Raw genomic sequence first — 72089 nt, forward strand, 5'->3', positions numbered from 1 at the left:
AATAATGTGCATGAAGAAAAATAGATCTATTTTCCTGTAAAATGTAAAGAGGTTCTAAAATGTTTGTGCATATGAAATTGATTTTCAAAGCTGCACTAAAAAAATCCACAGAAAATAAAGCTAGACAATATCCCAATTATTTGTGGAATTGATAATGTGATGAAGCAGTCATTTGTTGTTGGTTGTTGTGAACTGGTATGCATTCACAATTTAGCATGACAACTAAGACGAGCAGCTGCCAGGCATCTGGGTTCTAGTTCTGACTTGTCAAATGCTCTCACATGTACATGTCACAGCTCCTTTGAGATTTAGTTTTAATAATGGCGCCAGGCAAAGGACAGGCTGGTGTAGAGTCAGGTGAGGAAAGATTTCAGTTACAGTATTCTATGACGTGGTAGCATCAATTGTAATGACAGAACAGGAAAACAGTAAAAAGAATAGCATAAGGGCATTATGTACAGTCCGCAAAACAGGACAGCAGAGAAAAATTTATTATGATACTTCATGCAGGAAGCAAAATTTAAACCAGTGTTGTAACAGAACTTTTAACAGTTTGGGGAAAATGCAAAGGGAAAGGCATGAGGAGAGACAAAGTGAGAAAATATGTGCTTAGGAGGTGGCAGTGCTCCAGTTTGGCTTAAGAAGAGAAAAATTACAGGGACGTGGGAGAGAAAAAGCTAGTCAAGATTCAAAGAGTGGGCCTGAAGTGAATCTTGTAGTTTAGGACTATATAAGTTTTCTTTTTAACATCATTATATCTGTGTTTAGGGTAAAATCTCATTTACATGACCCCAGCATCAACTCTTCTTTCCTGTGGCCGCCTAGCCAACCAACCATTCAAGGCTTTTCCCACCAGCCTCTCTAAATCCATGTCAACATAGGCAGCTTTAACCAATCCAAAAATAGGAACAGAAAATTTAAACTCTATTTTCTAGTCTTACTTTTGAGATATTAAACTAGTAACTGAGGTAAAATGGAGCCAGAGGTATATCACTGGGCTGGGGACCTGGGAAGTAGAAGGAAGTGAAAGATGAGACTCACTAGAGAGGCTTTGTCTCCTGCAATATGAGAGAGGTAAGGGCATGGGAGGCCACTGCAGGACACTGAGGTGTCTGCCAGCAACCTTGCAAGAGTGATAGTGCTCATTAGCAAAAGGAGAAAGACTACAGAAGGATATGAGGGGCAATCTGATTAGGGCTCATTGGAGATAGGTGTGGGCAGCGCATATTTAACAGGAATGGGCCTTATAGCACGAGAAAGAGTCAAATAGACTGGATAAAGAGCAGCAATGTTTCATATAAATATAAAAATATGATCAAAGATGGAAATTAGCTACTGTTTGTAGAGAAGTGAAGCCAGTAAACTCTGAGAACACCCTTCCTAATGGGAAAGAGGCGATGTGGGATTGCCTAGCAGGGTGGAACTGATTATGAGATGCCCCACAGTATCTTCCTGTCCTTCTAGGGCTTGACTGCCTTCCCTTTTTATCATTATATTCAGTGTGGCCAGGGCAGCAGGATCCCTATTCACAATCCACATTTTGAAAAATTATGGAAACACAAAAAAGCCAGCATAAATGTGAAAGACAAGAATGCACATATAGAAAAGGTCATAAATAATTTCATAGCCCTTATCAAAGGATTTGTTTTTGTCATTTGTGTTTGATGTGTATAATATCTGCTCAGTTATGCTCAGTTAGTGTAAAATGTTCCACACTACAACAGGCATTATGCAGGATACAAGGACATTTTTCTGAATACTGTGGTCTGTCTGGTTTTGTATTTAATCCTCACACATGTAACAAACCTATGGCCTTCTCCAACACTCTGCAATCAGCATCTGCTATCACTGTTATTAAAGACAAAGTCATTATGTTCAGTGACTCAGAATTTTTCAATCTGAATTCGCAGGAAGGGAAAGAGGGCTTCACCATATCTATGAGAGGGTTCGCTATCCAAAAGCATTCATACACTGAAGGTGCAGAAGTTACCTCTACTCTCACCTAAATTGAACCCTCGGGTCTCACTGAGGTCATCTCTGGGCAATGGTGCTATATTAAAGCTCAGAAAAGGTACAGCTGGTGCTAGAGTTTCTAATTTATTTTAATCTCCATATTTGAGTTTGTTTAACAGGTGATGGAATAGGAGTAAAGAAACTAATAGCAACTATAATTCATGTACATTCACCAGGTAAGATGGGTATTTAGCAATGCTCAAATGCCAGTGCACTAAACTTATTTTTATCACCTGCCTTTTTGAGGGGGAAATACAGGGAAGAAATAAAACACCATTGCCATACACCTCCATGGTTGTACCTAATATTTCAAATACGGGTGATCTGGGTCAAAAGGTTTCATATGTCAGACATGAAGCAAGCTGCCCTGACTCTGATCCTCCCTGTGGGAGATGAACAATGACTGGCCTCCTCAGGCTGGAAAATGGATAAATGGGTTTGGATGCTATTTGCTAAAGCAAGGTCACCACAGCTGAAGAGCAATTTAAGGTACATAACAGTCAGAGACATTTGATGCTTGGTTGTCTGTAATTTGAGTTATTACATTTGTAAGATACTGTTTTTAATTCACAGTTTCGATATAATTGTGTTTATTCAATTGAAGTTGTTGGACATTGTAATTTCTGAGTTCTAATGTTTTTTAAAAGGCAGGACAAGCATTGATTGTCCTCATTAAAGTTTGAACAGCAGCTATAAAGCAGCATGATGGAGCTGAATATCAGCTTAAAAGAAAAGAGTAGAGAAATGATGGAAACAGGCCTTGGAACAATAGAAAAAACTCAAGTTTTCACACCTGTTCTACATGCCATCTTTCATTATTTGCTATGGGGAGAAAGGCTCTGAAAAATGAACATATGAGAAGATGAGGCATGAAAAGTTGTTGATAGCTAGGAGGATTTATTCCAAATAGTCCAAAGGCAGCATTGGAGAGACCTAGGGGTCTGTAAGCAGGAGCATGATTAAGATAAATATGTTGAAGAAGTGTCACAAAAGTTTAGAAACCTAGGGAAAAGATAAGAAAGGAAAACAAGTGTTGGCATCTGGAGAGAACTTGAAGGCTGAAGCAAATTTTCATTTGCATGCTTTTCTTCATCTTTCTTTTAAAACATTCTTTTTCAAAATTGTATTTCATTATGGCCTGGTAATTTAACGTTCTTCACCTTAAAAAAACATCTCCGAGTTAGCAAATGAAATAACTGTTGCAATCTATTGTGTTACAATGCAATTAGACTTATGATTAGTCAATAGCCTAGGATGAATGGTATATTACAGCTCTTGATAACTTTGGGATCTCTTGGACAGTTAATCGCCTTTGGAAAGAAATACTACTCACACTTCAAGTTCCAGCTGAACTCTGCATGCTACAAGGGCAGGGGAACTTAGACCAGATGAGTCCCTTTCACGAGCACATGCCATGCTGTGTGGATCCGGCTGTGGAAGCAGTTTGCCAATCTTATCTTCAGAAACACATAGTCGGTGTTCAGCCAATAATGAATGTCAAAATAATACTTAGCTTCCCTTTGGGTGATTCAAAAAGCTCTGGCCAGAAAATAGGCATAATAACCTTTCTGCTATGTTTCTCATTAACTGTCCTTCATACTGAGATTTTCAGAAGATTGTTTGCTTGTGCTGAAAGATCAGGGAGCAGTGAACAGTGTGAAAAGTACTGAAGTGGATAAAATCATTGTGAATGATATACTGCATGAATAGAAATGGAAGTCCAATCTTGGCACTGGGATCTGCATAGGAATCTGTGAAAACCTTCTGCAGATCTAATGCTATGTTAGAATAGATAACTGCTCTGTGATGTCTGCAAAATGAAGATTTACATATAATGAGTTGTGTGTGTTTCCCCTTTTACCCTCTATCCAATCAAACTTCCGGTCCTAATTTGAGAGCAATAAGAAAAAAGCCCAAAAATCTGAGATCAGAGAAGAGGGTACAGGAAATACACAAACCTTGTAGGGACATATGGAATCAGCACTAAAAGAAGGGCCACATCCCAAAAGGGAGCAGTTGGTAAACATAGGTCCTGTCTGGGTTTTACATGCACAGCCTACTTCCCTTCTAGACAAGAGAAAAATGATGGTAGAGAGTAGAGAGACTGTTGTAACAAAAATAGCTCACCAAGGTAAGTAGATGCTAGCACTAGACATGAAACACCAGTTTGGATCCAGAGAAACAAGAGGAATGAATGATAGGCCAATGTCTCATAAAATAAGCATGGTTGAGGTCCCTTACAGGAGAAATGAAATTGGGGCCAGTGGGAGAAAACAAGGACTGGCCTCTGAGAGTTGGTAGGGCCAGAAACTGAAGCAATGAGGTAATGACTCAGTGAAATATTCAAAACGTGTTTTTCCCAAGATTCTTGTGTGAGAGTAATTTCATACAAGCTGTTAGTGATGATAACAGAGGGGTTTCCAGAGAACACATTTCATTGAACCCTCTAGATTCTTTGTTCCCTGAAAATGTTTACTGGGTGTTTTCTTACAGATCCCAATATTCCCCTTTCACCTTTATTACTCGGTTCTTGTTGGTTTACACTGATTTTTATTGGTTTTGGTTGCATTGTAACTATGTGGGGTTTTTTTATTGTAAATGACTTCTTGAAATCCTTTTTTTTGGAAACAGTAAGGTATGAATTGATATTAAATTTTTAAAATACTGTCCAATCTTGGTCCTTTCTAGGTTTTTCAAACCAAAGAAAATAAAGATTAAAAGAAATATATATACATAACATAATAAATATATTTTACATTAGTATAAATATACACATGTACGTGTATATGTATTCTATAAAAGGAAGAGGGTAGATGTATAACTCATTTTTAAAAAACAAATTAGTTTCATGAGTCTTTTGTTTAAAGTTAGCAACTGCTTTCACATGAAACTTACTTTCAGGAATATTTACAATGCACTTAGTTGAAGTAAAAATTGGAAAAATGTTTGTAACAATTCAGATTCTCAAAATTGGAATTAAGAACAATAATGTAAAAATTTCAGAATCAGAGAAAGTAATAGAGATGTTAAGACAAAAGCTATTTTCATATCAGTGAAATAAAGCCCAAGTATGCTAAAAAATGTCACCAGTTATATACATTTTTCAGAAGCTTGTAGGATAAAACAGTTTCTTTGCTATTGTCATTATATAGAGGAGACTGCACTTTGCCAAAACAAATGCATCTATGAGAAAAAGAAAAATAAGCCAAAAAAAAGCTACAAAAAAACCCCAGAATAACCATGCTAAGTACCAACTCTGGAGGCTCACTATAAGCCCAGTCTGGTTACATACATCAGTGCACATTCACTCATTAAATCCCCAACTGCCTTATAAGGATGCCCTGAGAGGTTTTGTTGTTTGTCTCAGGCTGTACATACACCTTATCAGTGGCAGAGGCAGGATTGAAACTCCTGATTCTAGAGTTTACTTGACAAAGTGAGGAAACATAACAGTTTTCCATTTCTAACAAAGTTTATGAATGAAAAGGTTTATGAAGAAATCCATGTTGAGAAGATTGAATGAAATATGCAGTTATATTTCTCAGAGTAACCAACTTATTAATCAATATCAATCTATACAATACCTAATATTTTCAAAGCACAATGCCAGTTGTTTGGGAAGATACAAGAAATCTCTTTGACTTCATCTCTCTCCTGGGATTCTCAGTGGTTCCCTGATACCTCAGTGGGGGGCGGGGAGGGGGGGAGAAAAACAAACAAAAAAGAAATCAAAACATGAATCCTTAATTTGACATGAGGCCCTTGGTGATCTAGCCTTACTATCAACATTGCCTTGATAGCTTACTCTTAAGCTATTCTAAAAGCCAAAGTCATCTCTCATATCTCAGTAAATTTCCATAGCCTATTCCCTCTGCCAGAAACTGTCCCTTACATGCTGCTCCTGCCTGGGCATCCCTCCTTCTTCTTCTCACAGCCTGTCCCATTACCATTTTCAGTTTATATTTCTCTAGTACTAAAATCGAAAATTTTTTTCAAGCACGAATTTGCTACCTGCACTAAGATTGGCCATAGAAGCCATATAAAAATAGTTGAATTAATTAATAGAACAATTACAATGTTTAAATAGTGAATATATGAAACACATGTAATAGATAATTATCAAATTTTAAAAATAAATAGAAAATTAAGAGAAGTAAAAATAAAACAGTATTTGAGTTGTTCTTAAAGTCCCCTTTCTCACTTCACAAAGGGTTTGAAGCATCTTAGAAAAAATGTTTCAATACAAGAGATAGACTATATAGTTAAGGGAATCGCTACAGAGGGCAAATCACATCTTGGGTCAGATAAGCACACTAAGAAAGCATTCTATATTGTATCATAGAAGAGCGGGGCACTAGAGTCCACAAATAGAGCTCCTAGTGACCAAAGCATCATGTGTTACCAGATTCACAGGGGTTATAATATGAAATCATATCAGTTTTTCAGTAGAAGCACAGTTGTTCTTGATTGGTAAACCTGAGGGAAATTTCTTCCTTGTTTTCTCATAAAGAGGACTCTGTGTGATAAAGAGCTTGATGTTTCCTGTGCTTCTTTACACTTCCTATAATAATACATTTCACACAGCTGCTTCAAATAACGTCTTTCAATGTAGGTCAATGACCTAGCACTAAAGCATAATTCACTAAGAGTAAACCTAAGAGGGGTCAAAATAATACTGTCCTACACAGTATAACATAACTATTATGATTGGACTTCATCCAAAAATAACATTCAGTGCAGCCAGAAGAGCATATGTTGCATCGCCTTTTGGGAAATTTTCCATAAATGTTATATCTCACAATGGGAATTTAATAACATTCTGACAGCAAGAATTTTAAGATTATATTATTTGGCAAGAATCTAGAGAAGAGAAATTTTCTTCTTCTAATCAAAGAACATCCATATGCACTGCCAAACAATTGAGACAAATAAATATTAAATAAAGAGCCCAAAAAAGATTTATGCCTGAGTGGATGGCCAACCACCATTTTAGATATTTATACCAGGTGAAGTTTGAACTTAGAAATTAGTCCTGGGTCTACACCAAAAAATAAATAATTAGATAAACGATGGCAAAAATTCTAGGACTCAGCATCATCAATGTTACTTCACTCTAAAAGTTTCCTAAAGTTAGTATTATCAACATACAAGCACGATCTCAAATTTTAAAAAGAATGTGTCTGTGTGTCTGTGTTTCAATGGAATTTTCTAACAAAACAATCTATCTTCCTGGTATATCCTCCAATATGAGTACATTACAAATTAAAATTCTGCCTATTTGGGAATTATGTTTGAGAAGAATGAATGAAGTTATTTTCTTTTTAAGCACCCAAAATTATGTCCATTATCAGTAAGGATATGAAAGTGATGAAAGATTCTCTTTTAACACTAAGAATATTGGGGATATGCAGCTCTCTGTCCTCTGAAATGCAGTAGTCCAAGTTCAGTGTAGATTGATCATGAAAGTAATAGATAACAGCTTTTAGAAGCAAAGGACATATAACCTGGGAACATCCATACAAATATGGTAAATGAAATGTGTTGGGAGTTTATCAAAGCATCAACAATATCTGCAACATTTAGATTATCAATACTATTTCACAGATGTGAAAACAATCAGAGAATTCTGCCAAAACTTATATGGTTGATAGTGGCAATACTATGACTCAGAATTCAAGTGCAATAAACATTTATTGGTTGCCTTCCCAGTGTCTATTCCCTCCTTACCTGACTTAAAAGGATTCTCACTTTCCCAATTATACAGATGAAGATGGGCTATAACTGGTTAGAGCCAATCAGTATATCCCAGTTCTGTGGCAACAGTATTGAACACAATGGGCTACAAGAGAAGTAAACTCTTTGTACTAGGCAGAATTACAAAGTAGCCCATGATCCCCATCCTCTTCATACCGTCATGACATTGTTACATTACACAGCAGTACACAGCAATGTGATGACAGTTACTAATCACATAAACTCTAAGGTAGGGACATTATCTAGGCGGACGTAACTTAATTACATATGTCCTTTAAAAGAAAAGTTGCCTGAGAATGAGAGCAGAAGACAAAATCAGAGAATCGTGGGAAAGATTTGGCATATGATTTCTGTCCTAAAGTTGGAGGACTGATGTGATAAAGAATGTGGGTGGACTCCAATAATACGGGTCCAGCTGACATCCAGCAAGGAAATGGCAACCTCAAGGTCCTAAACCACATGGAACTGAATTCTTCCAACAGAAGGCCTGAAGACTGTTTTTCCCTAGAGTTGTGTTTGTTTATTTATTTAATCCTCACCTGAGGGTATGCTTATTTTTTATTTTTTAATTTTATTGTTTATGCTATTGCAGTTGTCTCAATTTTCCCCCTTTTGCCCCTCTCCACCCAGCCCCCCACACACACTCCCTCAGACAATCCCCACACTGTTGTCCATGTCCATGTGTCACGCATATATGTTCTTTGACTCATCCCTTCATTTTCTTTCAAGCAGACCCAACCTCCCCCTTTCTGTCTGACAGCTGTGAGTCTCTTCCATGTTTATATGTCTCTGATTCTATTTTGCTCATTAGTTTATTTTATTCATTAGATTCCATATATTAGTGAAATCATATGGTATCCGTCTTTCACTGGCAGGCTTATTTCATGTAGCAAAATAGTATCTAGGTCTATCCATGCTGTCATGTCACAAAATGTAATAAATCCCTTTTTACTGCTACATAGTATTCTGTGGTGTAAATGTACTACAGCATTTTTACCTACTCATCTACCGATGGGCACTTAGGCTATTTCTAGATCTTGGCTATTGTAAATAACACTGCTATGAACATAGGTGTATATATGCATATATTCTTTTCAATTGGTGTTTCAGGATTCTTAGGATATATTCCCAGAAGTGGAATTACTGTGTCAAAAGGTAGTTTCATTTTTAATTTTTTGAGGAAATTCCATACTGTTTTCTACACTGGCTGTACTAGTCTGCATTCTCACATACAGGTGTGGCAAGTGTGAAGTGGTATCTCATTGTGGTTTTAATTTGCATCTTTCTGAAGGCCAGTGATGTTAGGCATTTATTTCATATGCCTGTGGGCCATTTGTATGTTCTCCTTGGTGAAGTATCTATTCAGGTCTTATGCCCATTTTTAAATTGGGTTGTCTTCCTGCTATATAAAAGAATTTTATGTTTTGGAAATTAAACCCTTATCTAATGTATCATTAGCAAATATGTTGTCCCATACAGTGTGTTCCCTTTTCATTTTGATGATTATTTCTTCAGCTTAATTTGATGTAGACACGTAGATCAATGAAACAGAACAGAGAGCCCAGAAATAAACCCACGCCTTTATGGTCAATTCATATTTGACAAATGAGGCAAGAGCATACACAGTGCAGAGACAGTCTCCAATAAATTGTGTTGGGGAAACCGGACTGGTACATGGAAAAAAAAATGAAATTAGACCACTAATTTACACCATACACCAAAGTAAACTCAAAATGGATAAAAGACTTAAAGTCATGATACCATAAAAATCCTAAAAGAAAACATAGGCAGGAAAATTTCAGCTATCTCACTTAGCGATACTTTTGCCAATATATTTCCTACGGCAAGGAAACAAAGGAAAAGTTAAACAAATGGGACTATATCAAATTTCCCCTAGAGCTTACAGGTGAGAACTCAGTCCAGCTAATGTCCAAGTTCAGTCTTTGTGAAGCCCTAAGAAAACATCTGACCTACAGAAACTGAGATAATAATTTTGTGTTATTTAATCCATTAAGTCTGTGGCTATATTAATCAGAACAAATAACTATCCAAAGAAGTCTGACACACACCTACCTAATACCCACTCCTAGGAATATTTATTCAATAGAAATAAATATGCATGTACACAGTCTTTTATCATTGTATTCATGATATTGAAAAATTATAAATAATTCAAATATCCATCAATAATGATCTATTAAGTTAACTTGTAAAACTCATTACTCATAAGTAAAAAGAAACAAGCTATAGATAGTACAAAAATGTGAATAAATTTCCAAAGGAAATGTTGAACAAAAGAAGCCAAACACAAAATAATACATACTGTTCTGTTTACATGAAGTTCAAGAATATGTATAATTAAAATTATTGTGATAGCTACCCAAATAATGGTCACCTCTAAGAGAAGATATTGAAAAGATAAGGAGATATGGGAGTTTTGATACAGGTATAAACATATGTCAAAATCCATCTTGTTTTACATTTAAGATTTATATGTTATAAATTACAAATTAATTATATCTTACTAAAGTACATTCAATATGAAAAAAGTAGTTTATAGGTCCAATTGTTTGTTTAAAACAAATCAATAAACAATTTTTACCAATGAGGAAAGGATTACTTGCCTTAATTTAAAAAAAAATTAAGATGGTGGTAAAACCCAAGAGATTAAAATATAATTTTAAAAGAAATAATGGTTAAAATGTGTCCCTTTGTTATCAGACAGCTATCCTGAAGTTCATAACCCTTAAGTTTCTACCAGATTCAATTTTACATAAGCCTTAGTATTAACAAATCAATAATGACTTCTTACAGAGTGGCACATAACTAGCTCTTTTTCACTGTGTCAAAGTCTAAAAACAAAATAGGGAAACAAACAAAACAAAACAAAACAAACATAAATACAGAGAACAAATTGGTGGCCACCATGGGCTAAAAATATGAAAGAGATTAAGGAGTACAAATTTGAGTTATTGAAATAGTCATGGGGAAGTAAAATACCGTATAGGGGTTATAACCATTAACATTATACTATTATGGTGTCAGATGGGTAATAGACTCACTAGGGTGGTCACTTTGTAAGTTATATAAATGTCTAATCACTATGCTGTATACCTGAAACTAATATAATATTTTATGTCAACTGTAACTGAAAGATAAATCTTTAAAAATCTAACCAACTATAGATAAAAATTAGAAATTAAGTTATATTAAAAATACAGAAAAAAATTAGTCATAAATGCCAGTATTTAAAATAATAAACTGTAAAATGTATTGCCAAAAAAGTATAAGAGAGAGAAGTAATCATCTACATATTTCTGATTTAAAAATTACAACAATTGAAATGACAAGAAGAAGCAAAGTTCATTTCAGCAACTGACTTAACAGGAAATTCCTCAGGTGAAATTTTATATCAGATTGCTGTGTGATATCAAAATGTAAATGATGGCCTCAGTGATATTTGTGCAGCATGTACACTATGAACATATTTTCTGTAGTGTTCCTTGATGGAAGCTGAAAATATGACATTATCAAACACACTCTCAGTAGCAATTGTGCAGGACTCAAAATAAATGTCATCTAAGAATATGGACATTCAATCTCTATCCTTATTACTACTATAAGAGTAGTAGAGACTAGCATAATAATTTTACTTGCATATAGAAATATCAAAATAGAAAGGAATGATAATATATTTTTGGAATGTCACTTTAAAATAACAGAATGAATTATATGAAAGTTATTTATACATGGAGTGCTTTCATGTGCAAATAATCCAGTTTTGCGACTGAAAAAAAGGATTTCAATATAGCTACTAAAATAAATAGAATATATACTATTTTTCATATGGTCTGTTTCTGGATTCCTGAAGCTCCTGAACTATCTTCAAACCAGCAAGTAGTTGTCATCATTTAGAAAATATAACAACTGCAAATTTCTAAGCCTTTTAAAGTACAGAGTGAACTCTAGTGACAGTCTTTTGATCAGAGATTTTGCCTTAACTGTATCAACCACATTAACAGTTTCAGGAATAAGTCAATGCTCTCTCAAAAAGATTTGAGAGAATAAGACAAGGACAGATGTCTCCCTCTATCGTGCCTTATTTATATTATAGTACAATGTCTAAAAATAGTGCTTATGAAATGGAATCTGTGCTGTCTAGATATACAGGTTATATGCTATCTGTCTAACAGATTGCCTATAAATTCAGAGGCATTATCTTATGTTTCTTTTCATAATAGGGAAGCAAAAGCCACTATACATACTGGCTGAAAATCTTGAAAATCTAGTTTGTTATTAACACACAGGTGAGTATGAAACTTGCGGGTTCTGTGGCTTTCACTATCCATGGGCATCTGTGCATTTGTGTGAAAAAGTATGTACATGTGATTTCTTGCTCTGGTAGCTGTAATTACAAACCCATTACAGAATATTAGCTGGTATATATACTCAGAAACACCTTAACTATTCAATAATGTATTTTTGTGGAAAAAAAAGGTTTTATTCTGTGTATGATCCATAATTTTTGTCTCTGAGTATTTTTGTACTATAAGTGTTCTCTAGTCTATTTAGTTTTACTCAGATGATAAATATGATTTTGACAATTACTGTTCTCTCTCAAGAAAGATCAAAAGGAATACAGAATACTCCATAAAAATATAGCAGCATTATTTTCTAACTAATATAAAGTATGTCTAACTTTATATTTGTTCCTTTTTGAGAGAAGACTCTACATCTCACACACACAGAGAAATAAAATAAAATACCACTGAATTTTCTTGCAATATTAGTCAAATAATAAAAGATAATTTTATTCTCTCCTCACCTCCAAAGTGTGAATAGCAGTTCAGCTATTTGGGCTTTCTTATAGACACTCCATGCAGTGGGATGCATAAATACGAATATTGGTATCATGGCAGTCATCATTCCAGAGTTTTAATCTATTTTAAGAATCAGCACCAAGAAGTGTAGAATGCCAACTAGAAAACTCTCTGGAAATAAGGTAATGTCACTGTACTTTCCTTTGCTCTAAAGTGAATGTTAAAGTCATGTTAGGCATATAGAGAAAAAATTGAAATTAGTTATTTTTATGAATCTATGGCTATTATGAAAAGATAAAACACACATAATCATATATTGCAGATAAAATCATAAAAAACAATGAAAACTTATCATAAAAAGTTTATCAAAGTTTAATAATAAAAAACTAAAAATGCAATGTATACAAACTATTAGACCATGATTTGTTGCCGAGATGAGTTTAAACATTCATAAAAATACACCAACAATAAACAGACCACACAAATTTTTAAGTATATTTTATTAATTATGCTATTACAGTTGTCCCATTTTTTTCTCCCCTTTATTCCCCTCTGTTCTGCACCACCCCTCCCACAGCATTCCCCCACCTTAGTTCATGTCCATGAGTTGTACATGTAAGTTCTTTAGCTTCTCCATTTCCTATATAATTCTTAACCTCCCCCTGTCTATTTTTGTACCTGTCAATTATGCTTCTTATTCTTTATACCTTTTTCCCAATTCTTCCCCTTTCTCTCCACACTGATAATCCTCCCTGTGGTCTCCATTTCTGTGATTCTTCTGTTCCTGTTCTAGTTGTTTGTTTAGTTTGTGCTTTTTTTGTTTGTTTTAGGTTCAGTTGTTGATAGTTGTAAGTTTGTTGTCATTTTACTGTTCATAGTTTTGATCATCTTCTTTTTCTTAGATAAGACCCTTTAACATTTCATATAAGGAGTTCATCACCTCTGTATGTTTTTCTTTATTTCATTTTGCATAGTCTTCACTTCTTCCTCTATTTTGTGACCATGCTCAACCATTTCTGAGCATCTTGATTACCAGTATTTTGAACTGTGCATCTGATAGGTTTACCAACTCTTCATCACTTAGTTCTTTTTCTGGAGTTTTGATCTGTTCTTTCATTTGGGCCATAATTCTTTGTCTCGATGCACCTGTTATGTTATAAGGGGCAGAGCCTTAGGTATTTGCTAGGGTGGGGCAACCCAAGTAGCTGCATTGTGGTGCTGTGTGTGTGGGAGAGAGATTTAAGACAGAACAATGACACTTGCTCAGCTCTCGTCTGGCTTTCAGTTACTTCTCCCACTACCCACAGGCAAATTGGGCCTTTCTGGTGCTGATTCCTGGGTGGGTGGGCTGGTGTACATTCTAGGACCCTGTGGATCGATACAATGAACTCTCTTGTAAGGCTTGGAGTTTTTCCCACTGCCAAACACCTACAGGTTTTAATAACCAGAGGTTTTGAAGCTTTCTTTTCTTGAGCTGAAATCTTGGGTTGCATAGTCTGTTTCACTCCCCAGTTGTTCCTCCAGGTTTATCTGCATGCAAATATAGGACTTCCCAGTCCTCCAGCTACCACCTTGCCACATGTTCTCTCCACCCCAGCTTCCCATCTCTGCCCCTGCTACCATCTGAATGAATTTTTTTACTAACTCCTTGATTGTCAGACTTCCATACAGTTTGATTTTCTGGCAATTCTGGTATTTTTTGTTTTTAAATTTGTTGTACTTCTTTTAGTTGTTCAAGGAGGCAAAGTGTATCTATGTATGCCTCCATCTTGGCCACTAGTTAACAAAGCACACAAATTAGTTGGATACATATAAGTATAGTTCCAGAAAACATCCAGCCATGTAATATGAAAAATAGAGACCTTTATTGAAGAAGCTAAAAGATATAAAAAACAATGCACATAGAACAATGACACCTCAGTCCCTTTCAAAGTAGGTGCATTGGGATGTCACACAGTTCTTCCAGTCACCATCAGTTGCCCTGTCCTCTTTTCCTGAGTCTCATCAACAGTCTGAAATCTCTTCCCTTTCAAAGGTGATTTTGGGAATCAGTTTTGGGAAAAGCCAGAAAACACAGGGTACCAAATCTGGGCTCAAGGGGGTTTGTGTCACCTGGGTGATTTGATGTTTTGCTAAAAAACTCTGCAGGAGATGTGATGCATGAGTGGGCACATTGTTGTGATGAAGCTGCCAATCACCAGTTGTCCATGGCTGAGGCCTTCTGAATCATCCAAATACTTTCTGTGGAGGAATGTCTAGGCTTAATGCAAAATTTAAAGCAGGTTCATTGCTCTACTCACTGAGTCATTTTGAATGTGACAGCCATGCAATACACATGCTCACTTATTGGCATCTACCACCCTCACTGAGTAGTACAGTGAAGTCATCATTGTTCACACATGCGCATTCCAGTCCACTCTCCTTGGCTGCCAGTTTATAACGTCACACAAACTGTTCTCATTATAGTAACAATAGCTGGACTTCTTCCAGACAGACTTCATACATAATATCCCAAAGTGCTTTATGAAGCATCTAATTAAAATACTGTAGTAATAAAATATTTTTATGCATGCAAACTGCTACCCACAGTCATAAATTAGTTGCAAGTATGTCAATTAACTGGTCATAATGGAGAAGAAATAAGATTTAACAGGAGCTATTTAAGAACCACCACAAGAAAAAGATTGAAATCAACATGTAAAATACAGTATTTTATTAACAAATTAAATTATTCACTGTTAAAAAACATAATTAAGCCCTGGCTGGTGTAGCTCTGTGGATTGAGCCCAGGCTGCGAACCAAAGCATCGCAGGTTTGATTCCCAGTCAGGGCACATGCCTGGGTTGCAGGCCATGGCCCCCAGCAACCACACATTGATGTTTCTCTCTCTCTCTGTTTCTCCCTCCCTTCCCTTTCTAAAAATAAATAAATAAAATCTTTAAATAAATAGACCTCGCTCTGTTCTACTAGAGTTAGCATTGCAGTGACACACACACACACACACAAAACATAATTAATTTGTTTCACTTTAATAGAGACTATTTATATTTGTAAAGTGCTCCAGATTTTCGAGTGAGTAACCTATGCCAAATCCAAATAAGTTATCTCCATATCCTATTTTGTAAATTTGCAAATTGTAGAATTGCAAATACTTGATGTTACCATACATTTGAGATGTAGCAGTTTGTGAAAAACTTTTTAAAGCTATATAGAAAACAATAAAGTGCACATATTTAAAGTATACAATGTCATAAGATTTGACGTATGTAAGACCTGTGAAACTAACCCTACAATCAAGATATGGACACGTCTACTCCTCACAGAAATTTCTGAGTGTCCCTGTGTAATCATTCCCTCATGCTACTATCCAGGCAACCACTGATCTATCACTACAGATTCATTTGCATGTTCTAGAAATGTATGTGCGTGGAATCATACAGCATCTGCTCTTTGTCTAGATTAATTCCACAAGACTATTTTAATATTCATTTAAGTCATTGCTTGTGTAGATAAGTTGATTTGTTATATTTTGGTTTATTCCTATGTAACACTGCATTGTATGGGTATACCAGAACTTGTTTACCCATCCACCTTTTGTGGACATTTAAATTGTTTATAGTTTTGCCTGTTATAAATTAAGCTGCTATTAATTTGTTTTTGAATATTAGCACAGACATAAGGTTTAATTTCTGTTGGGTAAACCCCTAGGAGCAGAAGAACTGGGTCATATAACATTTTAAGAAGTTGTCAATCTCTTTTCCTAAATAATAGTACCACCCTGGCCAGGTGGTACAGTTGGTTGGAGCATCATCCTGTGCACCAAAAGGTGGTTGGTTAAATCTTTGGTCTCGGCACATAATAGCTTTTGAGTTCAATCCCCAGTTGGGGAGTGTACAGGAGGCAATGAACTGATGTTTCTTTCTCTATCTCTCTTCCCCCACCCTACTTTCTCTAAAATCAGTAAACATGTCCTCACATGAGGATTTTACAACAACATTTAACATAAATAAATAAATAATAGTATCATTTCATCTCCTTACCTGCAGTATATGCAAATTCCAATTGTTCTGCATCATTGCAAATGGACTTACTGCAATAGCCACAGAAGCTATTGACAAATACATGAAACAACTACAAGCTTTAATATTTGCATCCATTTCACTTAAGCTGACAAATTTTGAGCATAAACTGGTTCCAGATATCCCTTTATTTTTCCTTTAATATTTATAGAATCTCTAATACTATAACTTTTCTCATTCTTTATATTAGTAATTTGTCATTTTCTCCTTTATTTCTAATATTTTGCTAGTTTCATCAGTTTTATTGACTTTAAAAAACCAGCTTTTAGTTTCCTTGATATTTCTCTACTCTTTGCATATTTCTATTTCAATATCTTTATCCATGGCAATGCTTTTCTCCTATAAAATTTACTTTACTTTATATTAAAATAGTTCCTCTTTCTTTTGATTAGTGTCAGATGGTATTTATTTTTATTTTTTTGATCCTCACCCACAGACATCTTATTAATTTTAGAAAGAAAGGAAGAGAGAGAAAGAAAGAGAGACATCAATGTGAGAGAGATGTATCAATTGATTGCCTCCTGGCCATGCCAGGAATGGCAACTGCAAGCACCCCAACCAGGGATGGAACCCTGGACCTAGGTGTGTACTCTGACCAGGGATGAAAACCATAGCCTTTTTGATATTCAGGACAATACTCCAACCAACTGAGCCAGCCAGCCAAGGCCAGGTGGCATTTATTTTTATGTATTTCTTTTTACCTATGTTTGTTTATACAGGAAAAAATGTATCTTTTTTAGATAGCTTTTATCCAATCGATAATTTCTGTCTTTTATCTTTGTTCCCTTCTTCTCTCTACTTTAACAGGGGTGGGAGAAAATACAGGGGGAATAAATGGACACGAAAGCAGACTTGACTTGAAGTGGTGAACACACAACACAATACACAGATGATGTATTATAGCAATATACACCCAAACCTACACAATTTTATTAACCAAAAAATTCAATAAAAAAGAAAAATAAATGAATAAATGAATAAATAAATAAATAAATAAATAGAGTTTTAAAGTCTGTTTTCTCTCCCTTGGTTTAGTATATCTTTATTTTGTCTTAGCACAATCTGCCTTCAAGTTCTACTATACTACTTGATATATAACACAAGGACTTTTACAATACCTTACATTTCAGTCCATGTCTTTGTTCTCCTTCTGTCATATGTTTTGTATTTATATGTTTTATGAACTCCACAATGCATTGTTGTTTTCTTTGTGCTTGTATTTGCATTTTAAAGTTATTTAAATATAAGAAATAACTATATGTTTACTTACAAAGTTATGATTGTCAGAACTCTTTCCTCTGTGTATATCTAGATTATATTCCAGTATTATTTCCTCTCTGCTGAAATGATTTCCTTTATTTTGTTTTTCTGTTTCTGAAAATGGCTTCATTCTCTTTTTTCTGAAGTATATTTTTTGTGGGAATAAAAATTTAGGTTGACAGATTTTTCCCCTCAGTAATTTGAAATATTTTCTCTACTTTCCTCTCCCTTCCATTGTTTCAAGAAGAAATACATGATTCTTATATTCGGTCTTCTGTATATAACATCCATATCTTTAAATATTTATGTATATACAATGTATAACAAACATATATTTAATATATTTTGTTATATTTTAAATACATTTCAAACATATATACATCATATATATAATTTATGTTTATGCATAGTATATACACATATACTATATTTACACATTTTCCATATTTGTACCCACCCTCTCATCTTCCAATTTCATGGATATTGTACTGTTCTGAACATATTGAATTCAGTTATAATAATTGTTTCTATATCTTTGTTGGCAAATTCTGCCATCTGTATTAATGTATTCTGTATCAGTTTTAAATGATTGATCTTTACCCTTATTATGAATCATTGTAGGAGACCTTTCTGCACGACGTGGGCCCAGCTCCCACTCAGAGATTCACAGGACCCACACCCATGGACAGGTTTTCCTGTGGGGAAGCAGGCCTGCAATATGTCTAGGCTGCTTTGAGTCTTGCTTTTGCTAAAAAACTCCCTCACCCTGAACTGAGGATATATACTGCAAAGTAACTTCCTAAAATCCATGCTAAAACTTCCAGGAGGAGTGTAACCAGTTCAACCACTTTTGCCTTTTCATTTGCAAACATCCCTCTTCTGTGATGTGATTAGCAGCATTGACTCCTTTGATTTCTGTAAAAGGTAACCACCTAAAGCAAACCTGTGCATAGTAAATGAAGACCACAATGTAATGTGACCAGAAAAAGAAATAAAGGCCTGTCATGCCAGAGGCTGCGGCTTTTGGCTCCTCTTGAGAGGTAGCCCCTGGCATTTTTCCTCCACAGGACTAGGTTGTCCATGTGAATGTCTCTCCCCCATCCACAACATCACAGACCCCAAGAGCCAGGGTCCATATCAAATCATGTTTTTTATACCTCTTGCTTGCCAGACATTACGGATTTTACTTTTTTTTAATGTGTGTGGGGCATGTTTATAATTCTGTAAATATTCTTGAGTTTTGTTCATGAATGTAAGTTGGTCACTTGGAAACTCTTGCTTCTTTTGGCAATGTCTTTAAGGTTGATTAGGTAAGACCAGCGTTATACTCCTTCTGAGTAATCCATGCAAGTTTCCCATAAATTATCAGGTTTCTAGTCTGGTTAGTAGGACCAGAGACTTCCTAGCACTGTGTAAGCACAGAGCACTGTTTCCCCTTCTTCTTTGGCAGTGTCATCTCCCAGGCTTGTGTAAATTCCTCACAGAAATGGGCTAGTCAGCACTCTGTTGAATCCCTAAGTGTGACCCTCTACTGCACTCTGGAGTGTATGTGTAGCTTTTCCTCTCAAGTACTCTAATCTGTAAAATTCAGTGTCCTCATTTACCTCAGACTCCCCAAAACTCTCTGTTCTTAACTTCTGGATTCTTTCAGGTTCTACCTAGATTATGTCTTTGAGCCCTGCATCCTGAACCTGTTCTCATATCAGTAAACAGAGACCTTGTTTTTTCCCATCTGTCAGGTACAGCTCTCTTTCATTGCCTGAAGTCCAGTGTCTTAAAATCTATTGTTCCATATATTTTACTCATTTTTAATTTGCTTTAGAAGAGAGAATAAATTTGAAAACTTACCACAATTTGACTGGAATTGGAATACTCATTTCATTTTAAGAATTTTAAAGTATTCTTACAGAACAAACAAGTGGGGGCTGGGACGATATACTATTACTGAAAGAAGCCCCAGGTCCATTTTGTCAGTCGCCAGAGGAAAGATGTCTCTCAATGCCAGAGATTCACAAAAAGGAAAGGAAATGTTTATTTAATGCTATACAAACTTAAAGTAGTGACCTAATGTCTTCATCAAAAAATCCTAAAATCTCTTAAAACACCCACAAACAGACACAGTCCTTCCTTCCCCCTTTGCTCAGTCCACAGTACCGTATCTCAGGAAAGGAAATAGAATTCTGTGGCTCAGGCAGTCCTCTGGTTATTCCCAGTACTCCGTCTTGACTGGGAGACCTCTCTGGGTTCCTGGCACCCTCCGCTGTGTCGCCAGGATCTCTGCTAAAACCAGGTGGTGGTTCCACCCTTCTTCAAAGCTGTGGGGGTCCCCACTCTGGCAAAGGCACGTGGTTCTCTCTCCCAGGGCCACGGGAGTCCCCACTCGGCCAAAACCGCGTGCTTCTCCCCCTTCGCAAGGGCTGCAAGGGGAGGGGGGGTCGCCACCCTGTCAAAGCCGACTGGCTGTTCTCTGCTAAAGCCGCATGGTGATTCTCTCTCGCAGGGCTGCAGGAGTCCTCACTCTGCTAAAGCCACGTAGTGCTCTCTCCCCAATATCTGTGATCCTCTCTGCGCTGCCACAGCCACATGGTTCTCCCTGGCAATGGCTGCCATGTCTGGGTTTAAATCCCCACGCCAATCTTCCTCTGCAGCCCCATTTCCGACTCCTCCCACACTCGGGCACACTTGCCCTCAATCTGCTGTCTTTTCCAGCTTTTCTGGTCGCCATCATGGGTCTGGGCAGGTGTGACCCCATGTCATGGAGCCAATCTTCTCCAAGCTCGCACACAGGCGCTGTAACTCCATGAACTTGCCCCCCAGTTACCTCTCGGTGGGGAAGTGACTTCCATTCCCCTGGCTCAGAGCAGGCCACAGCTATTTAACAGATCTAAGCGACCAGCCAAAGGCTATAGATATGTTAAATGACCACACCAGAGGTTAGCTGCAAGGCTGTTGTTATGCAAAACAGCTCTCAAAGGCCCTGCTCCATTTGTCCCTTCCCCCAACCCACACCTGGGGAATGGGAGTGAGGACATCCAAAAGTCTCCTGGACACCTGGAGTTCTGGACCCATTTTAAATGCCCATTTGGGGTCCCCCCTCTTGGCTGCAGCCTGTAACAGTATTAGTAGAGAAGATTAAGATCACCTTTTATATACACACATAGTGCAAAGATTAAACATTTTTCCATTAGATTTAGAGTAAAGAAAACAAAACCAAACTGACTTATGTATGGTTCATCAAACTGGATGAACCAAAAATTTCAACAAAATTTTCTGCCAAACATTTTATTCTGGGTTTTTTGTCTTGTATTTCTCTGTTTTAGGGCATTCACAATTTCTCTGCTACTAGAAGATTGATCATTTGGAATCAAAGGTTCTTGTTATATCACTCAAAAATAAAAAATCCTTCCAGTATTTATTTGAAGGTTTTGAAATTTTATTCTTGTTAGTTTTGTTTTATTTTTATAATTTCACATTTCAGACTGTACAAACTAAATCCCAATAGTCATTAGTAGGTTACATCTTCTAGCTGTCACACTACTCCTCAAGCTTAATTAATTTCTACTGTCATTTTTACCTTTTTGTCTAAAAATGAGTGAACTTCTAATGACATTTTAAATAATAACTTGCTAGTTAAATCATTAGCTGTACGCAGCAGCAAAATAACTTTGTCTCAACATTTGTCACTACTTAATAGTCATTTACATATTTAAGTGTTTTGGCACGTGGTATTATTTTTTGCTAATTGCATGTCTTAACCTTTAACTTGATAAGTGTAAAATATAAAATTGAAAAAAAATACAGTATTTGTTTCACTTGCAGTGTTTTAACAGGTTAAATTTTACATTTCATTTAGTCTATCTCTTGCTGTTGTTTATACTTATAAAAATATGACTCCTTTAAAAATGTCTTTAATTATTTATGTTTTGCTCCAATTTTGGAAATCTTAATATTTATGATCATATATTTCCAAATATTGAAATGCAAGATACTCTTTAATATGTATTTAAATAAAATTAAAAACTTAATTTCTCACTGTGAGACAAATTTCTTGACCTACATAAGGAGATAGACCAATAGAAATTAACTTAGAAATAATCAGGAAAATGCTAAATTTAATATTTACCTTTTAAAAGTTATCTAATATATGATTTTTATAATATAATGAAGATTATAATTTTAAAAATCATATATAAATGTATAGTTTAATGTACATTTCTAACATTTCATGGCCAAAATTTCCTAAATCTTTCAAGTTGTTACTTTTCTGTTTAAAATGCATACTATCTTGAAATACGTGTCTAAACTGGAGTTGCAACAACTCTGATTATATCCTAAGTGTTTATTTGGTGAACATTACTCGATAAAGGTAGAATATGAATGAATGCTTCCTTGATCTTAGAAAATATTTTGAGTAATTACTTAAATTATCTGCCATCTCCATATTTATCATTTGAAAGTAAGTACAGGAAGTTATTTGACTGTATTATGGCAAAAATGTAGGAGTTGAGGGGAGCTGGGTAGAGACAACATATTCTGAGAGTGATTTATTTAAACACAGCAAAATTATAATTTATTGCCCTAAAATGCAGTATGTAATTATGAGAAGAATGGGTGGCTATAAATGGAACCACTATTTTTTCTTTTACTTTTATTATTAACGTTATTACAGATGTCCTCATTTTTCCCCTCTCTCCCATTTCTACCCAGCTCCTGTGCTCCCCCTCATTCCCTCTGGCCATCCCCACACTGTTGTCTGTGTCTATAGGTTATGCATATATATTCTTTGGCTAATCCCTTTGCCTTCTTTCATCCAGTCCCTCCCCTGAAACTCTGACAGAGTCAGTCTGTTCCAGTTATCCATGCCTCTGTTTCATTTTGTTCATTGGCTTATTTTGTTTACTAGCTTTCCACATAAGTGAGATCATATGGTATTTGTCTTTCTTTGCCTAGCTTATTTCACTTAGCATGGTGTTCTCTAGGTCCATCCATGCTGTTGCAAAAGGTAATATTTTCTTTATTACAGCCACATGGTATTCCATTGTATAAATGTACCACAGTTTTTTTTATCCACTCATCTACTATTATTAATTTTTCTAATATTTTATTTTATCTTCTTCTTCAAATTCTACTTCAGCTTGAAGTCAGTCACCAGCCTGACTTGTTGAATATTTACTATTTTCCAGGTACAACACTAACTAAATTAATGTCCACAATCCTGTGATTTAGGAATCAAGTCTATTTATATCATCATAAAACGAGTAAGTAATTTGCTTTTTATGTATCTACTAACTAAGAGAGTTAAGTTTTGATACACAATATGTCTGAATCTGCTTGTAACTGCTATATGGTCCTGAACTTGTGACTCATTCTTAGAGCCTGAAATACCAAAATAAGATGACATTAGAAATAAACTCATGACTTGTCTTGAGGTTTCTTCTAGTGTCATCTTAATCTGTTGTTAACTAGTGTTGGAGAGGTTGTATAAAACCAGAAACCCTCATTTGCTGCTGAGAAGGAAAACTGGCAGAGCCACCATGGGAAACAGTATGGAAGATCCTCAAAAAGTTAAAAATGGAGTTATCATATGACCCAGAAATCCCTCTTCTGAATATTTACCTGATAAAATTGAAAAAAAAATCCCAAAGATATATGCACCTCTATGTTCTTTGTAGCATTATTCAAGTTGGCTAAGACATAGAAATAAGTGGAGTAGCCTTTGACAGATGACTGGATAAACAAGAAGTGGTACCTACACACACACAATGGAGTATTTATTCAGTCATAAGAAAAGGTGAAATATTGCCACTTGTGGTAACATGGATGGACCTTGAGAATATCATGCTAAGAAAAATAAGTCAGACAGAAGTTAAGAACCATATAATTTCATTCATAAGTGGAATATAAAACTGAAAGAAACAAATAAACAAACAAAAAAATGAACAAACAAAAATTCGGACATAGATAAAAGTACGATGGTTAACAGAAGAAAGAGAACTGGGGATGTAGTAAAGGGTAAAGGGGGTCAATGTACAGTGATCAAAGATGATTTCCTATTGGGTGGTGGGCATGTGGTGTAATATGAAGATCATATGTTATAGGAAAGTACACTTGAAACCTACATAATCTTATTAATGTCACTCCAATAAATTTTATAAAAGAAAGAAAAAACTTCATGATGTACAAATTCATCATAAAAAATCCAGATACCTTTTAACATAATTTTAAAAAATCATACTGATGGAACCAGGAAGTAAATAGAATGAGTAAACATTTTTTTCCATACTGAAAATATGTCCTTATCCAGGCTACTTTAAGTATTACTATGCTCTATGTTTTAAAGGTAAACAGAAATGGCGTGCTAATATTATTTTCAATTTTTTTCATTTTTCCAATCAAAGTCAATGAACCAAGGGAATCTTATAGAATTTTTTCCTATTTCCTTTGTTTTTATATTTTATTCCTTTATGTTTTACTATGAAATTATTGAAATAATTATAAAAATTCAAACAGTATGGAAGAATGAAAAGTGAAAATTTAAAAGACCCCCTTTTTGACTTTCCACAGTTAACCCCTGCTAAAATTTTCTAGTTTTTATTGAAACTTTCAAACTAGAAAGTACCTAAAACCAAATAGATTTGGTTGTATTTATGGGTATAAGTATCCTCTTCTCATAAATGTAACAAATCTATTGTTAGTAAAAGGTATAAGTAAGGAGGCAGTGATTGAAATGTCTCTGATGCTTCCTTGTTAAATGTGTGATAGCAAATAAGAAAAAAAATGGAAATATTTTCTGTGTTCTCAAGTCCACCATTCTATTTTTTTTAATCGCCCAGGATCAATTTCTTTCAAGCTATATTGTTTAGGCAAAAGAAAACCCACCCTCAGCTTCCAAACAGACATCAACCACCCCACACTGGTGATGATTATCATGACTTATTTCTGACCTGAGACATCTGTTGAATCAGCCACAATAGGGTGCTTATGAGAATTGTTTAAGTTACCAAACATATTCAGATTTAAGACCTGCCACTCTGTCTGGTATTGACTTAAAATTATTCCCAACATGCCACCTCTTGGATTGCTTGCCTTTAGCTCCATAACTTTTGGCTCAGGCTTCTGCACCCTAGTACCCTGCACCCTGTGGTAAAGGCAGTACATCTCAAATTTAACATTTTGACATGAATTGAAATTGCAACTTATAACTTTCTACCAGAGTCCCATTTTAAGAAATATTTAAAAATGTTTGGCTCATATGGGAAAAATACAAAATTGATGAGAGTAGTTGATATAACAACTTAAGAGATAACAGTGGATAAAAAGACCAACCTATTACAATAAATACACAACAAATACCCAAAGTGAAATTGGAGTATAGATAACTTTGAACTTAAGAAAGAGAAATACATTAAAATTTTATTTAAATCCATAGTGACAGAGTATTATTTGTTCCATTTGTAGACAGACAAATTAAAGAACAAAAATTTACTGATCATGCTGGCTAGCAGTAGGGACATAAAACAAATTCAAATATATAGCTAAGTACAAGGACAAAAACAAGATATAATCATCATTTCCACATAACCTTTCTTTTAATCATCACATATCCATATTTTATAGAAGAAATTTCTAAATATTGTGAGTTATTTAAAAATTTTAAAACCATCGTATTTCCCATCAAATGACAAAGCCATTTACATTCAAGGTAGCTGGAGATTGTTTTTTTTTTTTTTTTTGCACATATGGCCTTATGACAGAGCTTCTATTATTTCTGTTCCAGAAAAATGCAGTAAATATGTCTAGAGACAAGGGACAAAGTTAATAAAAGGCTGTCCTTTCCTTTGCCTAAGACCCTGATTTAAAACAAGCTATTTTCCCTGAACAACATATATTAATTAGATGGCTTCAGCTTTAGCCACAAACAAAAGCAGTCCAGGTCATGATTATTTGCAATTAAACTCGTCTTGATGTGACGGGCAGTCACTGAGCATAGATATTATAAAGTAAACTTCTTCCATGATAAGAAAGATGCCAACATCTTAGTAGGTCAGTTAAAGGACCACCACTAATATAATTTCTTACATACCTGTATCCCTCTCAAGGATTCATGGTTATTATGTAATCATAGAGCCTTCAAAAATAGTGTTTGTTAATTCACTCAATTTTTAGAATATGAATTGTTTCAATAAGTGCTTTTTGTTTGTTTATACTATGTATTCACAGTCATTCATTATGATTTCTACTAGGTATAGACATCTTGGACAAGGTAGACAGGGTTTAGTAGATTGCAGACTCTGGAGGTGTTTGCTTATTTTAATTAAACAAAGTATGGTAATTTTCTATCTCTTTGTGTAGTTTGTAAAATATAAAGCATCTAACTACTTTTCTAATATCATGAAAGAGGTAGTCTCAGGCCCTTTGCTTAAAACACTAAAATCGTTTCTGAATCTAATTAGACACGTTTCAAATCTTTGATCCTAGACAGTTTCTGAAATCCAAACTTCATAACAATCCAAAGACTTTAAGATGACTAAGCATTCATAGTGCCTTATGCACTGAGTTTGGGGGTTTATTTTAATCTTCTAAATGACTGGGTTGTTAGCCAGAGCATCAATGTGGATAATCATCAGTGATCAGATAATCAAGTATAGCAATACAATCCTTCCTCCCATCATCACTTCCCTTAAAAATTGAGAGACAAAAACATAGGTGTTTGTTCTTTACTAGAGATAAGTTTGCTGGCCAGGGAATATTTGGCAATGTTTAGAAACATTTTTAATTATCACCACTGGGGGTGTACTGATGTGTAGAGAACAGAGATGCTGCTAAACATCGTGCTCAGAACAGCTCCCAACAATAAAATTTATCTGACCCAAATTTCAGTAACATAAGGTTGAGAGACTCTGGTGTAGGTAAAAAAAAAGTAGAAGAGATGGCATAGAGTGAGACTATGTCATATTGCTAAACCCCATTTTCTAAGTCTAAAATAATGGTTTACTTACCTTTCTACTTTTTTTTTTAAAGATTTTATTTATTTATTTTTAGAGAGGGAAGGGAGGGAGATAGAGAGAGAGAGACAGAGAAACTTCAATGTGTGATTGCTGGGGGTCATGGCCTGCAACCCAGGCATGTACCCTGGCTGGGAATCGAACCTGGGACACTTTGGCTCCCAGCCCGCGCTCAATCCACTGAGCTACGCCAGCCAGGGCACCTTTCTACTTTTTACAATTCAAATAGTTTTAATTATAAATATCTATCAGGGATCTAGACATCATATATGCATTCATTCATTGCCCTGTCAGGAAGGAAGGAAGGAAGGAAGGAAGGAAGGAAAGGAAAGGAACAGGGAAAGGAAGAAAGAAGAAAACATGTACTTGAGCTTCTAAAATCCCAATTAAATAAATATTTGAACTATTTCAGATATTAAGGACAAACTAGATCAGAAGTATGAAGCTGGATGAAAATATATAAATGTGCAGATGAGTTTTGAGGAAAAGGTAGCTTTCTGATCACTGCATATCATATCTTGGACTTTATGCTAAAGGGAAATCTTTGAAAGAATTTAAGCTAGACAATGGGCTTAACAAGGTTTGTGTTTAGGAAGATAACTCATGCTGGTATGGGAAGGGTTAATGTAAGGCGATATACAGAAACAAAGTCCAAATAGGAGGTTGTTGTAATGCTCCAGGCAAAGGAATTTGATGGTTTGGCATAGAATATTATCCATGGAATGAAAAATGGGCAGACTGTAGAAAATGGTTAGAGAATAGAATTGGATACAACATACCATCAAAGAGCTATGAAATCACAAAGATGAGAACCAGTCAAGGGTTATGTATAAATTTCTTTTGGTTTAAACAATGAGGAAATATTGGTATCTTAGGAGGTTAAATATAGCAGAAAGTGTGTTCGGAGGTACGGTGGAAAGAAAATAATGTTAATTTTGATATCTGAAACAGAAAAAAACTCTGCAATACCTGTGAAAATGCACTTACACAGTTGGTTATGTGAAATTAAAACTTCTGGAGTACGCCCTGGCTAGGAAGCTCAGTTGGTTAGAACATCATTCCCAATTGCCAGGTTTTCGGGTTCGATCCTCAGGGCACATTCAAGACTCAACCAATGAATGCACAAATAAGTGAAATGAGAAATCAGTGTTTCTAGTTATCTCTCTCTCTCTAAAATCAATTTAAAAAGTTATTTACTAAAATCTGGACTGAAAATTGAGAATTCTTTCGGAAAAATAAGGTGGTAGAACTTTGGTTTGAGTAGAATTCATGGATACACACAAGTTAGAGAAGGGAATGCCCTGGGTATCAAGGAAAGTTGTTTAATCAGATTCAACTCATCAGGTACAAAGAAGATACAGTGTAGCTCTTCAGTGGAGGGAAAAAAAAACAACTAAAAACAAGTACTGATAAGAGATGCAAAGTCTAACTTGAAATTGAGGAAATCAAATGTAGTTAATTTTATAACTGACATTTTTTCAGTACTTTAACATTTGCAAGGTGCTTTCATGGAAATACTTTATTTAATTCATACAACCTGAGTCAGGGAGGAATTATTGTTGTTTCCATTCTGTAGATATGGTGAGCATGGTGACAAAACATTAGAGTGTATTTCTCAGTATTATGTAGAATATAAGTGCCATCACTGAATTTTGAGACAAGTGTTCACATCCTAACTTCCATGTATTTTTCAGCAGGCACACACACACCGCAATACTTGAGTGTGAATAAAAGTTAGGAATGAATCTTTAGAAAATAGCTTCCCCTTGTAAGGATTATATATATGCCTTGAAAATAAATCTGGACCATTTTTATGAGCCTGTAGCTTAATATTTCTCTATCATTTAACTAAATTGAAAAGTCATTTAAATACATGTAATTAACATATATAGTGTTATTGAAAAAATCACTGCCTCAATAGTAATTAGTCACACACAGCCTACATGCCTAAATACAATTTTAGCATGGTCCCATGATAGGTCATTTTACAGTTTATTGCTAAATATACACTGTATTCCAAATGACCTTGGATGTCAAATTTGAATTGCAAAGTTTTCTTGAAGTAGGAACTTCAGAGATGAGAGAGGAACTTTACCACATGCTCAGGTTTCAATGGTGTGCTATCTCAAATAAAATTAATAATGACTCCAGGACTGCAAATCGTTATCAGTCCCAGAGGCTTGGTTGCCTCACACCAGATGCTGGAAGTTGACTGTATTCATTAATATCCTTCAATGAGGTCACCTGTAGGGAGAGAAGGAGCTGGGGGGCGGGGCATAGATAGTGAAATGAAAGAGAAGAACATTGAGTATTGTGTAGTGAAGGAGGATACAGGTTTGCAAAGTTCTGATTGTCTTAAGTATGTAAGTAAATTGAAAGTGAAGTCTACTGAAAGGAGCACTTCGTTAGTTGAGTCTTCCACATTCCTATTCCATCAAGGATAAGTAGAACCTGTTCAGAGTAACTATTGCTTTTTATTTCTTTCTCCCTAGTCTACTCTTTTTTAAAAAAACAGGGAAATAATTATTCTGACTTTGTTACTTTTTTTTTTGTCCAGGTGAAAATTAGAATTAAAACATGTGGTATTCCTCTATGATACTTTGCTAGCATAGTTCTCAGAACTGAGCTTAACCGATTCAAGTGAATCTGTGTGCTGAAGTGACTCCTGAGGGAAAACACAAATCCTTTGAAAGGATTGCTACACAGCTTCAGCAACAAGCATTGAGACCTCCTTATCCAGCCTAACCCTGCTTACATATTTCAGAACTGAACCCCAATCTTCATGCCCGCAAAGCATTTCCCTGGTGATTCGAGCAAGCCTTGTTAACAGTTTCATCTAACAGGCTCAGCAGGTTCAACATTTGATTATCTTTCTCTCAGGTTCACGATCAAGTCTTTTTCCTTCGTTATGCTCTGACAGGAACACTGTGCTCAGATTCTATGTGTGGGTAGCTTCAAATACTGAACGTGCAGAAAATGCAGAATCGACAATCTGGATAAATCTCTCATTCAAGGAATTTAATTGTATTATTGAAATTCTGGGCTGTGCCCTTGAGACATTGATCCGGTATTGTCAGTTTCAATCCTGGGTGCACTTGCAGCATGATGATGTGTTCATGGAATTTGCAATTGAGATAATGAGGAATCAAAGCTAGCGACAGGATTGCTAACTGACAGAAAACAGGGGAACCAACTCGAATCAATACAGACCAGCCCTACAGAGTCGCCTGGCAGCCTGCAGTGTCTGCAAATCTCCTCAGGTTCCAATTTAAGAACAGGCTCAGGACTTTGGAGAGGGGCACAGCTGGATGTGCAGACTGGGGTGACGCTTTTGCTTTCCAAGACACAGAGAGTATTTGCTCATAAACTTTTAGTGCCAAAGGCAAGGCTCTCTGGCTTCAGCAGCCAGATAAAACAAATGGGGATTAAAACAAAATAGTGGAATACAAAATATGAGGAGGAAAAAAAGGAAAAAGATGTGACAAACGGCTGGGGATTTTTACTCTGCAAGAAGTTAGATGTACTCTACTCTATTGGGAGGTTCTTAAACAATTAAAGGGAAGTGAAGTCTCACATTGTTAAAAGGAGGATAGATTTTAATGGTAAAGTTGGAAATTTCTGAACCCGTGTGTACTTCAGAACTGAGTAAGAGAAGGCGATGGTCATGTCAGTGTGATGAAATCTAGTTTTAAGTATTTGTTAGGCTAAATCAAAATGAACTACTGTAGGATATTTGCTCTCTCATTCAGTAATCTTTTCCCCCTCTCAGATTACAGATGTTTTGGGAAGACTGAGCTACAATAGCAAAAATGGAGGAAGGAATCACTTAGGATAAATATTTCCACCCAAAGTTTATGTCGGGTTCCTGGACATTTACTGTAGTAGAATAATTATTTAATTACACGGAAATTCCTCACCCCTACAAAACTTAGGGTGGGGTACATCTCTGCAGAGTCTTGATTTAGGTTTGTTGTTATGGCATAATTATCAAAAGTACTTTCTTTTTTTCCCAGAATATCTTGGTTTGGGTAACAAAAATATGATAATGTGTGGTCACCCTAAAAACCTAAAGAAGTTATGAATTTAAAAGAAGAGAAATTTTCTTGTTAACAGATAGCATTTACTGTATAATCTGATAACACAAATGTAGCCCAATGACTAATTTGGAAAAAACATACCTCCTACTGTGTCAGTTTCCTCTGAAGTAAGAGAATTACTACTATCTTAAAGACTCTAGGGAAAAAATATTTTTGCTTAACTGAATTTTACCTGTACCTAAATTATTCCTCAGATAACCTATTTACCTTGCTTAGAAGGTATAAGGATACACGTGTGAAAGACCAGTGTGTTTCATCCCTGCCTGAGACTCTGCTGGACTGCTGCTCTGTGGCTTTCAGAGTAAACTTCCTTAACTATATTCCCACAACAATACAACACTGTATTTTGTGATTAAATACCAAGAAAGTAGCCCTGACTGGTGTGGCTCGGTGGATTGAGTGCCAGCCTGTGAACCAAAGGGTTATTGGTTTGGTTTCCAGTCAGGGCACATGCCGGGTTACAAGCCAGGTCCCCAATAGGGGGCACATCAGAGACAACCACACATTGATGTTTCTTTCCTTCTCTTTCTCCCACCCTCCCCCTCCGTCTAAAAATAAATAAATAAAGTCTTAAATATATATATTTTTTTAAATAAATACCAAGAAAGCTAGTCAAATGGAGACATCAGTTTAAATTACCCAGAACTAGCCTTTTAGATAAGTAATGGTTAAGGTATATTTATTTTAACCCTTTTGGATTAAAAATCACCTCTGAAATATATGGAAACTATCCAGATCAGGCGACCAGAGCACCCTGAAGCGTTTAAAGTTGTTTAAATTATTAAAAAGAAATTGGTACTGACCAATACCAGGAAACACCTTGACATTCCCATCCTTAAATTGATCTCATATCAATTTGACATTGTCACTTACTTTTTTTTTGTATTAAGATGAGGGAAAATTGTGAGAGATTGATTTTATTGGTATACGACAAAAATGTTCTTGTATAAAAACTGACCATTCGATGAAGGCTGTAGCAGGTTTATCTCAAATGTTTCTTGTGTATATAAAATTATTTGCAAATGTTTCTTGTGTATATAACATAAATGTCCTTGAGACTTTTTAAACATAATCTTCTCTCACTTCAGCATCTTCACTACATCAGTCTCCTAAAATCAGATTCAACTCATTCTCACAGTCACTTCTACTAACTTCTAAAGATAAACATCACATATTATCACTTTAATATATTGCTAACAACAGTAAGAGCATATTCCCTTTAAAAATCTACCAATTAAAGATTCAGTGTATCTTCCTTTCAATTTTAAAACAATCATATTTCAATCTTTTAAAGTAGGAAAATTAGAGTATTTTGAAATTTGATAACTTAATTTGATGCTTATTAATCTAATAATTGGACAAAAAAACCTTAATTGTCTTTTGAACTGAGAGGGAAAAAACACTAAAATTTAACCCAGTGTAGCTACTGATTAACTCATTCATTTACTCATAAATGATTTCTCATTGCCTACTGTCTGCTAGACACTTAGAAGCACAGCAAGGAACATAATGGGAACAATAGGGAGACCATCCCTGCCCTTATGTGGGAGGCTACAATACAAGCAAATAAAAGGTGTGACTAATTTTTCTGTTCTGTCTCCCTATCCTGCTATCTTACACATAGATCACTCAAACATAAACAACTCTTTATTCTTTATACATATTTCTGGGGGTTTCTATTAAATATTACCCCCCAAAAGAAGAGATAAAATGTAAAGTTTCCAGGTAATTGATAATATAAATTAAAAAAAAAAAACTTTAGAAACCTTATCGCTTGTTTTGCTTCTGTCTAGTTTTTTTTTTCAGTCTTTTCCAATCATTGTTCAATATGCATTCTACCATGGAGAAATTATTATCCCATTGTACAAATTACTCTCACTCCAAAATGACATGATTAGAAATTTTCAGCTGATCAGTAAGTGGTCGGTAGTGCCATTCCCATTCATCACTGATATGCAAAGGGAAGATGGCAAGAAAGGGAAGCAGTGCTCTCTTAGGTATTGCCTAGTAGAAAATGAATACTGAAATTGATTAATAATTGAGAAAAGAATTAAATTCTTTTCTTTCAGTCATATTATAGAGAAAAGATTCCTATAATTAATGGCAATTATGTGAAATATTCTGGGTAATGAAGCAACTTAAGTAAACTTTTCAGTCTTCACTCATAACACAAATAAAAAATATGCCAATTTGTATATAATACCACAATTTGCATTTAAGATTATGAGGAAACTCAATGCTTGAACTAATTCAGCCTATTAGGTAATAAAAAATTCAGTAATTCTACTATTATTAATAATAATCACAATAATGCTTTTTGCTTAATTTCCTTTAGTTTGACTAGCATAGTTTACTAATATTTTCAAATAGGCTAAAAGTGTACTCTAAAGCCCATTCTTGAATTTTTTAAGGGGGGTACAGATAACCATTAAAGTAGGAGGTAAGCCATTAATGTTTTAGAATGTATCCTTTTAACTATATTATCTTATTTGTAATTTAATTATTTTTATATATAGCTAATTTATCAGATTTCTACTAATAGAGGATAGAGTCTTTCGTGTTTATACACACTATAGATCATATGATAGTAGATTTTAACCCTTCTTTTTATCCCTGTACATGTTTCCTGAAATCTCAGCCTTCCAATAAAAAGCCTACTCTCTCACATCTGGTGGTCTTTGGAAGAGTGAACTTAGGAAGGAGTACCCACCATAGGGGAACCGCAAGCAGCTCCCAAGGGACCAGTGTTGGCATAATTTTTTCACAGATAATGTTGGCAATTTTGGACAAAACTTTAGTTAAAGTATCCAATAACTCAATGTCCATTAAGGCATCAAAGTATGAGGTGTCAATTATTTTAGGGTTAGTCTCTTCCCAGTTTAGTAAAATAATAAAGTTTGTAAAACAGGTTTTGCTTTATACAAATAATCATGAGATACATAATTAGAACTGTGTGAAAACACCCAGAGAAAAAGAACAGAAAGAGCTAAGAAGTCTAAAGACAAATTTTTCTCTAAATGGCACAACTGTGCATTTTATGTATTTTCCTTGATTTTACTTTTATCAAGGTAAAGTACTCTTTATAGAAATATTTTATTATATTTTCAAAATTTATCAGTCTACTTTCAAACCTTTGACATATACTTTAGAAAAAATATATCCCAAGCACAGTCAAATACTAAATTGTCTCTGCAGTTATTGTCTTGTATTTTGGCCTTCTGAAACAAATACTTATATCAGCCTAAGGTATATAGAGAAGAAAAATAATCTCTAATGCTTGTTTTTAATTTAAACTCATTATCATCTATATTAGGATTTGGACAAAGCTGTTTATATCATATTGATGGCTTACAAAAATTTAAAATTTTTTCCCCATCTCATTAAACTATGAGGAGGTAGAGTTGAAATTCTGTAAAAAAACCACCCACCCTAACTTTTTCTGGAAAGAATTACTGCTAATTCAAGAAAGTTTTCAGTTTTACCAGGATTTCTCAAGGCCTTTTGTCATTTTTGTGGTGTTTTTAGTTTCTAGATTCCATGATTCATTAACAATAGCTCCTATGGTTAATTTGAGGGGCGAGAAACAGCAGACTAAACTTATTTTGTTACCTAGGTAGTCCATTTAAACAAAGATTTTGTTTTAATATGGTGCCATTCAGTTCCAGCTAAAACTTTGCATCCATTATTATACAATAGCGTTCTCTTAGATTAGTACAATGAGAGTTGTTAAGGGTTTGTTGCCTAAAGAAAGTAAAAATACATGAGAATTTATTTAATATAGTTATATAGGAAGTCAACTGAAAAGCTATTACATTGTATATAAGTACAGCTTGATTTATTAGAACTATATGTGGCATATTGCATATTTTTCTTCATTAAAGAAGACTAGATCTGCAGAAATTTACAAAAAATTAAAAATGTGTAAACAAATATAAAGGGCTTCCAACACCTCAACCTATTGATAACTGAAGCACATTAAAATATAGAAAATTAAATATAATTCTAACTTTTCAAAAGGTATGAAATTAAAATAGGTGACAGTCCAAGATTAAATAAATTATTTCCCATTTAAATTAATTAAGGGAGTTGATTTTATAATAATCTTGCAGAAATTGTCATCACCATTGTCCTGCTTTATAATTATATTTCTAAACCATAACTTGATTTGATCTACTCCACTTAATTTTTCCTGCCTTCTGTTTAGTCAAAGTATCTATCTTGGCCCACTGTAGTGAGCTCCTCAAGAACTTTCTGCTCACTTGCTGTATTTAACCTCTTCCCTCAAATACTTTCCTTACTTTAGAATATGGAAATATTTCAATCCCTTCCAGTATGAATGTTCTCTCTCTCTCTCCCCCTATCATCACAGTCAAGGGTACTAAAATCATACTTAGTAATATCTGTCTGTCCTTTAATGCTTTTCTACTCTTAATTTATAGTAAAATTAATTCATAATTCTACTGTAGAAACTTACTTTCTGAGATCATCATGAACTGCCTAATTGTAAGGCCAAATTTAACCTTTCTGCAGTATTTGACAGTTGACCATTTCCAGCTTTTGGAAATTCTTTTACATTTGCCTTTTATGACATATTTCTTTTTTCTGCATCTCTGCTTATGTCAGGAAACAGATGGAGCACTAAAATAAGATAATTAGAGATTTTAATGCAGGGACTATTTACGAAAATGTGAGTGAAGAAGATGGGTAAGATAGTGTCAGTTCCCTAGGTTAAATATCTGTGATGTCACTACTCCTAGGCATAAAGTGCAATTATAGGAAGGGGTTACCAGAACCTGGAGACAGAATTTTGTTGATTTCTACAGGAAATGTGACCTTGAGACATGGGATATGGCAATGCTTTGAGAACCCACAAGGATGGAGGTCGGGAAATGAAACCTCTGCACTCACTCTTCTTTTTTCTGATTGTTTTGAAGTACCTCCTCCTCAATTGGGTGAACAACACCTAACACTAGGGGTCAAGGAGCCATTTTACATGATCCAAACAGGTCAGCTTCTCAGGATGGAGAGGAGTGGAGAGTGGATCTGAAAGGGCTAACACATGACACCCTGCCCATTTTAAGTGTTTTTTTTCTCCAGGGTTCCAATTTAGATCCTCCTGCCCTCACACATTTTAAACATCCTCTTGACCTGGGCACCTTCTTATTTTCAATCTAGGACTATATTACTACTTCTATGCTGGTGATCCCCCAGTCTCTGTCTCCATTACAAATATATTTTCTTAGGCTTCATACTTTCAACTATTTAAAAGGTATGTCCTCCTGGAATTCAACATCACAAAATCTGAACTCATTTCTTCCCATATAACTTGCTTTTTGTTCATATTATCTCTCTTTGAAACTGAATGTCACCCAAGTCCAACCAATCCCCCAAGTCAAAAACCCAGGATCGCCTTTGACTAATTTTCACTCACTAGGTAGATTCAATTGATCACAATGGTTTATAGACTATCTCCTAATAAATATTTACCTGTTACTGTGCATTATCACCGTAATTATCCTAGTGAGTGTGACAAAAACATACATACCAGGAGCTATAGAAATTGATTATACAAACCATTTACCTAGCCTAGGGATTAAAGTAAATTCTTCCAGAGGGAAGTATATGTTAAGTTAGTCTTGAAGGATATATAAAGGGTGCCTGGGTAAATGGTGAGAAAAGTGTTGGATACATAAGAATTAGCCTGTGCCAAGTTTTCTAGGGGAAAGAATAAATTAAATGTTTGAGACACTAAAATAAGGCAAGTATACATGGAGAGCAGAGAGTAAGGAGAGGAAAATATCTTAAAATGTCTTCAACTGAGACCTGAGAATTAGGATGATGGAAGATTGTGGAGGGCTTTGAGAGTAATAATATGGATTTAGCACTCAAGTTGATGTAAGAAGTAGTGAATTAAAGAATATACTCTAGGAAAATTACCTCTATTTCAGGTCTCACAGTCTTAGTCTGTAGAGTAGGAAAATTCATCAAATAAGGTGGTAAAAGATAATCTGAATAAAGGTAACTGGTAAAGAAACCTTTCTGGAGCAACACATCTTGCTTACTACTCACCTAACTCTCCAAACACAACATCTTTGTGCTGCAAGCATCTGTGCATATTCAACATTTTTCAGATTATATGAGTCAGGAATTCTTTGAATGGAATCTTCGCATTTATAATTTGTTCCAAATCTTAGAACTTAATATGACTGTCATATCTTTCTTCTAAAAATCAGGATGGAAAGATGGTTATGCAAGAGATGGTTAATTATGCAAGATTTTAAAAATCTTAGATATTATACTATTGTTGTCATTATTACTTGCTAATCATATTTTCAGACTGCTGATAACTAGGGAAAGCTACTTACACTCCATGGTTCATTTCTTCTCTTCTAAATATAAAAGAGTTGAATAAGACAAATACCACAAGCTTTTCATGGTCTGAAATTTTATGAATCAAAATAAACCAAAAACATGCAAATGGATGAAATGATCCTTTAAAGATTATCTCCAATCCACCAAGCCCTATAATAAATAACATAAAATAAATGAAATGGACAATCATCAAAAATCATTACACATTTTCAAATAAAATCAACTTTTATTCATATAGAATGTTATTTAATCCTTAAAGCTTGGCATCAGATCTAGATCTGTCATAGTACTCATCTGACTGTTGAAATTCCATCTCCAAAAGGATCTTAGTAATTAGATAGCAGCTATGTTCCATGTTAATGCACTGAGGTAATTCATCTGGCTCCTAAAAGAATCTATATATTACCATATGCACACAAACACAAACAATACTTATTAGAAGCCAGACTGAAAAGTAATGTGTTGACATAATGGTAAGTGTCAACACACTTGTATTGACAAGTATTGATAAGAGTTTGATGAAATGACATTAAAGAAAACAAAGAAATATCAAAACTAAACTAAAATAAAATAAATAATAAAAAAATGAAGAGATGAGACTATGTATTTCCACAGAAAACTGAGAATAAAAAGACTGAAAATGGTAGGAAATCATGAAATCAGAAAAAGTACATTGTCTTTTCTTATTTTTACATCTTAAACTATTTTAAGTAATAACTTCTGAATTTACTCTTAATTTTCTTTTATCACCTCTTGACTTCAACTTGACACTGTCCAGTGGAGAATTATTAATCTCCTAAATGATCCTAGACTTAATTAATATAGGAACCAGCCAAAGGGATAAAGCTTGAGATATCAGAAGTAATTACAATTTAATGAAACAAGAATGAACAAATTATCACAAAGCCCAGTAGCCTATTAAGTGATGTGAAATGAAAATTTGGTCATCAAACTGATCACCTCTCTTATTACCTCTCTTCCTGAATACCATTTCCCCTCACTTTTTCCCATCCTATTCTCTTCATGTTTTATAGAATTTGTGACATGACTGTAGATATGATTATAAATAAAAATAATAAAAATATTATTATATATCTAGTCCTCAACATGAACTCACATATGGAAACAGAAACTGTGAGACATGGTCTGTAGGGGGAATTAATATTCAACTTTAATAAAGTAATTTAGAGTCAGAATTAACTAAAGACCTCTTTGGATAAAAGTTCATTTTAATTTCATTAATACTATAAACTTTTTGAAAGTATTTCAAGGCCTACTCACTAATGTCTCCCAAACACTGTTTCCAGGGTGGTCTTCAGCCCAGAAAATCCACAGCACCGCAGCACATCTTAGCTGTTTAAATTCAGCCTCAGAACATGTTTGGAGTAGAGAGAATGTTTGCAGACCCGTGCTGTTTATTTTGACAAACACAATATTTTTTTATACTGCAGGAGAAGAAGAAAAGGGGACCAAAGAAAAGAATCTTTGTTTTAAGTCAGTTGCTATCAAATGTTAAGAATTGAAAAGGGAAAATTAACTCTCGTTGCTCTCCCAAGCAGCAGCAGCAGGATGAAATTAACTGGGAAGGCAATCACTGTCCTCTTCATACTTCTGCTGGGGTGGAAAGACTGTTTCAGAGTCCACACTAGCCCCTCTCTCAGAAACGCAGAACCTGTCTGATACTAGTCAAGATGCCCATGTTATATGCTATGAAGTATTTCAGATTGGGAGGAGTGGGACATGGGTGACCAAAAATCTAGCCAATAGGAGAAAAGTTATCCAATGCAGACCATGGCATTCTTTATTATAAAATCACTGGATATTAGTGAGAAAATTATTTCCATCTATCAGTAAGCACTGAGACAATTTAATTTTGAATTTTCTTATGTTTAACAGTTCATTGCATCTATGAACAGATAAGGCTTTCACAAATAGAAAGCACAGATAATTAAATGAGGGTTTAAATTTCACCCCAAACTTCTCAACTGTCTAATAACTTGTAGTCTAAGAAACTAATTTGTGCCCAAAGGAACAGTTATTTACTCGTACAGCAATATTTTCTTCTGATAATGGCTGGTTTTAGAAATACATTGAAAGTAACCTTATCTAATCACATCCTTGAAGAATTATATTTATTACATAAACAAATGGTGCTAAATTCTAGCAAGTTTGATAATAGGGGGGAGGAAAAGTAGGTTGAATTGAGTCAGAAAGATGCTCAATCAATAAGTACAATGACTTATATACAAAAACTAACAAAATGGAAATATATTTGTCTGTATGCCAATATATTATGACTATGAAGGAACCTGCTGTGACACTGAGAAAAAAGAACTGTTAGGTAAAGCACTTTATTAATAATGCCTTTAAAAACAAAATTATTTAAGGTTGAACATAAAATTCACTTAAAGACATAAGATATCAAGAAGAAGTTAAGAGGTATAGCTTCCAAAGTATATAAAAAGACATTTAAGACCAATCCCAAAGTATTTTATACATGTACATAAACCCATGCATATTATACATTATATAAACATAGCAAGACTTTGCAATGAATACATTGTTGTATCAATGGGGAAATCACTGTGCAACTACACATTAAAATATGATTTCATATTTTGTGTTAAATCATCTTTGCTGTGCAGGCATAAGGCCAGATGGAAGCTTATGGCTGCTATGTCAATACCTGCTGAACACTGATGTCTTAGCTAGTCCAGACAGAACCATTCCATCTGCCATAAATGGTGGGCCCAAAGGCCACATTTATATATTGCACTAAAAAAGTTAAAATTATTTTTACAGTGAAAGCATTTTTATAGGTTGAGGGGAAAAAGGGAACTCTATGGTGTTCCAAAACCTATCTTCTGGTGATTGTGAGTGCATTTTCACACATACATGTATAGAGAAATAATAAAATAACCTTAATAGGATATTTGTCATGAATGCCAGCATTAAATTAACTATGTACCATTATTATTTCCCTGGGTGTGAGATCACACTGATTTTCTTTAGTTTCTGCATCTTGGATTTTCCCATGATGACAATTGGTTTTATTCCTTTTATTTTCCCCCCTGATCACTTGATGGAATCCTTCACCAAATGGAACCTATAGGGTACAAGTGGCAAACACCAGGCCCACAGGCTGAATCTGACCTTCCACCTTGTTTTATCTGTCCCAGCACCTTGTTTCTACCCAGCAGCAGAGCTAAGCTCTGGCTTAACTCTTAAGGAGGAGTTACATTTATACAGTCCTAAAATTATATTCAGCCCTTTGAAGGCAACTGCGAGGCTGATGTGTGTTGGCAACTGCCCTGCCTGGTTTCAGAAGCTGTAAACCCACCCCCCACCCCCAGCTAAGGATGAGTAAGTGACCTTCGGACCATAAGCCACTAAGGAAACAAAGCTTATGTCCCTGGCAGGAGTGTCGTTTCTGCTCCTTTTACTTCATCCATAACTGGCCCCCAATGCTTGGTTGGATAGCCAATGACAGATAAGATTCCCCAAGGGGGGGATGACCTAAGCCAGGCATGATCATGTGGGAGGCCCCCAAGGAAGGACTTGGGGAACTACAGGAAAAGGGGGTGATGGACCCTTGCCTCTTGGCTTTGACAAAGCCTGAGTCCTCATTCCATCTGCAAGAATTCTCCTAATCTCTGGGCTGCCTTACTTCCCCTGCCTGACTGAAGCCTGAAACAATGAGAGGGTTGTACAGCCCAGTGCTGGAAAAGGTGGGTTCCCTAGGGCAAACAGGCCTAAGAAAGAATATGTAAAATCCTGTGAAATCTGCTTTGTTTAGAATGCTCTCAATTAAAAGATAAGAGTCCAAGCAAAAAGTGAATTTGTTCCTCAAAATTTTATAGCTCTTTAGCTATCTGACCCTGACTCAGAATAGGCCCTCAGAGTTCTTTGTATGTTATCTATTGTTTGATCCTTACTGCCTGACAATGATTAATGAGCTTTACCTGTATTCTTGTGCAAACAAACCTAGTAAAAGCCCATTAAGGAAAAGGCTCTTGGCCCTTCTCCTTTGAGAGATCTGCCACCTTTCCTCCTCAAGCAGATCACATCTTGGTAGACATACTCTCATCCATCGAGGTGGGGGGGGGGGGACGGAGGACCCTGTGGGTGGAGATTCTCCACAGATGTGGCCCCCAGTGAAAATGATTTTGACACCCCTGATTTAGGGTATGTCCTTGTCAAACAACCGGAAGGTAGTCAAGCAAAACACAATGGGGAAGATCAAACTCAGTGACAATTTTAAGCTGTTTCCTTTCAAAATGAGATTTGTAACAGTGCATGAAAATGCCAAGACACCCTGCACCCAAGTTCTTAGAACCTATTAAAAACCCAAAATATCTAAAGGAAAAGATCACTATTAGTCATCAACTGTCTCAAAACCTGCTTTGATGTAATATATCCAGCCCCTAGGCAGGGAGTAGGCACCACTGCCCTGTGCACTTGCTGCCATTTGAGGTGAAGCCTTTAACATAGGCATCACATATGTACTCAGCATCTATCTTTGAAATATAACATAACTGAAGGAAATCTCTTTTGTATTAGCATATGATAGCAGTCAAGCAGGAGTCATAAAGCTTTGCTCACACTTTTAATCTTTTGCTCAGTGCTACAGAATTTCATGTTACAAATATCAGACTTAAATTCACCTAATTTGATTTCTCTAAAAGACAGAAGCTTGTGTAATTAAGGTGAAGAGTAAAGAAGAAATACAGAGGATTATTGGAGGCCCCTGTATTATAAAAAAGGCACCAGATACTAGGTAATGTTCTTTTAGAAGCATGCCAGATTCCACAAGAAGAGTAAAGAAAAGAATCAGCTCTGGGGCCTTTCCCTCCACCTAAATTTTAGTGTGTAGGCATTTATTCTTAGTGGTTTTGTTTGTATGAATCAAATTAAATAATCCATTTGAAGAAATCTGAAAGTCTCAAATGCTACAAAAAATAAGTTGGATGGAGAACAATTTTAAATATTTTTATTACCATAAAATGTAAGTTATTCATGAATATTCAAACTGTACTCAGTATAAAATGGTAGAGAAAAGAAAAGGAAAGAGAATTGCCTGTCCAGGCAAATAAGTTGAAACAGTTTTAGAAAAAGGTGCCAGACCTGTGCCCAAACTCTGGTTCACATGTGGTTTAACCTTCCACACAATTCCCTGTCTGAGAAAGGTTATCACCCAAAGATGCTGGGATAAAAAGTCTAGTTATCAAGTGACTAAACCTGATTCATGTGGACCTGTGATCAAACCCAAACAATTTCAGGTACATTCTCTCTCCCAAAAACTTGGAATTAGGATGTTGAAAATTAAATCTGTTAAATAAAGATATATCCCTGACTGAAAGGTTGTATAGTCATAGCCAAGGGTAGAGACATGGTCAGTCAGTGCCATGTACAAGCTGAATTTCTGGGAAAGAAGTGAGAATTTAAATTCAGAGAGTTGGAGAGGAGAAATAGAGAACAGAAAAGCAAAGAACGTGGCCATGTGGCTCTATGAAACAGGAAAGACATAACTTCAGTTTCTAACTTCCTTCTTCCAGTCTTGCCACAACATGGCCAACTTCATTCTCAGCTTTGGAATTAAGTGTTGTTGGCTTAAAATAAACATTTTTAATAAGTCATTTAAAATTATTTTATTATATATGCCACATACACAATATGTGGGCATCTTATTCTTAATGCCCTTTGCACAGTCTATACCACACTCCTGAGTGTGTGCAAAATACTGCAGTCCAGCTCTTTCATAGCTGCTTACACTGGTTTTAACTGCCTTCCATATGTGAACGTACACTACAGAGCCTTTCATTCTTCTAGAGAAAGGAATGACATAATACATACAAATTCATTTGAGCATTATCTCTGTTCAGTTCTTTTTAGTCAATGGTAGTTGCTAACTATGAGGGAAATATCCTAGCATAAACATTCTCTCAGGCTAGATTTCCTCTTAAACATAAATTATACTTCAGATTGGATAAATGTGGAAAGCCTAGTAGCTAGAACTTACTGCTCCACCTCAATGGTATCTTTACACATGGCTGATAAACAAGAAATTCATTAAGGAAGAACCCATGTTACTAGGAGAAGCACCACAAGATCTGGCTTGAAGAATTAAAAAATTAAGACAAATTAAATAATTAAGACTAAAATAGATAACCTAAGAAAATCTACAGATATAAATTAGTATACAGACTTTGAAAGAGTGCTAAAAGCTCTGTAACTTGGCTGTTTATTCTTTGTATTCCTCACTTTTCTTCATGGAAATTAAAGGTCAACCTCTTAAAGGCAAGAGAGTCTACATGCTTTGCAATAATAAAAAGGAAGAAGTAATGATGGGCAAGATCAACAATTTCTTGAAGTTACATTTTATTTTAAAAAAAGAACTACAAAGCACAGATAACACGGTGTCTGGAGCATGTGTCTGAGGGAGTGAGAGAAAGGAGGGTGAGCGAGAGGAAGAGAGACCTTCCAAGGCCTCTGTCACTCCCCATTTCAGCAAGGTCTTCAGGATGCCTGGAAGCTCCAGGGTTCTCCAGGAAGGTCAGGCCACCCTCTGCCCCTTGTTTTCTTAAGAGAAAAGTATTTTTTAACCATTAGAAAAATTTTAGACAGTCTCCAAATTCTGATTACAAGAGAACTCTGTGGGAAATTTATCCATTTGTCCCTGGAACTACCTAAGTATAATGAGTATACATTGAAATATATGAGATTTACTTTTAAGCCCATCAATGACGAGTTAATGTACTTCAAAATATTCCTGAAGAAAAATATTAAATTCAAGTTGTGACTGATAAAGGCCAGATGCCCTCTTTAAATACACAGCATAGAGTATTTTTGTGCTGCTATCCTGAGAACACCAAAAGCTAGGAGCAGTGATTTCACTATGGGTAAAAACAACCCGACTTTACAACAGCCAAATTTATAGAGCTTTTACTAGCTTTCCCCAAAGACAATCTATTAAAAACATCCATATATACGGAAGAAATATTTTACAATCTACTCTTATGTTATAATGCAAGTGTCCAACACAGAGTCACTAAAATCTTTCCAAATCAAGTCTTTGTTAGAGGAAAATGCTTTGTAAACTTTTTGTTTCCTTGAAATGTAATGTTCCTTAACCAGCCCTGGCCTCCAACCCTGTGACTTAATCTTCCAATGGAGGTTGAGTGAGGGGACAATTAGTCTACATTTCGCTTCTGGGAGAAGTTAACCTGTAAAATCCTGAGCACAGAGATTTCCTTCTTAGCCTTCTCTCTAATTGGCCCAACAAGAGGCAAGGACATACATTGATGTTGCTGCTCTGAAAATGCAAAGTTCCAATGCCAGTCTGGACAGTGGAAGAACAGAGAGGGAAGGTGGGCTCCCTCCTGTTCTCCTATTTTCTCTGTTACTGGCAATCAAGGTGATGTTTGGGCAATTCATCTGCAAACGTGTTTTTTCAAAAATCTATCAGGAACGGGGCCACTTTATTTGACCCTGCAGTCTATAGTGGCAAGGAAGGTGTATTTTTATATAAATTTGAAAATTTAAATTTAGTAACATATAGGAAGAAATAAACTACTGATTAGCCATAAAAAACACTGACTAGTTAAAAGTTAGTATGCTTTCAAAATTATTTTTAAAAACAATGAAAATTCATACATAATTACTTGAGATTAAGAAATAGATACTATATAACATTTGGTGCAGTCAAACATAAAGCCATATTTAAGTCCATAATTATAACTTCAATTAATAATTAAAGGATATGCTCATAGGGAAGGTATATATAAAGCAGTAAATGGCCTTTTCAGATAATTAAACTTCTAAATGATGTTTCACACTAAAGAAAGAAGAAAGTTTATTGTGACTATATTCCTGAGCTTGAATAAATATCCTCCAACACAATAAGAACACAACTTAATGAGACTAAAATAGCAGAAAGGGGAGTGAAGTTCCTTTAGCTTATGGCTCTCTGAATGGCTGGCCTGAGTGCTTTCCTCACTTTACCAGGGATATCACAGTGACTGCAAGCAAGAGGTGAGTAAAAGAATGAAGTGAGGGCAGGTATGAAAATGGAATAATTATGAGAGGCTATCTTTAAAAATGTGCATAATATGCAGCCAAAGTGATCTGTATAGAATGGCAGTTATATAATTAGACATTTTAAAGCCAATAAGAATTTCAGGGTCATTTGTGAGTGGGAGAGTGTTTGGATTTTTTAAGCTAGCATTAGCTAAATCCTTCTCTTGACATAGCACAGCAATTATCCTCCCAAAAGCCTTTCCAGGATACAAATTGGACAGTGTACAGGACATTACTGATAAATGTGAATGTGTTGCTCAGTGATGAAATGTTTTCATAGAAACAGAATGAAGTAGACGGAAAAGGTATTCTTATCAACTCTGAAGAGATATATCCAAAGATAATGTGCATACTACAAAAGCTTTGAAAAAAGGTGTTTCAATAATGTTATTATAAAGGGTCATTTATACAGGCTTTTTAAAAAGCTCTTATTATCACATCAAAGAGACTGTATATAACAAACAATAAATATACATTATAGCTTTTTAAGGCAATATGAAAGCTAAATTATCACTTTCTATTCCTTTTAAGACTTTGATTTTTAAAATCCCTAAAATTGGGAATAAAAAGTTATAGAAAATATCCAGTCATATCTAATGAAAATTAAACACTAAATTTCTTTCTGTTTCAATAAAATATTTTTGTTTTATTTTTTTCTTTTTATCAGATTTATTGATGTGACATTGGTTAACAAAATTATATGGGTTTCAAGTGCACAATTCCACATCATTACACTGTATTGTTTGTTCACCATCCCAAGATGCCTTCCATCACCATTTACGACCCCTGCACCCTCCACCACTTCCCACAGCCCTCCCCCAGCAACCACACTGTTGTCTGTGTCCGTGAGTTTTTTACTTTTCTTTTTTTTTTTTCCTGAATCCCTCCTTTCCCCCAACCTAGCTCCCCAAACACCTTCCTGACAGCAGTTGGCCTCCTCCTTATCTATTAGTCTATCTCTATTTTGCTTCTTAGTTCATTTTGTTCATTACCTTGAGTGAATGAGTGAAATCACCTTTCTCTGATTGACTTATTTCACTGAGCTTAACATTCTCCAGATCTGTACATGCTATCACAAAATAGTAAAATGTCCTTCTTTTTTATGGCTGAGCAGTATTCCATTGTGTAAATGTAACACTGTTTTTTTATCCATTCATTTAATGATGGACATTTGGGATGCTTCCACATTTTGTCTATTGTAAATAATGTTGCATTAAACATAGGGATGAGAATATTCTTTCAAATTAGTGTTTCTGATTTCTTTGGATAAATTTGAAGAGTAGAATTGCTGAGTCACATAAGAGTTCCCCTTTCTCCACATCTTCACCAGTACTTGTTTGTTGATTTATTAATGATAGCCATTCTAATAAGTGTGAGGTAATATCTCATTGTGGTTTTAACTTGCATCTCTCTGATGATTAGTGATGTTGAGCATCTTTTCACATGTCAGTTTTCCATCTGGATGTCCTTTTTAGAAAAGTGGTGATTCAGGTCCTTTGCCCAATTTTTAATAGAATTGTTTGATTGTTTTAGGTCTTCATATTTGATACTAACCCATTAACAGATACATCATTGGTGAATATATTTTTCCATTCAGTCGGTTGTCTTTTCATTTGGTTGATGGTTTCCTTTGCCATGCAAAAACTTTTTGGGTTGATATGGCCCCATTTGTTTATTTCTTCATTTGTTTATCTTGTTGGAAGTGATATATCAGAAAAAAATATTGCCATGAAAAATGTCCAAGATTTTACTATCTATGTTTTCTTTTAGGATTTGTATGGTTTTAAATCTAGCATTTAAGTATTTAATCCATTTTTAGTTTATTCTTGTGTATGGTGTAAGAAGGAGGTGTAGTTTCATTTTTCTGCCCCTATCTGTCTAATTTTTCAACACCATTTATTGAATAGACTATGTTTGGCCCATTGTATGTTTTTGTCTTCTTTGTCAAATACTAGTCGACTATAAAGGCATAGGTTTATTTCTGGGCTTCTATTCTGTTCCATTGATGTATATGTCTTTATTCCAGTACCATGCTATTCTGATTACTATGGTCTTATAATATACATTGATAGTAAGGTGGCATAATTCCTCCAACCTTGTTTTTCTTTCTCTAGATTTCTGTGGCTATTCAAGGTTTTTTATGTTTTGTTTTGTTTTATATAAATCTTTGGAATATTTGTTCTACTTCTGCCATTGGTATCTTGATAGGAATTGCTTTGAACCTATTGATTGCTTTGGGTAGTATGGACATTTTAATTGTGATAATTCTTCCTATCTATGAATACCATATTGTTCCACTTATTTGTTACTTTTTCAGTTTCTTTCTCCCATGTCTTATAATTATCTGTGTACAGGTTTTTTATATTCTTAGTTAAATTTATTCCTAGCTATTTTTGAAGCAATTTTTAGTGAAATTGTTTTCTTTGTTTCCCTAATAGTTCATTATTGGTGCATAAAACTGCAACTGATTTGGGGATATATATTTTGTATCCTGCTACTTTACTAAATTCATTTATCAGTTCTAACAGTTTTTCAGTGGAATCTTTAAGATTCTTTATGTACAGCATTATGTCTTCTGCAAATAATAATAGCTTTATTTCTTCTTTTCCAGTGTGGATGCCTTTATTCCTTCTTTTTGTCCGTTTGCTGTCACTAGGACTTCCACTACTATGTTGAATAGGAGTGGTGAAACTAGACATTCCTGTCTTGTTCTTAATCTTAGGGGGAACACTCTTAAGTTTTGCCTGTGACTGGGCCCGGGTATGTGCATGAGAGACCAGGCTGCACACCAAGGCTGGCTTTTACCATCACCAGGCCCAGGTGCAGGTCAGCAAAAGTCCCAAGCCACCCTGAGTCCACCTCCACCTGTGTCCACCTTCTCCTACCTCTTAGGCTTATTCACTCACTAAAAGAACATATGGCTGTATTCAAGTTGCAAGAGGTAGGTTCACAGTGAGTTACCAGGTAGGAGCCAGTGCTATTCACCAAGTTTCAAAATCAGTACTAGTGCTGGGTCTGAGGTCACTCAGCAATTGTCCCCTTGTACACAAAGCCTAAATGCCACCTGCTGGATGTTCACACACCTTTCTCTTGGAGCAGGGTGTCAAGGAGCTGTCAGGGTAAGGACAGCAGTTTTTATCATTCCTGAACAGACCAAGGTTTGGCCATGTGAAGGTAGGGCTCTGCTCTGGCCAGGGGCGTGAGAGGAAAATAGCCCCTGTTCTAGAGTCCAGTCTGTCCCAGTTCCTGCCAACAGGAGATGGAGCTCAGCATGTTAGTGCTGCCAGGAGTTGAAAAGATGGGCTAGTGAATCTTTCAGGAGGGGAGATGCCAGTCAGGCTTTGGGGAAGATAGAGGGTGTGGGCCCCACCCCAAAGCCCACAACTCAGCCTGTCCTGGATTTTGCCCAACCTCAGCAGGATAAAGCCACTAGGAGCCAGGCGGGTGGAGCCTTTGGAGCCAGAGCCCGAGCCCAGACGGTGGCTCTGCAAGAAGCCCAGAAGTTGGTTCTAGCAGACCTCCCACAAGGGAGGATAGCTAGTCAGGTTCACAGGAACGTGGAGGAATGACCCCTATCCCAAAGTCACATAACTCAGGCACTGACACACACACCCTGAATCTACCCAGACCTCTACAACCAAAGGGAACTGACTCCTCTACAGAGCTAAAGTTCCACAGGGTGGTGAGAGGGATTCCAAATGGTAGGGCCATTGCTTTCCTCCATGCTCATGCTGCATAGAGGGGAGTGATCCACCCAAAAAAGATAGCATCTGCAATATGGGAGAATGACTCAGCACAGGGATTTTGGCAGCTGTCCCTTCAGCTCTCTCCTCAGAGGCACAGAACACAGACTCTACTCACAAGACTTTAGTCTGCTCTGCTCTCCCTCCTTTGGATCCCAGAGTGAGTGGCTGCAAACAATGCCTATGTCTCCAGCAGACTCCCATTTTTCCCTGGTGAACAGAAATCTCACTGCTTTTTTCAGTCAGATGTTACGTGGGTGCTTCTTCCTGGCTCTGGTACTCTGAGATGGGGATCTTAACTTGGGATTTAGACCCCACACTTCTTAGGGGGAACCTTCCGCAGCTGAGATATTTCTGGAACTTCAGCTGCTGCATGTGGGAGAGGGGCCAGACTTTTTCACATCTCAGCCCTTCCTACCGCCCTCAATATGGCTTCTGTAAATCCTTTGTTATGAGTCTTTTCTTCAGCTAATCTTCAATTGATTATTCAAGATAATTGTTCTATAATGTAGTTAAAATTCCAGTTTGGTCTTAAGAAAAGGTGAGCATAGTTTCCACCTACTCCACTGCCATCTTGGATCTCATAATAGTTTTTTTAAAGCTATGCTTAATTTCACTACAATTTCCTTGTAAAAAACTCTATAGGGTTGGACAAAAATAGATGTACAGTTACTTAATGGAAAATATAGTAATTAATAAATAATACTATAAGAATAAACTTTGTTTCACATAGAGCTATAAACCTAATTTTGCCCACCCTTCTATATTCTCAGACAGATTAATACAGATATACATATAATTTAAAAACATTGTTATTTGGCCATATTTAGTCTACTATCCTTGCTTTATAATGCTCTTTTTTTCTTTTTGTAAGCATTTATTTTTTAAATTTATTGGGGTGACATTGGTTAATAAAATTATATAGGTTTCAAATGTATAATTCTATAATATATCATCTGTATATTGTATTGTGTGTTCACCACCTAAGGTAAGCCTCCTTCCAGCACCATTTTCCCCCCTTACTCTCTTCTACTATTGCTTCTTAATCCTTTATGCATTCTTTTCTTACAGCCATGATATTTCACAATTCTCATGTGCTATGACTCAACAGAGCTTCACCAAACTCAGTGCAAGAAAAGTGCCCTGAATTTTGGATCCTTTCTGCCAGAATGACAGGACATGTTCAAGAATTAAAATGAGTTTTCTGCATTGGCCTAATCTCTGTGAACTCTTTAAAGAAATAAAAATACAAATTATAGTCCAGAAGATGAGACATATTCTATAATTTTTATGTCACAAAATATTCAATTATTTACTATTTGATATACCACTTTAATACTGCATTAAGTCAGCTTCAGAAATATGCTAACACCTCAGCCACCCTCTTTCTCAGAGATTTGACTGTTACCTCAATGAGAGACCAATCTTAGGAATTAAAAGGAGTAGAACTTCTAGAAATATTGCCAATACATAAAATGTCCTACAGAATATCCCTCTACCCCTTTCAAGATAAATGACCTTAGGCAATTTAATCTTTCTTGACCTCTGAGTGTTGTTGTGGGAATTAAATGAGATGTCAAAATATTTAATCAGAATGCACAGCCACTTGCCTTAGCATCCACAGTTTTTGCTAAAAGATGCACAGGCTCAATGTTAAAGAGTGGTTCATGTTTTGCTATACTTGTGTTCACAATTGTCTCTTATTTCACTGTCAGGTGTGTTTTATGCAACTTGATTCGAATGATGAAATATAAAGGCTTGTAAAAAGTATGGAGGTACCTCAAAAAATTAAAAATGGAAATGCCTTATGAACTGGTAATTATACTTCTGAGAACATATCCAAAGAAACTCAAAACACTAATTTGAAAGAACATAAGCACCCCTATATTCACTGCAGCATTATTTACAACAGCCAAGATTTCAAAGCAGCCCAAGTGCCCATCAATAGATGAGTAGATAAAAGAGTTGTGATACATTTACATAATGGGATACTACTTAGCCATCAAAAAGAAGAAAACCTTACCTTTTGTGACAGCATGGATGGACCTGAAATATTATTCTAAGTGAAATAAGCCAATCAGAGAAAAACTAGTACCATGTGATTTTACTTATATGTAAAATCAAATGACTTTATTTTTATTATCAAATTGGAAAGGTTTCAAAGTACAAGTGTAAGGAATTCACTTTTGAGATGCTACTTTGAAAGGGAATAAAAGGGGTCAAGTTACAACTATTGTATTAGAAGCTGTCCATGGACCTGTCTCCTCCAAGGGAGAGTGTCTCACAATGGATATACATATCATTTGTCTGTGTGCATTGGATTAAAAAATAGAAAACATTCCTCCAAAGGATTGCTCTTGAACTTCCAAGGTTTTAAAATTACAGAAAACATAAGGATATTTTATTTTTTTAGTTTTTTAAATCTCACTTGAGGATATGTTTATTTATTTTAGATAGAGGGGAAGGGGAAAGACAGAGAGACAGAAAGAAAGAGAAAGGGAGTGAGAAAGAGAGACACTGATGTGAGAGAGAAATGTTGACCAGTTTCTTTCCATACACACCCCAACCAGGGATCCAGCCCACAACCTAGGTTTGTGCCCTGACTGCAGATGGAACCCACAACCTTTTGGAATATGGGAGGATGCTTCAACCAACTGAGCCACCTGACCAGGGCAAGAAGAATATTTTAGCAGTAAGCAAAACAAAGAAAATCCACAGGTAAGCTTAAGAACCTCATTTGGAGGTCTAGAAAGTCAATTCACTCCATTTTATACTTTCATACTTTTTTTTTGAGGCTGTAAGTAATTTTAGTTTTTAATGATAATGTGTTTTTTTAAAGATTTTTTATTTATTTTTTTATCTTTTTAGAGAGGGAAGGGAGGGAGAGAGAGAGAGAGAGACAGAGAAACTTCAATGTGTGGTTGCTGGGGGTTATGGCCTGCAACCCAGGCACGTACCCTGGCTGGGAATCGAACCTGGGACACTTTGGTTCCCAGCCCGTACTCAATCCACTGAGCTAGGGCTAATGATAATGTTTTAAAGTTAGTTTTACCATTAAAACAAGTGTAGAAACCATTTATCCACTGTATGACTTGATAACATGTTTCCATATTAAATTATCTAACACATTTTTCCTAGTACAACATAAGTGTGTAAAATAGCTAAGTCAGAGAAATCTAGTAAGAAATCCCATTCCAAGAGCTTATTAGACACCACCATTGGTCAGTCTTGATGTTTATTTACAAAAATATATATATTATACTCAGAAAAATATGACATCAGGCAATAAATGAGTGTACAGATAAAAATGCAGAAAAAGATGTGGTGACAAAGAACAGAGCAGAAGAGAAAAAAGAACTCTTCATGCTGATGTGTTTAACTTCTTCCCGGGGGATAGCATTGATCCAGGCTTGATACTTTTCATGTAAATCTGTACTTTGAAATACTCTGAGGCATAGGGGGAAACTTAAGAGAATTGAATATATTAGTTTATATGGCACTTTATGCAAGCAGCACCTGTTCATTGACCAAATATTTATTAAGAATCTTCTGTGAGCTGAACACTACTCTGTTCTGGGTGGTAGTAGTAGAGCATTAAAAAATCCCAGATTCACAAATGTGTGTGCGCATGTGCTTGTGAGATGGAAGAGAGAGCATTTCACATAAGAGAACAAAAGATGGATTACTCAAACATGGCACCAGAAAATCTGGTAGCAATTTGGAATAAAATAAACTAGAATTGAAAGTTCATGTCTTACATGTTTACATTCACATACACATACACATCCAAATGGGTTAAAGCTTTAAACATATAAAATAAAATGAAACATACTAGAAAAAATCCTGGAAGATAATCTAAATAAAACAGTTTTTTATCAGCATGAAACAGTATGCAGAAGTTATAAAGTTAAAGATTAATATTGTATCCTACAGAAAAATAAAACACTTTTGCATTGGAAAATCCATCATAATCAAAGTCAAAAGACAAAGCAAATATCTAGTTGTGTCAGTATGTAAAAATCACCTTAAATTCAACAGGAATAAGACCAACAACTCAAAAAAATACAAAAATGGACAGATTCTCTGTAGTTAATTAATATATAACAAGCATTAGATGCACAGCTGGAGTAGAAATTATCATTATAAAGATGAAAACAAAACACTGAAAATATTTTTTTACTTTATACTTAAGCTCTGATTAGCCAACATGCTTTTTACTCTTTCATAATAGAAGATATTTTACAAAAGAAAATACAAATTAAATCATTTTGAAGGTTTGAAATTCTGGAGGAATTACATGGAATTAACAATATAAATATTACTTTAATTTGATTCTTAGTTAAATGTATAACTAATATGTCACTGAACTTTTTAATGTCTAATTTTGCTTCATTTAAAAAATTATTTTATTCCAACAAACTGTTGTAATAAATAAATAATAGTAAGTAAAGAAAATCTTTAATGTTGAAACATATTAACACATTCCTTTTCAGTTATAAATTATAACCTTAGCCCATATAATGTTTGTATATATTGAGCTATAAAGAAAATACCAAGATTACAAGAAACCATTTTCAAGTGGCCTCCAGGCTGTTAGTAAATCACAATGCAAAGATTTACTTGGTTGTATCACATTTAAAATAATTGTAAAAAATAAATAAATAAAATAATTGTGATATCTAGGGTACCTCTTTATACAAAGACATGAAAATAACTTTACTGATAGTATTTTTCAGTTCACTTTTAAATATATATTTAATTAATTATAAGACTTATGTTAGAATTCCAGTTATTGTCATCATCAATTTTAGAGTACTTTGCATGAATGCAAAGATTTAAAAACCATAAAGACTACAATAGCACTTGACCAAAAATGTTTATAATTGAGACATATAATGTACTAAGCAAGGCCTTAAACAACAAGGGTGTAGAAATTTCTTTTAAGAAACTTCAATACATATTTTATAAACCTTTAAGCAAAATTCAAACAAAATAATGTGTACTGTAATATTTCAAAAGAGAAAACCCTAAGACTTATCAAAATCTTATAGATCCATAGGTCTATATTTTATTACATTCCCCATAATGCTCTACATAAGCAACTTTGGAAAGAAAGCCTACAAGCCTCATAGAATAGTCAGGATTATTGTTATAGCAAGTGAAAAAAGTACAACTGAAACAATCTTTTAAAAAAAAGAAAAAAAACAAGGAAAGGAATGTTTTGGGCATAATGGCAAAAGAAAGGATCTAATAGCTAAAACAATGTCATTGATACTAAATTTAGCTCTCTCCATATCTCAAATGGTCAGAAATTTGCTACATCATATCCCCTAGCAGCTCCACATATTTTCTACTAGGTTTTAGTTTACGGATCTAGAGTAAATGAAAAATAATAATTTGCAAGACTGGTAATTGCTGGACCAACCCAGGCATCTGTCTAACCCTGCTTGACTTGTGATATGTCAGGTCTGAGCCATGCTGATCCCTGAAGCCAAATGGACCCTCATCTACTGATATAGGGGAAGCAGTGATTTCTCATGATTAATTTGAGATGTTGGGTTCAGAAGAAAAATAAGTGGATGTGAGAAAGGCAAAAGTATTTCCTTTGCATCTGTATAACCCTTACTACCACATTGCTTTTTAGTTCCTATTCTTTTTCATCTGCACTTTCTCCTGAAACCCTTGTATTCTGCCTCTAGATATTTGGTAAAAGTATTTCCTTGCTCTTCTAGACTCTAATACTGCTTTCTCTTACATACAACCTCCTCCCTGTACCCAAAGTGATCAATTTAAAGCTTAGACCTAGCACTGTCACTATTGATAATTAAAACCCAATAAATACTCATCCTTCTGTCTCAAATCTTTGATACATTCACTCTATGCATTACTTCAATACTTAATCTCAGTAGATAATTTTGCCTCATCATATAAAACAACATATTATAGAAAAAAATAAGTTATTTGAGAAATGATCCATCTCTCTAAAAATAATTAAATATAAATTTGATAAGGAGCTGAATTTTCTCCCTCCTGATATTGTACTTCCATTACAACTAAATTGAATATTTTCTCAAAGATTAATTCACAGGTATGTTATAATAATAAGACATTTTATAATCCTCATAATAAACCAAATTCTCCAAAGTGTAGCTTTGAAAATTGATTCTTTCCTATGTAGGGCAGAAGCACCTCAGTGTTTGAAGCTTTTTGTAGTTATTTTAAATAAGAGTAGAGTAAGCTAATATATACCTACCACCATGGTAGGTATAGACCCACCACCATGTTTTCTATTTATACAAAAAAATATCTGTGCTATCATTTTCAGTAATGTTGATTTATAGGCTCAAAAACAATTTTTCACAAAATAAAAACATATTACCATCATACTACATTGGACATTTTTGAATTGTCAAAGTGCTTAATGCATTATAGGAAGCCCCACTTATCTGGAAGTAGACAGTTCCAATGAAATCATTCATAAGCCTAAGTGGTGTAAAGTGAAGAAGCAATTACCACTGATTTATACAGAAGTTTTTTAACATCACCAAGCCCAAATATAACCTACAAAATAACAGCAAATAACACATAGACCTAAAATAAAACTGACATAATAAAAATAGTGCCATTGTCATTTCTTAGGCTATGTGCTGCCTTTATAATGGCTTATTGAAAAACAATTAAGTGCAATTTCTGCTTTTTATCTTTTCTTTTTTGTAAAAGTGAAAATCCTCTTATGATTTCTTTCAGTTAATGAAACCCAGGTACTGATATTGGTCTTACATAAAAACAAAGTGGCATAATGAGAACTTTCCAAAAGTTAAAAATACATGTATGATAGGCCTTCTTTCTCTTCTCAATGACCTAAAAATGCAAAGACAGCATCCAAACTTACCATGCAATCAATTAATTTTAAAAATGAGTTTTATCAAGCATCATTTAACCAATGCTGGCCCTTTACCTTTGAATAAATGGCCCCAGACCTGACACCAGCAGCAGCTAACCTCAGTTAGAAGTTTGGCCTCTCCTGGGTACCTCCAAGCCCAGCAAAAGTAGCAGCCATCTATAGATCACTCTGTAGTTCATTCTATGTGGCCCTGGGCAGGGCACAAGCAGGGGCTAACATTGAATTTCCCAGGAAGCTGCAGAGCTGGTAAACCTGGTAGACACGTTTAGAACATACCAGATTATAACCCAACCACCTTCACAAGTGACACACTCAAGGGGCACTTGGCAGGCCACAAAGACCCAATGAAGTGAGCCCTGATCCATGGGGTAAGCCCCTGCACAGAAGCTCCTGACTGTAATTGCAGCTGGTCCTCACAGTCTGGGGGTAAATCCCTCCCAGTGATATGCCAACAGCAATCAATATGCAACTATAAGAAGACAGTGCACTCAGCTAACACCTCCAGGGTGCACCTGGAGGGTCCCTCTTGGGTGACAAGAAAGACTGAGCCACTAGACCCTGCAGGATACCTGCTACATAAGGCCACTCTTCTAAGTACTGGAGATGTAGCAGCTCTACCAAATACACAGAAACAAACACAGGGAAGCAACGAAAGTAAAGAAACAAAGAAACATGTCTCAAATGAAATAACAGAAATAATCTCCAGAAAAATAATTAAATAAAATAGAGGTAAGCAATCTACCAGATTCAGAGTTTAAAACAATGGTTATTAGTGAGAATAGCATATAAAAAGAAAGGGCATGGAAAGCATAAAAAAAGAACCAGTAAGTAATGAAGGATACACTAACTGAAATGAAGAATAATTTACAGGGAGTAAACTGTAGAGTAGATGAAGCAGAGAATCAAATCACCAATTTTTGAAATGCAAGTAAGAAGAAAACACCCGATCAGAAAAGCAAAGAGAAAAAATAATCCAAAGAAATGAAGATGTTTAAGGAGCCTCTAGGAAAAAAAAATCAAATGTGCCAACATTCACATCATGGAGGTACCATAAGGAGAAGAGAAAGAGCAAGGAATTAAAACCTATCTGGAAAACTAATGATGTAAAACTTTCCTAACCTTGTGAAGGAAATAAACATACAAATCCAGGAAGCACATAGAGTCTGAAACAAGATGAGCCCAAAGAGGACACATCAAGACACATCGTAATTAAATACCAAAGGGTAAAGACAAAGAGACCCTTAAAAGCAGCAAGAAAAAAGTAATTAGTTACCAATAAGGGAGCTCCCATAAGACTGTCAGCTGTTTTCACAACAGAAGTTTTTCAGGCAGGCCAGAAAAGACTGGCAAGAAATATGCAAATTCATGAAAAGCTAGGACCTACAACCAAGATTACTCTACCCAACAAAGCTATCATTTACAATTGAAGTTCAGGTAAAGAGCTGCCCAGAAAAGAAAATGCTAAAGGAATTAATCACCACCAAACCAGTACTAGAAGAAATGTCTAAAGTGTCTCATTTAAGAAGAAGGAGGAGGAGAAGGAGGAGGAGGAAGAGGAAGGAAGAAGAAGAGGAAAGAGGAGAAGAAGAAGGAGAAGAAATAAAGATAAAAATATGAATAATAAGAGGGCAATAAATACATATCTATCAACGATTACCTTAAGTGCAAATTAATTAAATACTCCAAAGACATATTGCGACTGTGAATGGATAATAAAACAAGAGCCTGATGTGTGTTGCATATAAGACACTCATTCAGATCTAAAGACACACACAGACTGAAAGTAAAGGTATGAAAAAAGATATTTCATGAAAATGGAAAAACAAAACAAAACAAAACAAAAGCTGGGGAAACAATACTTATACCAGACAAATAGACTTTAAAACAAAGGCTATAACAATAAATAAAGAACCTAGCAACTTTAATTCTGGGTATTTAAAGAAGAAACTTAAAACAATAATTGAAAAGACATATATATCCATATGTTTTTAGCAGCATTGTTTACAGTAGCCAAGATATGGAAGCCACCTAATTGTCCATCAATAAATAAATGGATAAAGAAGTGGTGCATAAGCCCTGGCTGGCGTAGCTCAGTGGATTGAGTACGGGCTGCAAACCAAAGCATCGCAGGTTCAATTCCCAGTCAGAGCACATGCCTGGGTTGCAGGCCACAGCCCCCAGCAACCGCACACTGATGTTTCTCTCTCTCTCTCTCTCTCTTTCTCCCTCCCTTCCTTCTCTAAAAATAAGTAAATATTTTTTTTTAAAAAAGGATAAACTTAAAAAAAGTATACTTCTTTTTTGCATATATACAATGCAATATGACTCAGCCACAAAAAAAAAATCCTTACCTGATATCAAACTATACTAAAGTCCCTAGTAACCAAAACAGCATGTTACTGGCATGAAAACACACATAGAGATCAGTAACACAGAATACAGAGCTCAGAAATAAACCCACATCTTTATGTCAATTAATATTTGAAAAAGGAAGCAAGAACAAATACTGGGGTAAAGATAGTCTATTCAATACTTGGTATTGGAAAATTGGACAGATACATGCAAAAAAATGAACATTAGAAAAAAATATTGTTTTGGGGTGGTGAATAAATAACAATATACAGTTGACATATTATAGAATTATACACCTGAAACTTGTATAATTTTATTAATAAATGCCACTCCAATAAATTCAACTAAAATAAAGTTAAATTAACCAACTAATTAAAAGACAATAAATCTTTGACATTTCTCATAGCAATGTCATTTCTGATACATATCCTTGGGCAAGAGAAACAAAAGGAAAGAAAAAATTAAATAAATGGGACTATATCAAACTAAAAATTGCACAGCAAAGGAAACCATCAACAAAATGAAAAGACAACCCACTGAGTGGGAGAACATATTAATCAATGATACAACTGATATTGCATAAGGGGTTAATATCCAAAATTTACAAAGAATTTATACAATGCAACATCAAGCAAACAATTAAATTAAAAAATGGGCAAAGGACCTGAATAGATGCTTTTCTAAAGAGGACACACAGATGGCCAAGAGACAAATTAAAAGATGCTTAATGTCACTAATCATCAGCAAAATGTGAATTAAAATCACAATGACATATCACCTCACACCTATCAGAATGGCTATCATCAATAAATCAACAAACAACAAGTGCTGGCAAGGATCTGAAGAAAAGGGACCTTAGTACATTGTTGATGGGAATGTAGATGGTACAGCCATTGTGGAGAATGGTATGGCATTTTCCCAAAATATTGAAAATGGAACTGCCTTATGACCCAGTGATTCACTTCTGGGAATATATACAAAGACACCCAAACCACTAATTTGAAAGACCATATGCACCCCTATGTTCATTGCAGTGTTATTTACAATAGCCAAGATTTAGAAGCACTCCAAATGTCCATCAGTAGATGAGTAGACAAAAAATCTGTGATATATTTATATAGTGGAATACTACTAGGTCATAAAAAATAAAGAAATATTACCCTTTGGCACAGCATAGAATGACCTGAACAGTGTTATGCTGAATTAAATAAGCCAATCAGAGGACTACAAATACCATATGATTTCATTAATATGTGAAAGCTAGTGAACAAAATAGCAACAGGCTCAAAAAGTCAGAGAATAGACTTATACTGTCAGAGGGGAGGGGGCTTGGGGGCTGGGTGAAAAAGGTGAAGGATTTAGCAAAAACAAGTAAATCAACAAACAAAAAACTTATAGACACACATAACTGTATGGTGATTACCAGAGGGAAAGGTGGGCAGGGAGGTAGAAGAGGCTAAAGGGGGCATAAATGGAGACGGAATGAGACTTGACTTGAGGTGGAATACGCGCAACACACAATGCAGTATACAGATGACGTAATATAGAATTGTACACCTGAAACCTATAATTTTATCAACCAATGTCACTCCAATAAAGTTAATTTAAAAAATAATAATAAAAAAGAAGAAAGTCTTCTGGCTGGCGTAGCTCAGTGGATTGAGTGTGAGCTGCAAACCAAAGTATCGCAGGTTCGATTCCCAGTCAGGATACATGCCTGGGTTGCAGGCCATGACCCCCAACAACCACACATTGATGTCTCTCTCTCTCTTTCTCTCTCTCCCCCCCTCCCTTCCCTCTCTAAAAAAATAAATAAATAAAGTCTTAAAAAAAAAGAAGAAGAAAGTCTTGCAATCTGCGACATCAAGAGTGGACCTAGAAGGTATTATGCTAAATGAAATTAAATCAGAGAAAGACAAATGCCAGATAATTTCATTTATATGTGGAATCTAAAAACCAAAATAAACAAACAAGCAGAACAATAACACACTTATAGATACAGAGGACATTTTGATAGTTGCCGAGCAGGAGAGGGGTGGGAGGGATGGGTAACAAATTGGTAGTTACTGAACAGTCATGGAGAAGTGCAGTGTAGCATATACAGCCTAAAGAATACAGTCAATAACAGTGAAATAAAAATATGATGTCAGATAGGCACTTGATTTATGGGGTAATCACTTAGTAAGTTATTTAATGGCTAATCACAGGATTATATACCTGAAGCTGATCTACTATTGTACATCAACTATAATTTAAAAATAAAAGTGAAAAAAATTTAATGAGTTTTACAAATGCCTAGTGATGAGGGACAACATTTTGGGACTAAGATGGTTCAGTGTGTGCCTAATACATCAGCAACACTAAAGAGATAAAAAAAAATGCAAAATGATGGTCAACAAGATCATGCAAAGCCACATTACCACATCACAGTGTATCTTAATTTCATTGTACTTAAAAACACTTTATAAAATATCCATGAAACCAAGAAAGCCTTGAGTTAGGAGCAATATTATATAAACAAAAAAAAGACACTCACATGGAACTTGTGAAACAGATCCTTTGCTGCTTTCACCTCTTACTGCTATATAATGATCAGTAATTGTTGTTTTCTTACCATTTTGATTTTGTTTACACCTTTAGTATTTAGCATACAACTTACAGTAGTAATTAAGAACATGGGTCCTGAAGTATGTGGTTTCAAATACTGGCTCTATCAATAGTTTAATGCTATTTGATATCACTTTCACTTCTCTGAGTCAACACTTCTGCAATATTAGTGGAATAGGAATAATTGTACCTAACTCATAGGGTTGCTGGCAAGTTTATGAGACATTATACCTGGAAAGTGCTTAGGCAGGATTGCAGACACAGCACACACTCCTATACCTACTAAATGCCATTATATTTCTGCAGCACACCTGATATGAGAAGGGACATCTTTGAATGTGGATATAGCATCAACCAGAACTAGCAAATAAAGGCACAGGGATAGGTTTCATGTAGCTAGTACACTGCCTTAATGTCAGAAGTAATACTGTAAATTTGAGGGTATAGTAATATGTATTCAAGAAAATAATATATAATACTGGTGGGTTATCTGTAAGAGGAACAACACATTTTTTGAAGTGTTGTAAATTTCTAGAACACCTTGGATAAGCATATTCCAATATATATTCTTCTGCTGTGTTCTGTATCTTATCTCCAGTTTTCAGAACAGAGTTGAAGGCATTGGCTTTAGATAGAAGGTTAGACAAATCCTCTGTTACAGGAAGAGGCAGAGAGAAAGGCTGGGTGCAACTGTATGAAACTCTAAAATGTAAAGATAGGAAACTGATGGAGTTTTATGTTGGCTCAGTCTGAGGGTAAACTGCTAGAGAGATGGTAAAGTATTGGCTATTTTTTAATATCATTCTCCTTCCCCAACAATGACATGTTATTTAACACTGCATACTTTGAATTACTCAACACTGCATACTTGTTGAGATTACTCAACAAGTAATCTGTAGTTTTCTGAAGTTTTCACTACTCTGAATCATAGAATGAAAAACCAATAACTATAAGTTAATAAAAATTTCTATAGTTCATACCTATCTTCCACTGTAATGGAGTTTCTGTAAGAAATAGAAGAGAATTTATTCTTCCAACTTATTACCAACATAAGAGCACTCAACTGAACTTTAGGGTGAAAGCAATGCTACAAACTCACTTTTAGGTAGAAGTCACTAACAATTTTTTGTTTGTTTCTAGGCTATAAAGATCTATATAGCAGCAACTCACAGATAAAAATAACATTTGAATGTTATTTGAATTCAATATTTATTCATTTGAATCATGTCCTGATTTCCATTTTCCTTCTACTTTTAAGAGCAGTATTCTAAAATGTCCACATAATCTTTGAAGTACTTTGTTTAGCTCAGGATAATACAAAAGCTTTTAAAAATAAAACACAAAGAGTTTGCAGATTTCACATTACTGTTAAACAATCTATTTTCAGAAAGTATCAACTTTGTCATTTCCTTCAGATTAAAACAAAATATTATTGTGTAAAGCAGAATTTGGCATTCCTTAACAACTAACTTCTCTTTGTTCCTTATTTGACTCTCACCCCACAGCCCCCTCTTTTCATGCCCATATCCTCTTTTCACGTGTTCCACCCGGGAGCATTTGCGCCCTTCATTCGCCCCAACGCAGAAGTCAGCTGATCTCCCTCAACGAGCCTGCTGTGCATACTGTCAACATAACTCTGAGGGCACAAACAAGAAGTCAAAGATTTTAGGAAAGACAATATTACTCTAGCTCCCCATCAGTCAAACTAGCAGGAAGATGATGAAATAAATCCTCTGACTCATACCAAGACCAGGATAGAAGTGAAGTTACCAAAGTTTTCTTTTGTCAGGTTAGAGGTGGAGATTTTTATGCCCTTTAGTGTGATTCTTTTGAGAAAGGGATTTCAATGGCACATGGAATATAAGCCAAAGCACTACTGATAGAATCAAAGAAATATAAGTCAGCAAGTCTGAGATACAGTGACCAACTATTACCAAATGGCTTTGGGGCTCTGAAGCTCACTGAGCCTAGCACTGCTTATCTTAAAAACAGAGATGATAATGCCTCCTGTGGCAGATTGTGTTTTCCAAAAAAGGACACAGTAACATTTCTGGTCCTACGTGTTCTTCTAGAATTTAGTTGTTTCTAATACTGAGGCCATCTATTTATCACCTGGAGACAAAGCTGTTTTAATTTTCTCAGGTAAGACATCAGATAAGACAATGAAGAAGCCTTAGAACTGCACCCTCCTGGGAGCTGCTAAGCCAGAACCAAGTGCCTCTTCAATTCCAAATCAGTAGACTATGAAAGATAATAAAGGATTAGTATTGTTTTAAGCCACTAAGTTTTGTGGAGATTTGTTATACAGCAATATATAACTAATGCGATATAGTTTAGTTAATTTGTAAAGATTAGAAGGCACATTTTAAAATTTTGTTAGAGTAGGTTCTCAGTAAAAAGCAAAAAAGTGCTTATTAATATTGCTAATTGCACTCAGCTCACTCTTCCATTCTCTGCCACCAATACTAATAAAAATATGAATCAAATAGGAAAAAGAGAAAAATATTCATCTTCTGTAATAATTTTCCTGTTTTCTCAAATTATCTTCCAAGAATTATTTTTGTAAAGGATAATAAAACATTTGGGGAAAAAAGGCACAAATCTTTTTCTGGCACCCTTGCCTTTTAATATACTGGAAAACTGATGTGAATGAGTAAATGATGACTCTATTATCAACATTATTTTCTAATATATTATTTCTCTTATTCTTAATCTACAAAGCAAGTTATTTTGTTGTGGCAAAGAATAATATAAGTGTAGCAGCACACCAAATAAAATTCATTAGGATATACTTAAGAGTAAAAATTATAAATAACAGCATTCCATAATTAAATCAGTAACCATTTCTTGGCACAATAGACCAAATACTGATGCAGAAACTACAAGATTTTGTAAACAGTGAATGGAAATTGCCTCTAGACACCAGTGTGCAATTGCAAATTCTAGTGCTTAGTTGGGCCTTTGGAGGAAATGCAAACCTTCACACATAGGCCATGATAAGTTGGGTGAAAACCAATTGAAACAGGTTCCACATAAGAAATACAAGAAATAAAGAGTTTTGCCTGAGAGTGAGGAAAGAGAAAATGTTGGGTGGGGGAGAGAATGGATTACAAAGCAACCTGACAAAATAGTCCAAGATGTTAAAAAAAAAAGCCAATTTCTAAACTTCAACCCCAGATTGTTTGCACATGTGCTATATTATCATTCTATCTCCAAAAAAACACAGTAAAGTCTGCTGTACATTCAAAATGCCATCCAGGTAGTTTATCAATTGCAGATGCTGAAACTGATACTAAAATGATGCTATCTCAGGAACAAATATGGGCAAGTGAGGAAATCATTCACGATTTTTAGATTTAAAACTACTCCCCATTTCTTGCAAATGCCATTTAGTTGCTTAGCACTTAGGGAACTTTTCCTCTCTATTCTTTGGAAATAGTTGAACTTTGTTGAAAATTATGGCATTCTGATGATTTTTATTGGTATATGTACACTCAACAATTGCTCTAAAGTCAAACGGTTAGCATGGAGGAAGTAACCATATTAATTAAATTCTGCAATAAAGTACAATGTTGGCACTATAATTTCATTTTATGCGGTATTAAAATCCATGTTTTAATTGAGCTATTATAGTTTATCTTAAAAGTATTGGAAGGATTTTATAGCTTTATATACTGAAAGTTACTTTATAGTATATATGGAGTTATAATTCTAAACAGAATACAGAGCTAAATTCCTTGCTTTTAAATTGGATATGCAGAAACCAAGTACTAGCTCACCCATTGACTAGCTATGTGACCTTGATCGAGTTACTTAATCTCTCTGAGTCTTAATATCCCCTCTGTCAAGTGTAGACATACCACTTAATCCCATATTTTTAAAGTTATCATACATGTCCACAATAACATAGTATCAAAATGTGGAATCAATTTCTCTTAATGACTAATAAAGAAAACTGCCATTTCCTTGAGTGTTTTACACTTTTAAAGTATTTCAAATGCTTTATCATCCCTAGGCACTGGATAGCCTTACTACCTGCAGTTTAGAGTTGAGAAACTCAAAGCACTGAAGTGACTTTACCAAGGTAACTCATGTAGTTAGTGGTAGACTAGAACAGGATCCTGAAGCCCCACTTCAATCCCCTCATTATGTTATGCTGCCATTGTAGCCGTAATCTCTAATCCCAAAACTGAAAAAAGAAGGAAGAAGAAGAAACACAGAAATGTGTCACAAACATTTCAGCTTAAAACACACACTTATTGGCAGCCTTCATCTTATTCCAAGGGTCAACCTCAGGATAACCAGGATAATCTCACTTGCATTATCCCCTTTCCTGCCCTTCCTTGTGATAGTCACACTTTCATTCATGAACCTTTGGTATACAATGCTTACTTGCCTATCCCTCCTCCATGATCAGTTCAGCCCACTGGAGTTATATATGTAGCTTTGGGAAGAGTAACTTCATATCATCCTCCGAAAAAAATGGGAACACACAAGGTGTCAAAGAAAACTCTCATCCACAAAGTGCATTGTTAGAAGTTGTATATCACTGTTTTGTTCGGGTTCTGTAAGTACTTTGCAGAACTTGAGTAAAAGTACTCAGTTGAAATAGTAGGTAGGCAGTAGGTAGAGCAACAGTGGGTGGAGGGAGGGGGGGCAGATTTGCAGTCCCGATTGGGTTAAATGAAGTTTCACTCATCCTTTCTGATCAGAACATAAGCTTACTTTTTTGAGCTAGATGTTTTGTTTTCTTGAAATTGTGTTACTGTGGGGTCAGCTCATTTGCTGACCTCTGTCTTCTTCACCCTGAATATTTCATTTTAAATGCTGAACTGTGTTTCAGAAAGATCCATAATATAGAGCAAAGTTTAAAAGGCAAAGAGTCAAGGGTCCTTGAGGAATTTTGGTCAAGTAAAAAGGGCACTGGAAGCTACAATTAAGTGGCCTTAAAGAACTGTAAAACCTGTTCTTGGATAGCATCCTGAGACTGCTGTCAGTCTTACAATTGTGGCTGCAAAGCACTGAAGATTTTTCCAAAAAAGGATGGTTTTCTACCTCACAGAGTTATGTGGTATTATGCTTTCTTATAAATTTATCCTATAATGTCCTTGATTATCACTGCATTCAGAAGGGTATGGATAGTCCTAAACAGAGAGACGAGCTCCTATTATATGGCAGCACGGTCTAAAGTGACTAATTGCATATTTCTTATCTTTGATTTATTCTTTGGTTTATTCATCAACTCTTTACCATTTATGGATCCAAGCAAGAACACTTGAAAATATCTTTATAACCTTATTGTGCAGAGCTAGAGATATTATATGATTCATTGCCAATATCATCTCTCACAGATATGCATTCCAAGAACCTCCCACACAATGCTCTACAGAAAGAGTGAAGCCAATTACTGGCTACAATGGCAAAATCTTCAAGATAATGAATAAGGACGATTGTGAGTATTGAAAAATCTTTTAATTAATACTTCAGTCCTATTGTACCTAAAAGAAATTGGGCATATTAGTCATGGTCAAAAAATTTTAAATTGTAAAAACCTTTCCCACCTTTATAAGTGATATGTTCTACCACATTTCCCTAGCCAAAAAGTGAAGTCTATCTTGATCCTTTCTCCTATATTATCCATGAAATCCTTAAAGTCCTTCCAGCTGTAACTACAAAACCTATTCTGAATCTCCATCACACTACCTGCACTGCTGCTCGGTGTGTCTGCAAAGCTCCCACTGCCAGCCTGGACTGCCTTAGTCTAGAGGCTGTTGATTGCCACCTCAGTGCTTTCCACTCTCTATACAGCACTAACATTAAAATCCATTCTTTATTACAGCTTTCTTGCTTTTGGAGGTCTGATCCCTGTCTCACTCTCTATCTAGCACTTTCCTTAGCCAAAGGGGCTTTTAAAAAATATAATCTGAATACTTTAAACTTGTTTTTTTTAGTACTTCTTACCATTTCTACATCTTTGCATGGCTAGCTTCTCTGCCTACATTGGTCTCCTCTCAAAGGTGAGCTCCTAGGGACCTATCCAGGCATTCTTTTCTAGGTAATTCATCCCAAGTCATTGCCTATCACTCGATTTCACTTTTGCCATTACATCTATTATCTTCCTGTTTTTACCAGGGTATTGTGTATCTCTGCCACTTACAGTATAAGCTCAATGAGTACAGAGAGTCTGCTGTATTGTTTACCTGCTATGATTAGTGCTTGGAACTATTCATAGTATGTAGTAGTAATAAGTATTTTTGAATGAGTGGGTGAAGAGCACCATAAGAAAAGATATAATAAGAAAGAAGAAATAAAAGGATAAACCATAAACATTGTCATAAATTCAAGGTGTACAGGAGTGTCCAACCTGTGGCCTGCAGCCCGCATGCAGCCCAAGATGGCTATGAATGTGGCCCAACACAAAGTCATAAATTTACTTAAAACATTATGAGATTTTTTGTGTGTGATTACATGTCACAGTGCTTTTAATGTGTGGCCCAAGACAACTGTTTTCCCAGTGTAGCCCAGAGATTCCAAAAGGTTGGACACCCCTGGCTTAAAATATTGCCAACCTTTTATAAAATATATTAATATATCAGTTGTTATTTTGCCATACTGTTTTATGTAGACAGTAGAATAAAGGTTTACTCATTGTACTTTTCTGAATTCTTATTTAAATTTATTCATGAAATCCTTATTAAGGAAGTAAAATTTGATTACAAGCATTACCAAACGACAGGATTAGTTAAGCTTTGTGTCTTCCTGAAACTTGTGAAATGCAAACACATTTGAGAATTCATATTTTTAATAATTAATGATCATTAATGTCTTCTAATCAAGGCAAAATTTGTTACTCAAACAAATAATTATCTTTTATAACTGAAATGTAAATAAGAGAATAATTCACCTTTGTTTATTTTTTCTCTACTTTGTTTTCAAACAGGTAGCATATTCTCCACATGTGCAAGTGAGCAAGTATGTAAGTAGTTGCGCCTCTCTGCAAATGAGCTAAATGGCATATCACACGTCAGGAGACCTGTAGGGGCATTCCACCACATGAGGGCTGTTACCCCAGACTTTAAAAGAGTCCAGAGTATATTTGCTTGTTATTTTTCTTTGCTGTCCCTGGACATGGAAGCTATTTCTTTATCTAAAACTCATAATTGCTTCCTCAATGGGGACTTCCAAATTTGTGTCTCTTTGTCATCACATTGAATACCTTCCTTAGTAGTGAATGACCCTGAATACGCATTCTATGCCACGCACTGGTAGATCTGAGAAGCAGCATGTTGCAATGGGCAGAATGTGACTTACAAAGTTGAACAGATTTTGACTCCTTCTAAGTCTGTCACTTTCTGGCTTTGCAACTAAGCTATTTCACTTCTGCAAGCCTCAGTTTTTCACCTATGAAAGAGCAACCAACCTCACAAGTTTTCAATAAAAATTAAATAAGATGGTGGATATAGAACTGCCTAACACAATGTCTGGCACACAGTCTTCTCTATCCCTCTTCCAGTATTTCTCACAATTACTAGCAATGGGATCTTATTAATTCACTCATGAGATCTGGGTTTTAGTTTTCTACTTTCAAATGATATCATAGCAGCTTACATGTTTTTAAAATGATTTATTTAGTCAGAAAGTCGAGACTTTTATGTGTAAGAGTAAATGCTTCATTATTTATATGGGAATGACATGTTTGTAACAGGGTGCAGCCAAGAGGGGGGTCCCAAATAGGGATTTGGAATGGGGTCCAGAACTCAAGGTGTCCAGGAAATATTAGGATGTCCTCACCCCTTCCCCGCAAAGGTGTGAGTTGGGGGAAGGAACACATGGAGCAGGACCACTGAGAGCTGTTTTGTACAGCAACAGCTTTGCAGCTAACCTCTGGCATGGTCATTTAACATATCTACAACCTTTAACTGTTTTCACAGATATATTAAATAGCTGTGGCCATCCTCTGAGCCAGGGGGATGGAAGTGACTTCCACCCAAGATGTAACTGGGAAGCAGGGCCCCTAGTTACAGCACCTGCATGAGAGCTTGGAGATGTTTGGCTTCACACCATGGGGCCACACCTGCCCAGACCCACTATGGCAGCCCAGTAAAGCTGGAAGGGTATGGGAGTGCTGGCAAGTGAAGCTGATTGTGGGAAGAGTTGGAAATGGGGCTGCCGAGGAAGATTGGTGTGGGGATTTAAACTGAGATGCGGCAGCCATTAAAGAGAGAGGACCATGCTGCTGTGGCAGTGTGGAGATAACCACATGGCTTTGCCAGAATGGGAACTCCCATGGCCATGTGAGGGAGAGGACCACATGGCTGTGGCAGTGTGGAGAGAACCACTCAGTCTTTAGCAGAGTGGGGACTCCCGCAGCCCTGTGAGAGAGAATCACCATGCAGCTTTAGCAGAGAACTGCCACTTGGATTTGGCAGAGTGGTGACCCCTGCAACCCCCACTCCCAGTTGCTTTGTGGAGAGATCCATGCTGTTTTTCCAGAGTGCAGACCCCTACAGCTCTGATAGAAGAGAATCACATGGCTTTGGGGTGCTCCCTTTGATCGTGCAGCTTGGGAAGCAGGAGAGACTTTGCCTGGAAGAAGGGTGAAACAACTCTTGTCAGTAGGCCATGGGAAGGTACCACATGGCTTTGGATTAATTGGAGATCCTGCCTAGGCAGCGACACAGCTGACAGTGTCAGGAACCTGAAACAGGGACGTTTGCTTCTTTTCAGGAAGTACAGAACCCCCAATTAGGGCAGGGGGAGAAGGAAGCACTGTGGGCATCTGTGGGTATCCAAAAGGACTTTGATATTTTAATGAAGACATTAGGTCACTACTTTAAGTCTGTATAGCTTTAAATAAACATTTCCTTTCCTTTTCACAAATCTCTGGCATTGAGAAGTGTCTTTCCCATAAGGCAGAGGACATAACAAACCTAGTGGGGAGTCCTTTCAGTAATTGTATGTTGTCCTCACCCACCTTGGCCCCTGTGTGTGTGGGTGTGTCCTGTAACATGTTCACAAACCAAATGGATGACAAGAGAACATCCCTCCCTACTTAAAAATCCCCTCAGCTTCAGTTTTGCTTTTGCAATATTCTAGAGCCCAGCTTTACTTGATTCTTTTCATATTTCATCATGTAAAAATAAAACATAAGGAAATATGTTGTTGAGAATACATTTGTATTTAATCGAGAACTGTGTGTTCAGGAATTATCGCTCATGCAAACAGAGATTGTCATCAATCATAAGTACTCCTTGTATCTGCAGCAACTTATTACAGCGAAGGGAAGTATTCTGGATTCTGAGAAATTTGCTGTCAGAGATACTACACAGAACTCCTTTCTTTTGTTAATTTCCTGCTAGCCTCTGAAAGGAGAAAAGAAGTAGAGATTTTTTTCCCTTTGCTGTGACTTGAAAATAGACAAGAATGGGCAATCTGTAACACTGCTATTTAAATCAAAATACTGGAAATTACATTAGTCATTATTTCTATTTGTATTAATAATCATAGTAATATAAGCATACTACCTTATAGTTTACAAATAAATATGTATATATGAGCTTTTGTGTTATACAATTTTATTTATAAAAAAATTCTATTTTAATTGTGATTCAGAAGCAGAGTGGGTCTCTGCCCACAGGCCCTCCCCTGGCCATGTCCACCACAGATGAAAATAAGAAGTCTACCAAGATGTGATCTGCTTGGGGAGGAAAGGTGGCCGATCTCTCAAAGGAGAAGGGCCAAGAGCCTGTTCCTCAATGGGCTTTTATTGGGTTTATTTCCATAGCAATACAGGGCATTTAAGTAAAGCTCATCAAACATTGTCAGGCAGTAATGATCAAATAACAGATAATATTCAATGAATTGTGAGGGTTTATTATGAGTCAGGGTCAGATAAAGGGCCATAAAACTTTGGGGAACAAACTCATTTCATGCTTGGACCCCTATCATTTAAATTGAGGGTATTAGCAAAGCAGGTTTCATAGCATTTTATGCATTCTTTCTTAGGCCTGATTGCCCTAGGAAACCGCCCTTTCCAGCACAGGGCTGCACCCACCTCCAGCATTGTTTCAGGTTTAAGTCAGGCAGGGCAACTAAGGCAGCCAAGGGATTAAGAGACTTCCCACAGACAGAATGAGGGCTCAGGCTTTGTTAAAGCTGAGGGACAAGAGTCCATCACCCCCTTTTTTTCTATAGCCCCCCAAGTCCTTCCCTGAGGGCCCCTTCATGACCATGTCTATCTTAGGTCATCCCTCCCTTGAGGAATCTTACCTGTCATTGGCTAACCAGTCAGGCTCAGGGCCAAGCAGAGTGAAGTGAAGGGGGCAGAGGAGGCTACCCTGCCAGGTAGATAAGCTTTGTCTCCTTAGTTGCTTATGGTCCCAAGGTCTCTCGCTCAGGCTTAGCCATGGAGGGTTACAGCTTCTGAAACCAGGCAGGGCGGTTCCCAACACCGCCCTGCCTGGAGAAGAGAGCAAGGAACCAAGGATTTTTGTCTATATATCCTATGTTATCTCCAAATTACATTTTTAAATTTAATTTACAGTAAAAAGAGGTTCAGTTGAAATAATAAGAATTTGAGGAATCTGAAGAATAGTTTTTATATATGTATATACACATACATATAATACAATTATTTTCATATCCAATAATTAAGACTTTGGTTTACATTTTTGCAATTAAAATATGTTAATATTTAATATAGATACACTTTAAAACTTTATTTTCTATATTTAAGTTGTCAACTTTGAGAAATAAGCAATAATTTTAATCCCCAATCAGCATAAACCAGATAGGAGACTGAAGTTCATCTGCAAGTTGTTTTATAAATGTTCTTAAATCTTTTCCACATGCTTTGTTCTTTGTTTCAAAAAGCATGCAAACATCTTCATGATGTGGACTTTCTTTTCTTTTTTTGTGATGCCTTGTGGTATGAGTACTGAGACAGGAAGACAGGAAGATATTAGGAATATGTGGCTTTCTAAATCTAAGTGTGTAGGTTCTTAACAT

This window comes from Phyllostomus discolor, chromosome 11 (genome assembly GCF_004126475.2).
Source record: "Phyllostomus discolor isolate MPI-MPIP mPhyDis1 chromosome 11, mPhyDis1.pri.v3, whole genome shotgun sequence".
In the NCBI taxonomy this organism is placed as follows: domain Eukaryota; kingdom Metazoa; phylum Chordata; class Mammalia; order Chiroptera; family Phyllostomidae; genus Phyllostomus; species Phyllostomus discolor.